Below are 72,089 nucleotides of genomic sequence, written 5' to 3'. Positions count from 1 at the left end.
CATGAAGAGGTTGTTTGAGCTGCAGATGAAGGAAGGGGTCTCCATTGCTTCTCACTTGAATGAATTCAATATTATTTTTAGCCAGCTTCAGGCTCAGAAAATGAATTTTGATGTGGAGACTAAGGCAATATTTCTCTTATGTTCATTGCCATCCTCATGGGATACCTTCCGTACAGCTGTCAGTAACTCTGCACCTGGTGGAGTGCTGAAATTTGATGATGTTGTGGGTAGCTTGTTGGCCGAGGAGATTAGACGGAAGTCTATGGATGGCAACAAGCAAGATGCAGCCTTAAATGTGCAAAGGGGCAGATCACAGTTCAAGGGGAAGTCCCAAGAAAGAGGGAAGTCTCGTAGCAAATCTAGGGCACGAAACATTGAGTGTTACGATTGTGGCAAGAAGGGCCATATGAAAAAGGATTGCTACAAGCTGAAAAGAGAGCAAAAGGATAAGAAAAAGAATGCAAATTGGGGTGCAAATCAAAAGGAAGAGAGTCCAAGGGAGGACAAAGGAAAAGTGAAGATCGAGGAGATCAATGCAGTCGCACATGATAGTGACAATGATGTTCTCTTCATGTCTACTTTATCTGCAGAGTTGCTTACCACTTCAGATGATGCATATTCCTAGGATTGGATTTTGGATTCTGGTGCTTCATTCCATGTTACTCCCCATAGGGAATGGTTCTCCACTTATGATAGTGGAAAGACAGGTTGCGTGCATCTTGGAAATGACTATGCATGTGACATAGTGGGAGTAGGTGACATAAAGTTTTCTTTTGCAAATGGGTCTGCATTTGTTTTGAAACATGTGAGACATGTGCCTAAGCTGACCAAGAGTCTTATTTCAGTGGGTCAGCTAGATGATGCTGGTTTTCACACCGCTTTCGGCTTTCAGAGTTGGAAAATTCAGAAGGGCTCGATGCTTTTGGCCAGGGGTGCCAAGTGTGGGACTTTGTATCCCTTACATGTATCAGGGGTATTTGATCATGTTGTTGCAATAACCAAGCAGCCAAGCACTTCCTCAGCACTTCTTTGTGGCATTGCAGGTTGGGGCACATGAGCCAGAATGGAATGAAACTCTTATGCCATTTGGGTTATGTACCGCATTTGAGTTTCTCTGATTTTGAATTTTGTGAGCACTGTCTCTATGGGAAGCAGACTAAATCAGTCCATAAAAGAAGGGGAAAGAAAGAGTTTGAAAAGCTTGATTTGGTGCATTCAGATGTATGTGGTCCCATGCCTACACGGTCATTAGGCGGGGCTGAATACTATGTGACATTCATTGATGATGCAACTAGGAAAGTGTGGGCTTATGCTATAGCTCGGGAGAGTGATGTGTTCCAGGTATTTCAAAAATGGCTGGCCTTGGTTGAGAATCAGTCAGGTAGAATGCTTAAATGCCTATGGACTGACAATGGTGGAAAGTATCTCTCTCATGACTTTCAGCATTTCTGTGATACACGTGGGATTAAGAGGGAGCTCACATCCCCTCATACTCCAGAGCAAAATCCAGTTGCAGAAAAGATGAACCGTACCATTCAAGAAAGGTTGCAATGCATGCTTTCCAATGCAAGTCTTTCTGGTGGTTTTTGGGCTGAGGCAATGAAGACTGCAGTGCATGTGATCAATAGATCACCTAGTAAGAGTTTGGATGGTGGTATTCCTGAAGAGGCATGGAGTGGCAAGAAGCCCTCTTACTCTCATTTGCGTATATTTGGGTGTGAGGCATATGCACATGTGCCAAAAGAGCTTCAAAAGAAGCTAGATCCTAAGTCTAGGAAATGCATCTTTCTGGGTTATGGTGAAAGTGGAGAGATGGGCTATCGTCTCTGGGATCCAGAAGCAAAGAAGATCATACGCAGCCATGATGTGGTCTTCAATGAGAAGAAGATGCATAAGGCACCCATGAGGGATGTGGAAATGAGGAGAATCACTTTCCAGGATGTGAATCCACCTGCATATGTTGATAGACAGCAAGCTGTCCATGCACCAAATGTGCAAGAAATGGTACCACCAAGTACTCCCACAGGTATACAATCAAGGGTAGATGATGGATCATCTATTGGTGGAAATGATGAGCCAAATGTGGATGATATGCAGGTGGGACAGCAAGTTGAAATGCCCTTGAGAAGATCATCTAGAGTGTCTAGACCACCTGATAGGATTGTTCCAGGGGTAGACTATGTGATGCTTACTGATTGCGGGGAGCCTTCTTGCTACAGAGAGGCTATGATGCGTGAGGATAAACGCAAGTGGGAGTATGCTATGCAATCAGAGATGAGTTCGCTTATAAAGAATAAGACTTGGGACTTGGTTTCTTTGCCACATGGAAAGAAAGCATTGCCATGTAAATGGGTCTACAAAATGAAGGTCACAAGTGATGATGTGCCTAGGTACAAGGCCCGTTTGGTTGCTAAAGGGTTCAAGCAAGAGAAGGGTGTGGACTTTGATGAGATATTCTCTCCGGTTGTGAAGATGACCACACTTAGATGCATGCTTGGACTAGTGGCAGTAGAGGATATGGAGCTTATGCAAATGGATGTCAAGACAGCTTTCTTGCATGGGGATTTGCATGAGGAAATTTACATGGTGCAGCCGGAAGGCTTTGAAGAAAAGGGCAAAGAGCATTTAGTTTGCAAGCTGAAGAAGAGTCTCTATGGTCTTAAGCAAGCACCTAGAGAATGGTATCAGAAGTTTGATGCTTTCATTCGGTCCCAGGGTTTTAGAAGGAGTGAAATTGATCACTGCCTCTACACTAAAAGGGCTAAGAATAATAGCCTGATAATCCTGGCACTATATGTGGATGATATGCTATTGGCTAGCAAGAATACTTATGAGCTAGATGCATTAAAGGCCAAGTTGCATGAGGCCTTTGATATGAAGGATTTGGGACTTGCAGGTCATATTCTTGGTATGCGCATCATGCGTGATCGGAGTAGGAAACTCCTTTGGCTTTCACAAAAAGAGTATGTTACAAAAGTATTGCAGCGTTTCAATATGGAGGGGGGGAAGGCATTGAGTACTCCATTGCCTCCATATGTGAAACTGAGTCATACAGATAGTCCCAAATCAAATGAGGAGAGGGCCATGATGGCCAAGGTTCCTTATGCATCAGCAGTTGGGAGTCTTATGTATGCTATGATAGCTACTAGACCAGACATTGCATTTGCAGTGGGAGTTGTTAGCCGGTATATGGCTAATCCAGGAAAGAGGCATTGGGAGGAAGTTAAGTGCATCATGAGGTACATGAAGGGTACCAAGGAGATGTGCATTTGCTTTGGTAAAGGAGACATGCATGTACTTGGGTACATAGATTCAGACTATGCAGGGCATGTGGATAGTAGGAGATCCACTTCTGGTTATGTGTTCACCTTTGTAGGTGGTGCAGTGTCGTGGATGTCTCGTGCACAGAAGTGTGTTGCTTTGTCTACCACAGAGGCTGAGTATGTTGCAGCCACAGAGGGTTGCAAGGAGGCTATATGGCTTGATCGGTTAGTGGGAGATTTGGGGATTCATACAGGTGTACCGACATTGCATAGTGATTCCATGAGTGCTATTCAGCTAGCACGGAATCCGGTCTTTCATGCAAAGACCAAACACATTGAGGTCAGGTACCATTTCATCAGGGAGGTACTTGAGGACAAGCGCATAGAGCTTGTCAAGGTTCATACAGATGATAACCCTGCAGATATGCTGACGAAGAGTCTACCTAGTCAGCGGTTTGAGTATTGTCGCATATTGATGGGCATTGGATAGTATGCTCACTGGTTGTTCTCCCTTAAAGGCACATTGTCCTTTAAGTGGGAGGTGTTGGGGGTTAAAAGTCAGTGTGCCTTTACCCCAGTTATGTACAATACTCAAACACATATATAAATGAATGAAAAAGAAGATTAGGGTGGTTCTGCACCCACCAAAACTTGTGTGGCTCTCTATCTCTCTCTCTCTCCTTCTTCCGCTCTTGCTTCCATTGAGAGCACTCTCAACCATGTTGAGGTGGAGGGTGGGCAGACCTGCAAACAGCCCCTAATGGCTACTCCTCTTGCACTGGGGACCACTTAAACCATCCCCCACCCCTCAACCCACGCTTGACCCTTCTCCCATATGTACCTCCCCCAAATAAACCTACAAGTCATTCAAGAGGTGGTGGGCCCTTTTGGGCAAAATTTCCCCCCCTCTTAGCTTGTTACAAGCCTACCCCCTCCTCTTCTCTAGTTTAGCTCCATTCTCCCTCCATTTCTCAAACGTGGGAACTCATTTGGCATCTTCTCTGCCCCCTCCTACTCTAGTCCACTGTGTTTCTCCCTCTCCAGCACCTCCTATAGTAGCTTCTCATTCTCTCTCCATTCCTAGCTACAACACCTCCTACAGCAACAGCTGCTCATCCCCCTCTACTCTTCCTTCCTCCATTCCTAGCTACAGTACCTCTTGTAGCGGCTACTCATCCCCCTCTGCTCTTTCTCCCTCCATTCCTAGCTACAACACCTCTTGGAGCAGCTGCTCATCCCCCTCTACTCTTTCTCCCTCCATTCCGAGCTACAACACCTCTTGGAGCTTCTCTCAACCTTCAGTTGCAACCTCTATACCTTCTCCCTCTCTCTCCCTCTATCAGAGCTGCTATCTCCCTCCAAGCTGCACTTTCTAGTCCACTATTGCTATTATGACCTCTGTACAAGCATGGTGAGGAGACCATACATGTACTATGTGTCCCACAGGAGAAAAAATGCACTGGGTGAATGGGTGCCTTGCACCTACAACTTGAATGATTGGATAGTCATGAGAGGATCTGCCAAGGGTCCACATAAGCTTCCTAAGAGCAAAAGAGGTGATCTTTTGCATGAATGGAAGGGCCACATCATGAAGTTCAAGCTTGGGAAGAAAGGATTGCTTACAAAGGTGTAACACATCTACATGGGGAAGGACATGCACCTTTCTCCGTCAAGAAATCAATCGACAATACCATCGCATTGTAAGTCTGCATTTTGTGTAAGATTTTGAAGTGTAATGAGTCAGCTTGAAATTGTATTTTGAAATAGAGCCATTGTAATGAGTCAGTTTGAAATTGTATTTTAAAATAGCACTTATGCATAGCAGATGTATTTCCTTCAGACTTTGAGGAGTGGGAACCAGTCGAGTACTTCTTAGGTAAGTTTACTGCCATACATGAGGATTTAGGAAGGCAAATGCATGCTGCAAAGAAGTCCTCTACTTTGAAACAAAGAAATATCTATTGGTATAATGCCAAGTACATTACTCCAAGGATGGCATCAGGCTATGGCCATCTTCAATGCATTGCAACACCACAACTTGAAGACATGGATTGCAGCATGCACACAAGAACAATGCAATCATATAAGGAAAATATTGCAAAGGATGTGGGCATGGCCATGAAGTTTACATTTGGCTCTAAATGGGTAAGGTTGTCTTGGTTTATGCCTCTACACATTTTTGCTTCTTGTTTTCATAATATCCAAATGCACAGAACAAAAACCATGTGGTCATGCAAGTGCCTACATGAGAATGCCCTTGAGGAATTGCTTGGGGTGAATTGGGGAAGCAAATTAGGTGAACAAAAGGGTGATCTGTTTCAATGCCATGTATGTAAGGACAATGTGGTTGTCAAGTACCACATCTCCCACCAAATTTTATATTTTTCTTTCCAATATAGGCACTGGAAGAAAACAAGTGGCAATTGGCTCCCCCTTGACTCTAACGATGATGATAATACAGGGGTAAGTTTATGTATTGGTTCTTATTTAGGAGATGTCAAGAATGTGACTGTCACGTCATAGTGGACTCTCAGGGATGTGTGGGAACACCTATTGGTCATGGAGGATGGCATGTCTGAGTCCTTTCACTTTACCTTAAATGGTGAAAAGGTAGGAAAGCGTGCAGAGAAGCTCGTGCATAGTGCCACTTTTATCCCTCCTGCAATATTAGAGATTGTCTAGAAAATGTGGGGTGGAACAATTGTGGATTTTGACATTTTCCAATTAATAGTGGTGCAATTAATTTTGATGTTTTGAATGGTTTTGTTTCATGTCAATGTCAAGTTTTTCCCAAAAAAATTATAATTCTTTTTATTTTTTATATTTAGAACATTTGGGTATATATAGGTTATAAAGTTACTTTAGTTTCAAAATTTCACTATCATAGCCATAGTTCTCCTAGCTACCAAACTACCATGGATTCTGCTAGGTCTGCCTTCCATGATTTCATCTCCCATCATCCATTAATTGATAGAGAGGAGGAGTTATTTCTAGTCTTTGATAAGAGCATAGATGTTCTGGGCACCTACTTGGGAGCCCGAGACGATTTTGAAGACCTCATCAAGTACATGCAAGACTACATCGTGAGTTTTGCATATCAACTTGATGAGTCTACAAAAAGATGGGTCCCAATTGATTATTTGAAGTACTTGTTCAATCAAGAACTACTTCTCAAGTTCCATCCACCTTGGGCACCACCTCTATTGACCCCGCAACAATGATATGGTTTCTTGCTCCCCTTCTTGTCGATGGAGAACAATACCTCTTTCTCCATGACATAGAGGTTATGTTTGGTCTTCAGGAGGATGAAGCTCTTGGTATCCTGTGTGGATACGAGGTGGACATGACTATGCATGAACCTGGGTTTTTGGGAGCAGATGATTCAATAGAAGAGGTTATTGCTTTAACACTGGCCCAAATCAAAGATGCAGAGACATCAATATACTCCGACCTACCTAATGTTCCACAAGAAGCCTCCACATCTCACTCCAGACAGTAGGCGGCCTCTAGATCCATCCTCATTGACAAAGAGGAAGGGATTGAGCATGATGACTCCATAGTGGTAAGAAACTATGAGCTTTGAATTTCTTCTCTCTTGGTATACTTTTGCTTTAATAGAATTCTAATGTAATGTTGGACTGTTGCAGGAGGCATTTGAGATCGACCTATTCTCATCTCGGCAATGCCTTGTTCGCAACCGAGATCACTCACTGGCACATTACCTTGGCCAAGCAAAAGGGCGCTTTGTGGTTATCCACAAAAATTTTTCTCCACATGGCACTGATGACCTCCTGAAGTGCAAGGCCTTGTCAAGAGTGATTGGTCATGCTGACATCAATCGCAATGCTGACAAGGTCATTTTGGTGAACTGCATGGCTGCCCTCAATGCCTTTGGAACCAATTTTCAAGGTATGGCATTGACGGCAGCAACGACAATAGAGGTGACTCTCTATCGACTAGGTTTAGAGCTAGGATTCTATTTGGGAATTCAAAGCCCGATGTTCTCAGTGTTTTAGAGAAGAGAGAAAGGCTTTGAAGCCTTATTATATAAAAATTTTATTTTATATGAATACAGCTATACTTTTTGTACAGTGCCCCACTTTGTGTTCTTTTACAAAATTTATTTTATACTATCATTGTATTTTGTAACTTTAATTGTTGTTGGCATTAATATTTTCATTCACTATTCTGTTCAAAAGCATGCGATCAGATAAATATTTGCGCTTTAATGGTCATTTCTGAGCAATATAGTAAGAATCTCACCGTGTGATAGTCAAACAGGCCCCATATGTGCCATAGCGCATTTTACCATTTTTGGGCTCCTCACGCGATGCCGAACACATTTTCCTTCTGTTGCATGGTGAAAAAACATCATTTGACCACTCAAATTCACATTGAGCATCACGTAACATGTATAATAACATGGGAATAGTAATAGAACATAAAGATATCTTTTATTCATTGGCCTCAAAGGGCAAAGATTTACAAAATGATTCAGGTTACACCAAATGAACCTAAACAACATCTAGGGCCTAAGGGAGGGATTAGAGTGGATGCGCTTGGCGAGTGTAAGGTCCTTGTCCATCACTATTACTCTTTTGGCATGGATAGCACATAAGTTCGCGTCTTCAAAAAGACCTACTGTCATCTACTCCATTGCCTCTTGAATTGCTCCCATAGCACCTGAAGTGAAACACACATCACTCTTATAATGTTATGCTATTTCATGTACAACATGCTGGAAGGGTGCACGGGGAATGAGATTGTCCATAGTGGTTTGGAACTTGCGGATCTCTTGAAGTGCCTTCACGTGTGATTTTTTGTGCCTCTTAATCTTTGGGGGACCCTGCACTAGCCTTTGGACATGGCTCCATGGCCACTTGTCTGCTTTGAACTTCTTTTGCCTCTCCTCCCTTGCAACCACCTCTTTAGACTCCTCTTTTTGTGTCTGGTGGGTCATTCGAGGTGGCTTCTCACACCTAAGGGTCTGCTTTGTCCTTGGTCTCTTTTCCTTTTCATGAGGCTGTGAGACAGCAGGTTGAGGCTCTTGCTCAGCTTGTACTGGAGGCTCCTCATATCTGATCATCTTGAGGCACAGAGGGTTGATGGTGCTCTTCCATGTGGTCTGCTTGATTAGAGGATTGGGGCCAAGGTTCATTATATTTGTGAGCCGGCCAAATTTTTCCTCTTGTTGTGGCCCCTGTAATCTCTCCATCTCCTCTCTTTGCCTTTCTTGCTCCCCTTGTTTGTCTAGATGCTCCACCACACAGAGGAGGGAGGGGCAGTTGATCAGGATTGACTAGACTATTTCATCCCTCTTGGGAGACCTCTCTACTTCCATGGTTATTTGTGTGGAAGGACTGAGAGGACCCTTGATTGTGCTTGGATCCTTCATCGTGCTGGGATTCCTCATGGTGTTGAGATCCCTGGGATCCCCCATGAGAGTCGGACGGTGGGGACTCGTGTTGCTTGGACTCCTGATGATGAGAACTGCCTTCAGATCCCTAGTGATCATTGCCCTCTTGGCCACTAGGGCTTGCAGTGTGTTCAGAGGCCATGGCATTTTGAGGAGGACAACGGGTAGTGTCTAAATGGCATCCAGTGGTTCTAGTAGTTTGTTTAACTCGTGCCATAGAAATGAGGGATTTTAGGGTTTTGAAGTGCTTTATATAATCTTTTTTAAAGCACGTTAGGGTTTTTATTTTAAATTAGGGTTTTTTGAGTGCACCTCCTCCCCCCAAGTGTTTTGTTGCCAGTTCGATAATACTTAATCTTCACCACCCTCCCTCCCAACCCACTCACCCCTCTGCCCTGCCATGTCGCACATGCAATTCTACAATTTCCAAAAAAATTTGTGAATTTTGGAATCTATAATTGACTCAAAATAGTGTTAACTTTATTTTATCAAAAATTTTACATTTGGGGCTCTCTTAGGACCCAATGCCTCCCCTATTTGACTCTACATTGCAACCAAAGCGCAACCCCTTGGCTCCCTATTGAGGACTTCCAAGTAGTACATCTCCTTGTCTTCTTGACATGTTGAACTGCTTTTGCAAGACTTGAGACCTCTACCTTATTGTGCTTGAGAGTAGTGGCCTCTAGACATCTACAAAACCAATCGAACATTTCGTGTAGTGCATTGCTTTACGTGATACCACCCCCATGACTTGTATTCTTGAAGTATGCTTCCTTTGCTCTGTGGTGTGATTTCTCCATTCCTTGAGTATTCCAAATGGACAGAGGACCCATTGCCCCACAAACCATGGTGCATGTGTGTAAAGAATATGCTGTAAAGAAAAACATTGCATTAGAAACATAAACTGACTCAAGTTTAAAGCACGAAATTTCAACCTAAGGAGGATTACCATGTAATGTGTAATATGTGACTCCCCCCATGCTTCTACCATTAATGACATGAATTCTCCCAATGCTGTCCTGAATCTCTCATAATAAAGCTCATCTGTTTGACCTTGTCTAAGCAACTTTAAAAATGCATCAAGCTTTGTCGATAGTTTTGCTCTCAAAGTAGCAATTCGCGGGTGTGAAGCTTGCTTTGTGGTGCACTCACACAAATCTTTCCAGTACTCCCAACCTAGGGTGTTTTGAGCCAATGTATGTTTTCCTTTATCAGCATTGTGGTTGGATAAGTACCTCCTTGCCTTTCCTCCACCGATTGTTTCTTGTCCTACTTAAGCTTCACATTGCCTCCGTGAAGTCCCATTAGTGAGAGTAGTTCTTCAACTTTTGCAATGCATTGTGCAGATACTTGCTGTGGCCTCAAATTCCAAGCATAAAGTAGATGGAGATAGAGTAACTTATCAAGTATACGTAGTTCAACATGCAAAGTACACACGTGTACCTGCTCCAATGGAATTGGTAGAATGGGGTCCCACTTAGGATCCTTTTTGTGATGATTAGGGGTTGCACTTTGGTTGCAAGAAAGGATGCCATTTTCCCACTGTAGGCTTCCCTTTTGCATCTTTTGAGAGGGTGCAATCCAAGCATGTCCATTCTGCATTTGCACCTGTATCACAACCATACAAGCACTTGAGGATCTTCAAATCACTAGCTAGATGCCATTCAACTTGAAACGTTCCATGCCCATCCACAATTAATGTTTGCCCTGCCTCTTGTCTTTGAATAATCAGCAGGATACCAGTTCTCTCCAAAACCCACTTCAATGTCTCGTGGCACTCCTTTGGGGTCTCAAAGGCTGCAAGCCACCATATGTCCTTCTCAGATTGGGCTGAGAAACCCTGCTCAACTTCCTCATCCCCTTGAGCAAAATGCAAGGTGTTGTTCATAATACAAATGCTCACCCTCTCTAGCTTGTGCTATTTTACCAACTGAGCTCGTCCATTTTTATAACAAATACTAGCTTGCCATCTGTACAATGAAAGAGAAATTCAGTAAGGATATAGAAATTAGAAGAAATAAAGTTGAATGTGAAGAGGGAATTTCTCTTACCTTCTTCTCTCATCCCATAGAATTTGACCATGGCACTCTGAAAATTCTCTACATCCACGTAAACACTTCTCTCGTTCCTTCTCCACAAGCACATTGAACTTGGCCATAGATAGACCTTTCCAAATCTTGTTTGCTTTCAGTAAGCTTCTAGATTGATTCTTCCAATTCATGTCGCTCCAAGTCCAGTGCATGTGCTTTGTCACTGAGTTCTTTGTTTTGCAATTGGAGATCCTGCATACTATTATGCATTGCCACAATAGTAATATTTCCCAAATGTGTAAGTTCTTCTGCTTGGGCTCTCTGCACCTCACTTGCTTGCATAGCCAATGTCTGAGAATGGTTCAATCAATTGCAATAACCAAGCAATCCAGCATGTCCCTTGCCAACAAACCGAACAACATAATGCACTGTATGAAAAGGAGGACTCTTTTGGGTGGCAGGGTCTAAAGGATCAAGTTTCCATCCACCCAAAGGTCAAGATGCTTCTTCCCTTGCAATTGAAGACTGTGGAGCACACTTTGAGGAGTTCCACTATATCCCCAAGAGTGTGTGCTTGCATATTCTGCCTCCAGTTATAGGTTCACATGGTACTTGCTGGATATGTCCTCAAATGGTGCCATGAGTACTCAAAGAGAGGTATCAGTGATGCAAGCCAAAATGTAGGGGAGAGCTGGCAAAGATGGAGTAGTGAGAGGGAGAGAGTAGCAAGGAAGAGGGAGGAGGAGAAGCAGATGAGGGCAAGAGGAAGATGAGGACAAGAGTAGGGCGACAAGTGTACAATGGAGGGAAGGAGCTGCTATAGAAGGGAGGAGGAGGGGAGAGATTTTGCAAGAGGGAGGAGTAGAGGAGAGGGATCCTGGGCAGCTGGAGAAGGAGGGGAGAGGAAGGAGGGAGGAGGAGCCAGAAGGAGGAGGGGGAGGGGGAGAGGGAGGAGGAGGAGAAAGGGAGGGAGGGAGGGAGGGAGAGGGAGGGAGGGAGGGAGAGAGAGAGAGAGGGAGGGAGGGAGATTCGAAATTTGAAATTCAAATTTCAAAAAGTGGGCCCCTCCCCTCATTGATGGGGGGAGAGTTGGGCTCAAAAGTGGGCTTAACCCACCTAGGTTGGGCTGGTTAGGCCTCTTTGGGACCCTCCAAGCCCCTTGCATTAGCCCACTAAGCATTCCCTAATCCATTCCTTATGAGGCCCTTTTGAGACCCCAATTCTCCCCTAGTGTCTTGGCTTGGTTAGGCACCAACAAGGGAGCTACTTTGATAGCATTCGGGTTGTTCCTCGGTAAGTGCAGTTTGAACTTGCCTTGTGCCATCTCCGACTCTGGTTGGACAATCGGTTCCATGAATTACACCTTGTGTGCCCCAATGGGATGCTTTGTGGACTTGGCTAGTTGCATCAATGGTGGCTCCTTCATCACCAACTTGTGGACTTATCGTCTCGTACTTGCTCCTGTGCTGGCCAATCCAACAGCTTGTCACCTTTCTTAGGAGTCAGCCCCTATAGCTTGGTACTCGCATGGGTGATTATGCCAATTTCTGGGCACACCAATGGATCATAATTAACAATATGTACGATAGAAATGCTGGGCATTTTCCCTGTCATCTTTTGCCGCTCCGCTCATTGCCGATCCCATTCCAGAGCACCCAGGCATTCTTTCCACCAATGGCCTTCACCCAAGCAAAACATGAAGGTTTTTGGTCGATTTTGACCACGACCTCCACCTCCGAATCCACGTCTGCCACCACCTCCGCCTCGCCTCATTGGAACAACTGTTGTGGTTGGAACGATTATTGTGGTTGGAACAACTATTGTGGTTGCTCTTCTTGCACAAAAGATGCACTCGGATCCTGCTGCTAACCAATTGCTCTCTGGCTCGGGGGGGTCACTATGTACAAACCCTCTATATCACGTGCGTTCAAGGCCTATATTTAAAATCCCTTATCTGTAAAATTTTTCATTAATAAAATGTGCCCCTTTTCTATACAAATCTGTAAATTTTTTCAAAAACTATTTAAAATAGTCCCTTATGTATATTTATTTCTGTAAATTTTAGAAATAAAAAATATCCTTTTGTTGAACTCACGTGATAGAGTTACATATAATGAGTGACCACCCCGAGCTCTCTGGCCACACACATTATAGTGGCATCCCACTGTGTTGTGGGTATTAGTCAAGCAAATTGCGCACCAATTTGCATTTAAGCTAGTGGAGTGCCCTTGCTGCCTTTAGAGGCTCGTCGGGTCTTTGTCTCTGCTTCTGAGTTGGATTCCTCCAAACTGGTATCTTTAAAGCTTTCCTCAGAGCTAGCCACATCTAAATATTCCTTGCTATCATCTGACTTCTTAGATTTTGCCAGTTTCTTCTTGGTTTTAACTTTTTGAGGATTTGCCATTCTTGGCTATCCTCCCCTATAAAGACTCCCCTACTCGTATGCTTGTGCTCGTGAGCATCGTCTGTGTCCGATCCACCGTGGCTAATGTTGTTCACAGATCTCGGGACACAGCCCCAAAATGTAGTCATTGAGTACCTCCTGAGCAGGCCAATTCACTTGTGGCAAACGTTGCATGAGTAAGTTGAATTTGGATGCATAATCCTCCACATCCTAATCTCCCTGATCCAAGCATCACAATCTATCCAGAGTTTGCAGACTTGTTTTTTCTTGATGAAACCGTCTCAAGAATGCTTCGCGGATGAGATCATATGTGATGAAGTGATCCACTGCATACTCTGCCAGAGCCACCATGCAGCCATGCCTACTAAAGTTGACTTAAAAATTGCCTCCTATAAGAGTGGTACCGTGGGTGGCAGATTGTTGATCTCATACATCTACTCAAACTATCGGACATGAGCATCTAAGTCATCCAATTTTTTCCCCACAAACTTGGCATACTTGACTTGGCCCGCCATCATGGTGCCTCCAATGTTGGTTCCCCTCCTTTTAATGGCTCTCCTTGACCAAAGAGATTGCGAGAAGCAGTCGAAACCACTGTTGGAGATGAAGATGCACTCAATACCCAGCATCCATCAAGCAAGTCCCGCACTCGCAGTCGTGGTAGTGAAAGTGAATGAGAAGGTGCACTTGGACACCAGTCAACTCCGTAGATCCTTGCAACATGACGTCGCCATGCTCGAGATCATTGTTCTATCTCCGTAACCACATCATTGGTATCAAAGGATCAAGAGGCCCTTGCGAGCATGTGCGCATGCATGCCTACTGGGAAGATAGCAATTGCAGAAGTCGCTGCCAAGACCACCGAATGAGGTTCTTCATTGGGATTTCCACACTTGCTCGACAGTAAGCAGGGTGCTCTGGGGATCGGATGGAATCCATTGGAGTTCATCTTGAAATCCACGAATGTGCTTCCTCACCGCAGAAATCTCCTCTTGAATCTCCACTAGAATGCGTGCAACTACGTGCAAACCTCCATGTGAGGTGCCTACGCAATGATGGCAAGGGATGCTTGACATGAGCACACCCAGAACACCTTGTAGGAAGCAAATCAATTACTAGATCACGAATCCCTTTTGTGATGGTAAGAATGTGCATCGTGATCACCAATGTGTAGCATCATAACTACAGGAAACAGAGATAAAATGATACACGCAACATCTACAAAATGATACGCGCAACATCTACTAAAAGAATATAGAGAATGCAAATAGAGACATAGCACTAAAGATCTCTGTATTCTGGAGCAAGAGCTCTCACAACAATTGTGTAAGGAATAACGTCATAATGCTAGTAATAACATGCATACAAGAACTATCTAATGGTTAGAGAAGAGACCGTTGAAGACTCAACCGCTTGGAGGACTGAACCGCCAATCATTGCGGCTAACCTACCCTTGCACACCCCTCAGAGTCATTGCTACTGACCCGCATGGTTATGCAATAACAACCATCTCATCCATCAATTCAGGGTATAGTCCATCATTGATGCATCTAGTTTAGGACTTTCTTCCTCTTTATAATAATGCTCCATAGGGTTTACAGGAAGTTGAATTAAAGGACCACCACCCCTATTTAAGAAGAAAATCAAGTATGGATTCAAGACTTGAATACTGATGCATTCCAACATGATCAAGCTGTAGCACAACACTACACCATAAAATCTTTTTGTAAGTGGATATCCAATTGATGTCAAACTTGCAAAGAGGGGATCCCTTTGAGCTTTTGACATGAATATGACCAGCCTTGATCTTTTCTTGTCTTGCAAATGGTCATGTATGATAAACTTTACAAGGTCAACTATGCCCGCCACTCCAAAGTCTTAGAACTCATCCAGGATATAAACACACATGGATTTATCCCAAGCATCACTGCTCATTGCCATGAAGCACTTTGTATCAATGCCATTGACATGTACATATTTTGTATCCTCCTTTAATAAGAGGATGTCATCAGAGAAGCTGAAGTCTAAACCAATTGTTGCTACATTACTTTGCAAGTTTAGCGCCAAGGTATTCTTCTTGATCTTTGCATACTCTTTCTCTAAAATCTTTGGCATCTTTCCTCTTGCATCCTTTGTTGGAGTGCCATCTGCATCTAATTAACACACCCACCTTTTGGCCCACAACTTGTCAATCATTTGACCAAGGATTTTTTGCTTATCTACATTAGCAACTTTGCCACGAATCTCTTGATCCGAATTAAATAAAAACGTTACTGCCTAAAGTAGCTTCACTTTTGACCATTATGGTAACTACTTCTTCCAAGTGACTATGCTTTCTCTTCTTCACAAAGAAGTAGTCACCATCAAGCAACTGTTGGCATACATCCTTTGTTATCTCATCTGGAACATACCGTAATGGTCTCCACCAAACAATAGACAATTTCTTTATTGTTGTTTTTTTTTTACCTACCACATGCTCTGGTTCCTCATAGGATATCTTTCTTGCTTCATATGCTTTACAAACATCCAAGATAATCTGAAATATTAACTCCTTACAGAACACTATGCAAGTAAAGCTCCTATGTCTTGCAACAATGGTCTTCAAGTCCTGCACACATGACTGTGTATCATCATTCACTACACCCTTCAAGCATCTATAAAAACAAGTCCGCTTCATATTGTATTCAGTGGTAGGTCTCCTTCCCTTTACTGTTTGTGGCAAGGCGCATCCGATCCATAACTCCCTTTACTATTAGAGTCTTGGAAAGAGTTGAGTTTTTCCTCCTAGTAAATGGAACCAAGTTCAACCTTTCGGATTCAAGAATATATTTTGAGTCATCATTAAATGACCCGTTGAAACTTTTGTGGATACTCAGTGTGATTCAAGTTTCCTTTTCATCCCTCTTCAAGGGCGATTCTACAAGCATTTTAGCATTCCTGGTCTCTTCGTACAACTTGTGTGCAAAATGCACATCCAACTTCTGTTGATTTGTGAACAAGGAATCTTGATCAATGACTCGTGTAATGATGAGAAATTGTACCAATCCATTAGGGGAGAATTGGCGTCTCAAAAGGGCCTCATAAGGAATGGGCTAAGAAATGGATTAGGCCTAATGCAAGCCCTCTTGTGGGGTCCAAGGGAGTCCTAACCCCCCTTACCCTGATCCCACCTCTTACACCTCTTACACCAAGGAGGGGGCACTTTTCCCAAAGTCAAAATTTTGAATTTTGAATTTGAATTCCCTCTCTCTCCATCCTCCCCCCATCCTCCAAAGTCAAACTTTTGAATTTTGAATTTTGAATTTGAATTCCTGTTGGCTCTTTCCTACTGCTCTCGTAGGAAGAGCTGGGTATTCTATATTGCAGGGTTCCGAGGCTTTTTGTCACCTACAGATATATTGGGATTGTTGTTGTAGTATATGTGTAGCTTAGGACCTCGAGTCGTGTTCCGGTGAGAGACGTAGGCTTAAGTGTGGTAAGCAAACAAAGTGCAAGCATGTGTAAAAGGCACGTAAACCATCTTTGTTGAGGTAATGAAGGCTTTCGCCTTCATTGGGCATTGTAGGGTTTAGGAGGAGTTTAAGGGTTCAGAAGGAGGTTCCAGGGTTTAGAAAGAGTTCCAGGGTTTAGGAGGAGTTCCAGGGTTCAAAAGGAGGTTCCAGGGTTCAGAAAGAGTTCCAGGGTTCAGAAAGAGTTCCAGGGTTTAGAAGGAGGTTCCAAGGTTTAGAAGGGGTCCAGGGTTAGAAGGAGGATCCAAGGTTCAGAGTAGAGTACATGGTGGAGAACTCGTCTCCCTCGTAGATCATGGAGTTTAAGGGTTTAGGAAAGCATAGGAGTGGGAGAGGAAGAAGGTGTAAGAGCATGGGTGGAGGAAGGAGGAGGATGGAAGAAGAGGAGGGAGGGGGAGGAGAGAGGAGGAGGAGGAGGAGGGAGGAGGAGGAGGAGGAGGAGGAGGGAGGAGGAGGAGAAGGAGGAAGGAGAAGGAGGGAGGAGGAGAGGGAGAGGGTGGGTTGCAGGGTTGGAGGAGAGGGGAGAAGGGTTGCAAGGTTAGGACATGCTTTTGGACGTGCAGTGCAAGGAAGCATGGACACTTGAGACAAATGCTTGGAATACCAATGTAGACTCAACACAATGCCCCAAGAGTGTGGGCTTCATTCCATTATGGGGTATTTATACAAGTTGGAGAGCTTCTCTCTCTGCATGTAACATAAAGTCGTATCACAAAGTTGTAACACAAAGTTGTATCACAAAGTTGTAACACATTCTCTCTCTACATGTAGAAGTTGTAACACAAAGTTGTTACACAAAGTTGTAACATAAACTTGTAACACAAACTTGTAACACAAAGTTGTTACACCAAGTCGTAACACAAAGTTGTGTCTAAAAGTTGTAACACAAAGTTATATCACAAAGTTGTAACACCTTCTCTTTCTTCATAAGTTCATGTTGGCACAGAGTCAACATACTCCCGGATTTATTTGATTACCCATCCTCGGGTTATGGCTTATTGCGATCACGTACCTGGGTTGCCATGTTTTTAGTCCAGTGGCTGTGGAACTTGTGTCGTGCCAGTCGATCCTGCTATAGAGCCTTAGCACCATACAATTTTTGTGCAGTTTCCAGGTAGCCTGTATCTACCATTTGCTCGAACAGAGATATGTGGCGTGCCTCCAAGAAGATCACTCTTTGATAGAGTCGGCTTGTAATCTGAGCATCAATCCGTTCATTGGGATTAAAGCTGAGTGGAGGCAAATGGGAATCAAGGTAACATGGGACCTCCAGAATTAATGCTAATGTTTTACAGAATATGGCACTTTGGCGAAGGAAGCGATCAATGTTGCCGCGCATTGTTTGTTCATGCTGCTGAAGTGCTCGGATCATGGTGCCTTGGATATTCCATTCTACACCAGAGTAGGGTTCGATCATTGGCCAATTAATGACTCGATCTTCAGCCAAAGTGTGTATGTTGGCTTCCCATTTTTTACGCCGTGGAACTGCATAGAACTTGGGATGGGTTCTGAGACATGGAGGTGCCCGTAAGTACTCCTTTAAGAAGATTACATCAAAGAGCTTGGGATGGCGCCAATCAGGTTGTGGATCCAATTTGCTAATCCAACCTTCACTTATTTGGTGCTGACGAAGATTGGTAGGAAAGTTACCCAGGGTCCATCCACCGCGAGTTTTCATATCAGGATATTTGCTCCAAAATTCCTTGATGGGGTTACGGGGAAGTGGTATCTCATCAAAATCATACCCATCATTGGAACTTGGCATGGGTGTATGAATTGGATTATCCGGATCCTAATATTCAAAATCAAATACTGCATCATTTTCTGCTGATGGAAGCACCAGAAGTGTCGGAGGTGATGACGGGGCCGGGAGAGAATCAAGGGACATGGGGGAGAAATATGGCTGAGTGATAGTGGCGGAAGGGGGAGCAGAGGGGAGGGGGGGAAGAAATGGGCAAATGGTTTGAGCAGCTTGGTAATCCTCAAGGGTAGGATTAGCAAGGGAGGGGAAAAAGCTAGCTGTGAGGGGCTCGTAAGTTTGTGACTATTGGGTAAGTTGAAAATGGTGAGAGGCATGAGCAAAGAGACGATGGAGGGAATAGATGTTAGGATGGAGCTCGGGGAAGGTTAAGAGGGTGGTAGCAGCAAGGGGAAGTGAGGTTATGATGTTGGCAGAAAGAGTGGTTAGATATGGGAAGTTGGATGTGAGATAGGCCTTGTCATCTTCCGACACTTCTTTTTGCTGGTGTGATGGGATGATCAGCTGCATGGGTTGGATGTCGGTTATGTCGTGCCGTGCAAATAGTAGGGATGGCCTTTGTAGCAATGGCAACAAACCTGCAATAACCCTGAGGGGAGGACTACCCATGAGGCAGACATATGCAATGAAAGCATCCGTCCTGAGTGTTATAAACCCGGCATGTGTAGACAGGCAGAATATATTCTTGTCATCTTCAGACAAGTCTTGGCAAATTATGCGCAGGGTTGCAATCCCGATGGATCGTTTCTAGTTGATTGTTGGATGAGCAGATATGATCCTGAGTTGGAGTTGCTTCCATTGGATAAGCACGCATGCGTTGAGGTGATCTTCCACTTGTAGAGCAGCCACAAGCTCTTCATACACCACGGTTGTGCATTGTAGTGGGGCGTCATTGGTGTTGTCTTCCAATGCCTCATTGTTGTGCACTAGCAATTGGAGTTCAAGCTTGGAGATGGCTATTTTTTGGGAGTGCATCTCATTCATCTTTTCTTTGTACTGATGGTAGATGGTTGTGTATGCCTCCTTAAGCTTTTTCATTTGCAAGGTGACCTTTGCCTGTTGAGGAATGTCTTCAGTGGTATTGGACCATTGGTCCAAGAACTGGGCTTGTGAAGTGCTGGCCTCTTGAATAGTAGCAAGTTGGTCTTTTAAGAGTCGGCATTCCCTTGTAAGCTCATCAATGCTAAAGGCACGTACTACCAAAGATTGTTGCATGTCTTCAAGCTTGTCCTTGCAATCCTGGAGCTCTTCTTCTTTGTGAATGAGAGTGAGTCGAGCTTGTGCCACTACCTCTGTTTGTTGCGCATGTGCAGATGTGAAGGAGTTATAGGAGGTCTGTAGGATTGCCATTGCTTCTACTGTCGCAGTCAGCTGTGTTTGACTTTGGTGGAGGTTGGAGGTCACATCCCTTATGGCCTTCTCTTGAGCTTGGAGAGCCTGGTTCATTGCGCACTTCTTCTATCTCCTTCTCATATATCTGTGCTCGAAGTGCCTTGACCTCTATGGCGATTGCCCGGAATTGGTCTTCGATTTCTGATGCTGTCTGCCTTTCCAATTCTCTTGCATATGCTTCCTTAGCCAAGCTAGTAAAGAGTTCTGACATTTGGATCATTTGGCTAGCTTGATGTTGGAGAATGACAGATGGTGATGAGGTCTGGCGATATTGCTGATACAAGTGGTGCCCATGTAGCCATCCCGATGATTCTGTAGTACTTGGGGGAGGTTGTTCCAATGGCATTTCAGTCCCTTGTGTACAATAGTCATACTGCTGATCTGGCACTAGCTCTCCTTGGGAGTCATCGACTGGCATGGCGTCGATGGGCGGTTCGAGTGCTGATGTGGTCTCAAGCTCTGGTGCTGTTCGTTCCTTAGGTTCGGCGGGTGCCAACCTTGTCTCGATCTCGGGTTGGTGCTGTTGGTGGAGACTTAGGGGTTGCAGTTGTGCACCGAGCTGTAGCATTTCCTGGGGCAATTCCGCAATCCTGCTTTCCAGAATAGGTACTTCTGTTAAGGCATCTGTACTTATCAATGTGATAGCTAGAGCAGTTGATGACGGCTCCCATACTGGTGAGAAGGGTATGTCCAACTCCTCAATTGGCTTTGGAGACTGGGGCAGAGTCATTTCTCTTTCTTGTAGTTCTTTTTTGATGATTATAGTCAATAAGTGCGGAATTTTACATTTCTGACCTGAAGAACCATCGAGTTTTTTGGTAAAGAAAATGACGAAGTGTTGGACCCAGTCTTGTTTGAGCTTCCTACTCAGCAAAACAAATGTGTGGAGTGGAAGGGAGCGTTCCTTGCCATTCTTTATTCCCACGATTGTGGATAGAAATTGTGCTGCTTCCTTGAGTAGAGGGTCAAGGATTGTGCGAAGCAATATGCCATCTCTATGGATCAGGGTACCCTTGGTGAGGAGAGACTGTACTTCGATAAACTTTGCATCAGCAGACCATTTAGGGTATTGGCCACCTTGTTCTGGTAGTGAGAAAGCCCTTTGAATGACTGTACTATCGAGGATAATGTTCAGTGGGCTCTGCTGTACAGTGATTGTACCGTACTTGCCATCCGTTGCATTGCTGGAGTAGTAAGAGTGGAGAAAGTCCTTGATGTAGGTGGTCATGATAGGACTGTCCTCCAAGGATTTGAGGCTCTCATGCAAATTGCCTAGACCCCGTTGCTCTAAGTAAGATGTTGCTTCCTGGGAAAGAGCATAAGTCGATGTGGGTGGCCAGACAAGTTCCAATGATTGGGCCTTGTTAACGGTTGTGTAGGCCGGCTGTGACTGGGGTGGCATTTTTTTTGCTTGGACATGCACTGAATCTTCTTCGGAGCTATCGCTTTGGACCACGAACGCCTATGGTCTCCGTGGTTGAGAGGATGTAGATGGCTGCGAACTCTGGAGGGGGTCCCGTGGTTGAGGCGGTGGGCTCTTTCAGCGCATCCTCTTTAGTGGCGGCATCTTTTCTGAACCTGCATCCATGTACATGTAGTGAACCATTGATCATTAAATTGATTGGCATGCCTGTATGACCTTTCTGTGTGTGTGTGGGAGAGAGATCCTTTTTTTTTGTTATACATCCTTTGAGAGTGTGGAATGAAAGTGTGGGGTACAATTATTCATGCAATCATCTATGTGTCTAAGCGAAAGCGTGTGAGTGCACGTGACCTAGTAGCTAAGTAGGGACTAACTATATGCTTTTTTTGCTGGGATTTTCATAGGGCAGCTAGAACTCATCATCACTTCTGAGCTCTAGGTAAAATCGATTGAGGCTACCTATATGTGCGAAGACGTACATATGCAAGTGAGTGCTCGTGATACAATCTAATCCTAACTAAGGAAGACTTGGTTTCCCAAATCTTCGTTTTTGTCGGGGATGGCTCGCGTGTTGATGTAGTAGCGCTTCAGTCGGCTCCCATTTATTGTTGTGTTGAATTGGACTCCATCTAGTGTTTCAAGTAGCACAGCTCTGATGGGATTCATCTTTCGTACTCGGTAGGGTCCTTGACCTAGATACTTCAGTTTTCCCTTGTGTACTTTGGCATTGTATAACAGGACTAAGTCGCCTTCCTTGATGTCTTTAGCTTTCAGATTTCTGTCAAACCATGCCTTTCTTCTCTACATTTTTCTGTTGTCATGGCATGATAAGCGACTAGTCTTGTCTCTGTATGCTTTTCCAACTGACAGAGCCTTTCTTTCAAGGACTCATGATCACCCATGCGTTCCTATATTGCGATGCGTAGACTTGGTATTACAAATTCGAGTGGGACCATGGCTTCAAAGCCGTACACCAATTGAAAAGGTGTGTTCCCTGTACTGACCTTGAATGTGGTTCTGTATGCCCATAAGACTGCATTCAGTTTCTCTGCCCAATCAGAACGCTGTGGTTCTACTACCTTGGTGAGGATATTGCATATGATTTTGTTTGTGGATTCTGCTAGTCCATTCCCTTGGGGGTAGTAGGGTGTGCTTTTTCTATGAATGACCATGAAGCCAGACAAGAGTTCTTGGATTACCTCATTGACAAAATGTGTGCCTCTATCCGACACAATTTCAATGGGGCATCCAAATCAGGTGATCACATGTTCGTACAAGAATCTTACTGTGCTTTTGGCATAATCTTCCTTTCTGACTGCTTTAGCTTCAGCCCATTTTGTAAAGTAATCAGTGGCCACAATGATGTAGCGTGCCTGTGTTCCTTTTGCTGCTGGATGTATGGGACCCACATAGTCAATCCCCCATTTTTCAAATGGTTGTTGTGCAACAACAGTTGTTAGGGGATTGAAGTCTTTGTGTTGTGGTTTAATAGTTCCTTGGCATACATCACAGCCTTTTACATATTCATAGGCATCTGCCCACAGTGTTGGCCACCAATAGCCTGCGAGGAGAACTTTTCTTGCTGTGGCTTCCCCTTGGAAGTGTCCTCCTGCAATGCCTTCATGGACTTCACTCAGGATTGGTAGGATCTCATGAGGCATGACACATCTTCTTAATATCTGGTCCTTGCCCATCTTGTACAGTTGTCCTGCAATGAGTTGATAGGGTGCAGCCTTTAGAATCAATTTTCTGGCATCTACTGCTTTCATGTCAGGGGGTGGTCTTCCTGCCATCAAGTACCCAATGATATCTCCACATCATTCTGAAACAGCATCTATTTGAAATAGTGTGGCATCTGGTAAGTCGTCTTCTACTCCAGTGGCTTCTTCTCCTGCCTTGACTCGAGACATGTGATCGGCAATGTAGTATTGGGCACCTTTGCAGACCACGATTTTGAAGTTGAATTCTTGCAGCAAGAGGAGCCATCTGGTTATTCTTCCGGTGGTACACGGACGGTTCACAAGATAAAGCAATGCTTGATGGTCGGTGTAGAAGACAAAATCATTTGCGAGTAGATAGTGCCGAAATTTCTTTACACTATACACCATTGCTAGGGCTTCTCTTTCTGTGGTTGTATAGTTGATCTCTGCATCATTGAGTTGTCGACTGGCGAAGTAGATGGGGTAGTCTTTCTTATGTTCACCAGGTTGACAAAGCACACTCCCAATTGCATACTTGGATCCATCAGTATGAACATGAAAATCAATATCCCAATTGGGAGATATAAGGATGGGTGCTATTATTAGGCACCACTTTAAAAGCTCAAAGGCTTGGTCGCACTCTTCGGTCCATAAGAACTCCACTAATAATTTGTAAAGTGGTCTAGCTATCATGGCATACCACAATATAAATCTTATTAATAGCCGGCATGTCCCATAAAGACCTGTACACCTTTGGAATTTGTAGGAGGAGGCAATTCCATGATGATTTTGATTTTGTCCATGTCAGTTGCAATCCCATGTTGAGAGATGATGTGTCCCAAAACAACTCCGTGGGTGACCATGAACATGACTCGTTGGAATGTGGCTGGGGCATTACAAAGGCCAAATGGCATGACTCTATATGCAAAAATATCCCATTCTGTAGCAAATGCTGTTTTTGATTGGTCTTGAGAAGCAATTTGTACTTGGTTATAGCCACTGAAGCCATCCAAGAAGCTATATATTTCGGATCCTGCCACCTTTTCCAACACTGTTTCTGTTAAGGGTAGGGGGTAGTGATCCCTAATTGTGGCGGCATTCACATTTTTCAAGTTTATGCATATTCTGAGCTTCTTGTTGCATTTAGGCACAATGACAATGGGTGAAACCCAATCAGTGTGCTCTATCTCGTAGATGTGAATCCGGCATCTAGGAGTTTTTCCAGCTCGTCATAAACCATGGTGCCATATTTAGGATTTGTGCGATAAGGTCCACATACCTTAGGGCGAGCACCTTCCCTTATAGGGATCATGTGAACTGCCACTTCTGGTGAAATTCCTTTCATCTCTTTGTATGACCATGCTAGGCAGTCACGGTATTGCATTAGGAGGTCTTTGAGTTTGCTTTCATCTTCTTGACGGAGCTGTGTCCCAATGAAAACTAATTTTTCTTCCTCCCCTTCAAGGGCGAGGTTTATTGTGTGTGTTTTTGCCGGTCCCTCATAAATTGGAGTTTCTCCAATGCTATCAGTTTCTTGAACTTCAGATTCTCTGATTGGTCTTGGCATTGCTATTGCTGTGCTGCCACTTGTATAATTCTTAAAGTATTCCGGCACTTCTCGAAGATCGGCCTCTGATGGGGCATGTGTACTGGGTGGCATAGTTGCATTTAGTAATTTGTTAGGCTCTTCTTTTCTTTCTTTTTCTGAAGTCTCTTGATCAAGCTTCATCCGCACATGTGGCTTATATTTCCGAAACTTCTTACGTTGGGAACTGTGGGGTAACTTTTCCACTGGTAAGGTGTTTCCAAGTAAGGGTTCATGTGCTGCACATACTCCTTCCAGTCCCTCAGGGGACCATTCAAGAGGTGGTGGTTTTGATTTTGAGGGGACTGCCTTTGTAAGATACAATTCGAATATCCTTGTTTGGACTCGTTCAAATTCATTGAAGTGCTCGGCCTTGGCTTTTCTACGATTTCCTCCTGCAGCTTTCTTGCGGGATCTTCTGCTATTATTCAACTGTGGAGGTTCAACTTTTGGGAGCTCAACTACCATTAGGGCATGCAGAATGGCTAGGTCATTATCAAAGATTTGATCTTCAATTTCAGCATTCGCAGCCTCTGTTTCAAGGTCCCAAGGAAAATTTGAGTCATCATTGGTATGGGTACCTTCTTCAGGTTCATTATCCCATTCGAGGTCAGCCATAAGGAATGGCATCTCTAGAGCGATTGGTTCTTCATGTGTCGGTGGAGGATCAACCTGTAGTGCGTTAACATCTATCTATGAGAAGATGGGGTCTAATGAATGGCAGTTGTCAATGGTTGCCAATGTTTGTATCCAGTTATTGACATTGCTTTGTGAGTCACCTGCTATGGCATGCTGTTGCAAGGGAGCTGATTTGCTCGAGATTGTCGTGGAAGATGTGTCATCCAATGCTCTAGGAACAATTGGTTTAATAGCTCTTGTCCCCACATTCACCCTGACTGCAGTGTCACGATTCTGGATTGTCAATCTATCCGTTCCCCAGTCATGGAGGACTGATGCTTCCCATAACCAAGGACGTCCCAGTAAGATTTGATAGGATTTTTTGGGGAGATCCAAGATTGTGAATTGAAGGGAAAAGCGGACTCCTGCGATCTTTGTGGACACGCCATTCACTATTCCCAAGGGTTTAGCCCGTGAATCATCGGCAAGGCGTATGTTGAAATTAGCCTTTTGCATTGGTGGGAGACCCCATTCTTCGTAGAGCTCCTTTGATAGGACATTGACACCTGCTCCACCATCCACTATGGCTTGGACTTCATTATATGCCTTGTGGATCAAAGGCACAGTGATATTGCGTATGTCATCTCTCTCACCCATCCGCACAAGGATATCTTCAATGTCGTTCATAGGTGGAGGGGGATTTGCGAGTTCAATCCATCCTTTGAAACTCTCCCAGAGATTGGGACAATTCCGTAAGAGGATTCCGATGGGAATTGACACAAAGCAACTCAGGATGCTAGAGAGTGCAGCTCCTTCAAGTTGACGTGGCGGTACATTCTGTTGTGGATTTTGTTGTTGGAACAAAGGCTCGAGTACAGTATCAATACTTTGTGGGGCCAAGTCATGGAGTGGGTCTTGAGCTTGTTTCTGAGCCTCAAATTGAGCTTGTTCATTTTGGACCCATTGCTGAAGTGCCTGAAAACGAGCCTTCTCCACCTCTGCATTCGGGAATGGAGCTTCTTTTATTCGAGGCTCGGGATTTGATGTGGATGAACTCGGCTGCTCATTGCTTGGCGGAGGTGGAGGCACTTGTGCTTTCTTTCTCAAAAGTCGCTTTGGTTGGATTGGAATGATAGGGTCCTTCGTGACCCTCTTTCTGTTGGCATGTAATTACATTGACTTCCTATCTATCTATCTATCTACCCCGTATGTTTGATGCATCCATGCGGGACAACTGTGCACATTCATCGTAGGACTTGTATGCTTCCATTGCCTAGGCCTACTTGTTGATTGCGATTACTATGAGAAATCACTAGGCAAAGCCTAGGTTGTACCTTGCTAACTCCACACCTATTGTACGATGCCCGTGACCTTAGACTTGCCGCGGACCCAGACTTTGATGGTCCACCCCAATGATGCCGATGGGGATGTCAAGCTTAACCTCTGTTTGTTCTGGGACCTTATTTTTCATGGGACAATCCATACAGGCATGTCCTATGCCACAATCTCTGCAGAGTGGTTGGAAAGTGGCTGGGCTACCACGATGAGGGCACTCTGCAATCCTATGATTTTCTCCACAACCGTAACACTTGATTGGTGCTCGAAATGTGTTGGATCACACTTGATTTGCATAGACTGGTATTAGACCCTCTGCACCTTCTACATAGTACACTGGGTACTCTGCTTCATACTCAAATAACGAGTCTACTTCCTCGGCTTGTAATTGATGTATGGGAACTACCTGAGGAGCTGGATTTGGTGCTCTTGGATACGGTCGTGGATTCGGATTCCTGAGTAGTTGTGGGACTTGTGTCCGAACGGGAACAAGATTTAGTCTCGGAACTGGGGGCGCTTGTGCAAGTGCCGGTTGCCTGTATATTGGCATGGGTGGCGCTTGGTATTGTGGTGGTCGAGGCGGATTGTTGCGCATGTTGAAGATGCAACTGTTCTCATCATGGCCGCCAACGACGGAGATATGGCACGACAACCGTGGCGGTGGATTTGCTTGTGCAGTGATCCTTGCTCGTAGGACTGGGCATTCATTTGCTGTATGATTTGCCAAGCAGTGTGGGCACCAGACATTTTCTCGCCGTGGATATGTTTGAGTTGGCGGCTGAGACAAGTGGAGTTTTTGATCCATGGCCTGCATCATATCTTCTTTTAGCTTCAAGGTCATGGCCTCTAGGCGATCTTCATGGGATGTTTTGGCAGTGTCCTTTGATTTACCTTTTTTCGAGCGCTTATCTCGTGTATTTGATCTGGCATCATCACTGCTAGTGTCTGAATCTGTCATGCCATCTTCGATGTCAATGGCTGCCGCCGCATGAGCAGCACTGAATGTTTCATAGCTACTTATCTTTTTCATATCCTTGCAGATTTTCTTTCTTAGACCTGCTATGAACCATGCCGTGAGGTACTTTGCATCTGGGTGTGGGTCACATTTGGCGATCAATCTCTTCATCTTTCCCAGGTATGTGCGTACATCTTCCCTCCGGCCTTGTTCGATCTTGCTGAGTTGGAGAGCAGGATCATCTTGTAGCCTCTCCGTTTGAAAGCGACGTTTGAATTCGGTTTGAAGTAGGTCCCATGTGGCACATTCTTCCACGAGAAGGTCGAGGTACCATTCTGACGCTTCATCAGTTAAGGCCATTGGAAACCAAGCCACCTTGGTTTCATGGGATTGATCACCACCTGCTCGACATGCGGCATCAAAATGCTAGAGGAAGCGAGCTGGGTCTCCCCTACCATTATATTTGGGAAGTTCCAGTTTTCCCAAGGGGCGTCGGCCTTGATTGTTGTGATTTCGTCGATTGAAGAAGTTGTCAGCCTCAGCATCGAGCTCGATATCCCCATCATGCTCATGACGGCGTCCAGCCATGTTGGGGCATGGAGGAGTTAAAGGAAGTTGTTGAATCTCAGGGGGGGAGTCGGGGTAGAGGATTGGGGGGGCGGTTGTTGCAGTGGAGTTAGTTGCAGATGGGGCGAGCGTTGGAGTCGAAGTCGTTGGCCGAAACGTAACTGCATGCAGATTGTGCGTGATTTGCCAAGGGTGTCGCTACCCCAAGTGCGGGTGTGAAGGTGGTGTTGTTAGGAGAGTTAGAGTGGTGTTAGTTTGTGTAGGGACCGTCGTGTTATTAATGTGCCTAAGATTGTCCTACGTGTATAGGGAAATGTACCGGTGCAGACGGATCGTTAATCGGAGGTCACGGCATGAAAATACGAGTGAAATAATGCGAAATGAGGCCCACACGGGGGCGCGAATGAACGTGTGCTAGGGATGCCAAAATGGTGTGCAATGGGCTGGAAAAATACCCCGTAACGTGGTGTTTCTGTGTGTGAAATCTGGGCTCAAACGGGGTTCAATTTGGGTCCCAAACGGATGAGTTTCGAGGGGTTAAAGGAGGGGTAAATTTGGCGTTTGGGGGAGTCCTAATGGTGGTGTGAATGGACTTTAAGTCCAACCGAGGGGTTGAAACCAAGTGACTCTAGGTAGACTAACTAACCTAGATCCTCCCAGTTACTGGAACTGGGAGGTTAACTAACTGTAGTTAGTTACTAACGAAAGAGTTAGTCTAACCTAACTGAGGGTAATCTAACCGAACCTAGTCTAACTAACTGAGGGTTAACTAAACTAACCTAACCTACGTGAACTAATCTAACTGAGGTTAACTAACTAACCTAGTTATCCTAACCTAACTAACCTAACCTAATTGTAGTTAAGACTAACCGCACTAAGGTCAAGCTAACCCTAGGGTTAGTTTTAGTTTTTTTTTTTTTTTTTTTTTGGACTGGTTGCTGTGGGGGGGCTGCCTGTCGGGCGGGGTTCGCGCGGGGGGGGAGGAAGGGGGTTTCGCAAGGGGGGGTTTGCGCAGGGGAGGTGGAAGGGGGGCGGCGCTGCGTGCGCCGTCGGGGCACAGGGCGGGGGTGGAGAGCGGGGCGGGGGACGGGCGGTGGCGGGTGTGATAGGGGGTGGAGAGCGGGGCGGGGGGTGGCGGGTGTGAGAGGGCGGTGGCGGGGGTTCGGGGTGGGGCGGTGAGCGGGACGGTGAGCGGGGGGGGCGGCGCTGACACAGCGCCGCCGCAGGGGAGGGGGTTCGGGGCGGGCGGGGTAGCGGGGGGCTGGGGGGTGCGCGGGGCAGCGGGCGGGGCGGGGCGGGGCGCGGGTGGGCGGGGGCTGGGGGGTGCGTGGGGCGGCGGCGGGGCAGGGTAGCGGGGGCTGGGGGGTGCACGGGGCGGCGGTGGGGCTGGGGGGTGCGCGAGGCGGCGGGCGAGGCGGGGCGGGGCGGGGCGCGGGTAAGCGGGGGCTGGGGGGTGCGCGGGGCAGCGGCGCTGCGTGCGCCGCCACGGGGCGGGGGGTGGGGGGTTAGAGAGAGGGGGCGGGGGTTTACAGAGAGGGGGGGGGTAAGGGGGAGGGGGTAAGGGGGAGAGAGAGGAGAGGGGGGGGTGGAGGGGTGAGCGTAAGGGGGGAGAGAATGAGGGGGAGAGAGGAGAGAGTGAGAGAGAGAGAGGGGGTGGGGGAGAGAACGAGGGGGAGAGAGGAGAGAGTGAGGTGGAGAGAGAGAGGGGAAAAAGGGGAAGAGAGGAGAGAAAGGAGAGAGAAAGGGGGAGGGGGAGAGGGAGAAAGAGAGAGAAAGGGGGAGGGGGAGAGGGAGAAAGAGAGAGAAAGGGGGAGGGGGAGGGGGAGATGAAGGGGTAGGGGGAGGGGGGAGGTGGTGGTGAAGGGGGAGGGGGAGGGGGTGGTGAAGGGGGAGGGGGAGGTGGAGGGGGAGGGGGGAGGGGGAGGGGGAGATGTAGGGGGAGGGGGAGGGGGAGGGGGAGGGGGAGGGGGAGGGGGGAGGGGGAGGGGGAGATGTAGGGGGAGGGGGAGGGGGGAGGTGGTGGTGGAGGTGGAGGTGGAGGTGGAGGGGGAGGTGGGAGGTGGTGGTGGAGGGGGAGGGGGAGAGGGGGAGGGGGAGGGGGAGGGGGAGAGGGGGAGGTGGAGAGAAAGGGGGAGGGGGAGGGGGAGATGAAGGGGTAGGGGGAGGGGGGAGGTGGTGGTGAAGGGGGAGGGGGATGGGGTGGTGAAGGGGGAGGGGGAGGGGGGGGGGAGGTGGAGGGGGAGGGGGGAGGGGGAGGGGGAGATGTAGGGGGAGGGGGAGGGGGGAGGTGGTGGTGGAGGGGGAGGGGGGAGGGGGAGGTGGAGGTGGAGGGGGAGAGGGGGAGGGGGAGGGGGAGGGGGAGGTGGGGGGTGGAGATGGAGGGGGAGGTGGAGGTGGTGGTGGAGGGGGAGGGGGAGAGGGGGAGGTGGAGATGAAGGGGGTGGTGAAGGGGGAGGGGGAGGGGGAGGGGGAGAGGGGGAGGTGGAGAGAAAGGGGGAGGGGGAGGGGGAGATGAAGGGGTAGGGGGAGGGGGGAGGTGGTGGTGAAGGGGGAGGGGGTGGTGAAGGGGGAGGGGGAGGGGGGGGGGAGGTGGAGGGGGAGGGGGGAGGGGGAGGGGGAGATGTAGGGGGAGGGGGAGGGGGGAGGTGGTGGTGGAGGGGGAGGGGGAGGGGGAGGTGGAGGTGGAGGGGGAGAGGGGGAGGGGGAGGGGGAGGGCGAGGTGGGGGGTGGAGATGGAGGGGGAGGTGGGAGGTGGTGGTGGAGGGGAGGGGGAGAGGGGGAGGTGGAGGGGGAGGGGGAGAGGGGGAGGTGGAGATGAAGGGGGAGGGGGAGGGGGGAGGTGGTGGGGGAGGGGGAGAGGGGAGGTGGTGGTGGAGAGGGAGGGGGAGGGGGGGAGATGGTGGTGGAGGGGGAGGGGGGAAGGTGGAAAAAAGAGGAAAAAACCTGAAAGACTGAAATCGAAAAGCAGGGAGAAGTGGTCACCTGAACGCTCTCCAAGTCTTTCTCGATGTAACGGGATTGTTGCGGAACAATGGACGGTGGGTGGAAGGCTAGGTCATCGCTGCAAGAAGGGCTCGATGTCACTTACATGGTGAGGATAGGAGTATGGGGGTGGTCGATGGAGAGGGAGGAGTGTCTTGCGTGGGGCTCGGAATGAGGAAGAGAATGGAGGCAAAAAGTGAAAGATGAAGAATGAGGGGGGGTGGAGTAGGTTTTTATAGGATTGGATTTTAGGTTTAGGGTTTAGGTTTAGGGTTTAACCCTAAACTCTTCCCGAGCCATAACTCTTTATGGAGAGCTCGGTTTGCCTTTCTGTAAAAAGGTAAAATGATCAAAATTGAAAGCTCTACGCATCCGTGTCCACTACCTAGCCTGATTGTATATCATGTGGCTCATTTTAAGAAATTAAGAAAATTTCTTAAGGTAGTAACCCCAAGTGGATGTTTGGGGTTGATATGTTTGGCTAGAATTGGAAAAAAAATTTACTCTCCTTGCCCTTGAGTGTTATGTTCATGAAAGTTTGAAGTAGTGACTTGTTTTACACATACCTACGTATGTTTTACTCACTACTTGAGACGCTAGTCTCCCCGGCAATGGCGCCAAATGTTGGCTCTTTCCTACTGCTCTCGTAGGAAGAGCTGGGTATTCTATGTTGCAGGGTTCTGAGGCTTTTTGTCACCTACAGATATATTGGGATTGTCGTTGTAGTATATGTGTAGCTTAGGACCTCGAGTCGTGTTCCGGTGAGAGACGTAGGCTTAAGTGTGGTAAGCAAACAAAGTGCAAGCATGTGTAAAAGGCACGTAAACCATCTTTGTTGAGGTAATGAAGGCTTTCGCCTTCATTGGGGGTTGTAGGGTTTAGGAGGAGTTTAAGGGTTCAGAAGGAGGTTCCAGGGTTTAGAAAGAGTTCCAGGGTTTAGGAGGAGTTCCAGGGTTCAAAAGGAGGTTCCAGGGTTCAGAAAGAGTTCTAGGGTTCAGAAAGAGTTCCAGGGTTTAGAAGGAGGTTCCAAGGTTTAGAAGGGGTCCAGGGTTAGAAGGAGGATCCAAGGTTCAGAGTAGAGTACATGGTGGAGAACTCGTCTCCCTCGTAGATCATGGAGTTTAAGGGTTTAGGAAAGCATAGGAGTGGGAGAGGAAGAAGGTGTAAGAGCATGGGTGAAGGAAGAGAGTGAGGAGGAAGGAGGAGGAGGGAAGAAGAGGAGGGAGGGGGAGGAGAGAGGAGGAGGAGGAGGAGGGAGGAGGAGGAGGAGGAGGAGGAGGGAGGAGGAGGAGAAGGAGGAAGGAGAAGGAGGGAGGAGGAGAGGGAGAGGGTGGGTTGCAGGGTTGGAGGAGAGGGGAGAAGGGTTGCAAGGTTAGGACATGCTTTTGGACGTGCAGTGCAAGGAAGCATGGACACTTGAGACAAATGCTTGGAATACCAATGTAGACTCAACACAATGCCCCAAGAGTGTGGGCTTCATTCCATTATGGGGTATTTATACAAGTTGGAGAGCTTCTCTCTCCGCATGTAACACAAAGTCGTATCACAAAGTTATAACACAAAGTTGTATCACAAAGTTGTAACACAAAGTTGTAACACATTCTCTCTCTACATGTAGAAGTTGTAACACAAAGTTGTTACACAAAGTTGTAACATAAACTTGTAACACAAACTTGTAACACAAAGTTGTTACACCAAGTCGTAACACAAAGTTGTGTCTAGAAGTTGTAACACAAAGTTGTATCACAAAGTTGTAACACCTTCTCTTTCTTCATAAGTTCATGTTGGCACAGAGTCAACAATTCCCTCCTCCTCCCCCCATCCTCCTCCTTGTCTCCCTCCTCCCTCCTCTTTCACACGTCCCATTCCTCCTCATGCTCCTGCTCCTCCTCCCTCCCCCTGCCTCCCTCCTCCTCCCTTTGTCCACATGCCTCCTCCTCCCTCCTCCCACATGCGTCCTCCTCCTCCCCTCCCCCTGTTGCTTTTTCCTCCTCCCTCCTCCCACAATCGTCCTCCTCCTCTCTCCTCCCACATGCGTCCTCCTCGTCCCACCCTGTTGCTTTTTCTTGCTCCTCCTCCTCCCTCATGTTCATCCATTCTCCTCTTCCCTCATGCTCATGCCTACTCCTCCTTCCTCCTACTCATGCAAGCTCCTCTTGCCTCATGCTCACGCAAGCTCTTGTTGCTTCTACTCATCCTCGTCATGCGTATTCATTTGCCCTCATCCTCACACCTAGTCCTCTTGCTTCTCCTCCCTCATAATCATTCATGGTTCTTATCATCCCTCCTCAAACATCACCTAACTTCTATCATGGCCTATCACAGTCTTTGTAAACTCTGTGACTATTGAGGGCACCATTTGAGGAGATCTCCCATGTTACCATGCACTGACCATACAATTGCAGGATCAATATGTGATCCATGATTATTTTTTTCAAGAAAAGAAGCATCTTAAACCTCAGGAGGTGCTCTAAATAGGAGAATATGAGCTAAAATGTTAATTTCATAGTGTTTCAATGTAATTTCTTACTTTGGATTATCCACAGTGGTGCATTGCTTTTGCTAAGGTTCCCTTAGTTGTTCTTTCAGGAACTTCATGGAGGATGATATGAGAATGGTGGGCATGGATGATATGGACTCTTCATATCGAAAGACACAAAGTCATGCATGAGCAAGTTGTTTTGGGGGTGATGCAAGACTTGAAGGGAATGGTGATGCAAAGGAGATGCCTGGAGCTCGTGATGCTACTAATGTAAGTCTTGAAGCTCAAAAGTTGATTGAAGAAGAAGAATTCACATGATGCATTACATCTATTTAAATTTAAGTTTCTAAAATGATGTTTCTTCATGTGTGTAGTAGCAAGCAAGAATGGAGAATCTATCCATTTGCAAGAAGCAGGCATGGAGAATTCACAGTATTGACCCAAGGCAACCTATGTGATCCATTCCAATGTGTTGTACATGAGATTATAAGAACTTACAAGTTGAATGTGAGATTCCAAATAGCATAGTGGTCTTTCTAAGGGATTAGTTGAGGATTCAAAGACCCTATTATTGGTGTATTAGAGCTGAATAAGAAGAGAAATAGGCTATGAAGCCTCTTTATAATACAATTTGAAATACAAACACCTATTTCTAATAATATTCTTCTAGCTAAAGCTAAAAATTTTCATGTATCTATGGCCAAATGGTGAATCTTTTGTTATGGCTGTTTTAATTATCTGTTGTTTTTAATATTGCAGCTTTTTTAATATCAGCTTACACACAAAAGTTATATCACATTTTGATGTAACAAAACAATAAAATGTTGTTTGCCAAGTTTGGCCATTCCAATTTCATATGTAGAAGGGATTTGACCATGGCACCACATTGATTAGATGGAGTGTTAAAAAACCAAAATTTGAGATTTTCCTACATCACCTTGTAAATTATTGATGCATTTCACGATTTTCTATGAAGAAATATAGATTTTGAAGGGGTAGATGAAGAAATTTGACAGCTTTGGCCATTTCAATGTCCATTTTTGGCAAATGTAGGAGGAATTTGACTGTGGCAAAGAAGGCAAAGTTGGTCAGGACATCCTGGGGTGTCCAAAATGCCAAAACCCACCACGACGCAAATTTGGCCATTTGGAGGGTGTCCAAATGTCCAAATTCATGCCGTGGTGGGTTTTTGCATTTTTGAACACCCCATGATGGACATTGGAATGGCACAAATTGTCAAATTCCTTCATCTACCTATTTGAAATCCATGTCTTTATAGATGCCTCAACTTCAACATAGATAAACATGGAAAAGAAAATATTTACAAAGTAACTTAGCAAATGATGGTTGGTCAATATGACAACTTATGTGCCTTGTAACCAGCTATAGTAAGACCCTTAGGCAATATAATTTCTTGCCCTTTGGAGGAACCTTGTAGGTTGGCTATGTTAATGTAATTTTTTATTTAATCCAAAAGACTTTGATCTTCCACTACATCACCTTGTAAATTTTCATTTTCTTTGTTTATCTTGCCTTTGGAGCCACCTTTTAGGTTGGCACTATAATATTTGATTTCATATCACTAAATCACCTTGAAATAATTTGATGCATTACATGAGAAAATATATATTTTGAAGAGGAATATAAAATTTTCATTTTCTATGTTTTCTTAGTGATGGAGGTTGGTTACGTCCATGTATCTTTTATTTTAATTTTAGGTTGGCTACTATATTACCTTGTAAAGGATTGATGCATTTCATGATTTTCTATGAAGAAATATAGATTTTGAAGGGGTAGATGAAGGAGTTTGACAGCTTCGACCATTTCAATGTCCATTTTGGGCAAATGTAGGAGGAATTTGACCATAGTGCAGAAGGCAAAGTTGGTTAGGACATCATGGGGTGTCCAAAACCCGCATGGCACAAATTTGGCCATTTGGACACCCTCGACATGGCCAAATTTGTGCCGTGGTGGGTTTTGGCATTTTTGGACACCCCGTGATGTCTCTACCAACTTTTCCTTCTGCGTTGTGGTCAAATTCCTCCTTTATTTGCCAAAAATGGTTACCAAAATGACCAAACTTGGTCAAGAGTATTGTTTTGACTTGGAATATTCCTAATATTTTCCTAAATTATTTTCAAAAAATATATATATACAAGTAATAGAACTTAATTGCATGGAATATGAAGAGAATTGTAAAATAGCTATAACTTTTGCGCTATAATTCCGATTGCAAATTTTTTTAGTTCAAAATCGAGAGCATGATAGCTCTATGATATTTGATTGGAAAGATAGGTCAAATTCAATGTATAAGACCTTTAAAAATCAGTCACAAGTTGAGGGGGTCATAAAATTGTAATTATTTTGGATACAAATGAAGGAAAAGGGACAAGGTAGCATATAAAAGGTTCACCTCTCTACACAACAAACTTGGAGGTGGTGTATTCAATACTCTATAATTCAAAGTGACATTACCTTATATTGAATTAACAACACATTCAAAATTTCAACCATGACTCAATCAAAAGTATTGCTTATGACATGCTATCTTGCAAGGAAGAGAATGTGATAAAATGTACATTTTTGTATTATAATCTCTCCATTCAAATACAAAGACTCTTCATAGCCTGCACCTCCTCTTTGCTACCTCAAAGAGGCTTTTGAAATCCCCAAGTAAGATCCTAATACTAATATGTAGAATCCCATAGGATAGAATAGATGCGTCTTGCAAGAGGTGTGAGAGCACAATGAAAGAAAGATGTAGTTCTCTATTATGGATTGTGAGAGAGATGACTCTCTCTTATAGAAAGGGGGAGAAGGTAATACCTTCCCTACATAAGTGGAAATCAGCCCCTACATCAGTGGGAATCAATCCCTACATCAGTGGGATTGCCTCTGTCTTACATCATCACTTAGGTCACACACTAGACACATCATAGCACTTGATGTGCTTTATAACACACATGTGACTCCCCTAGATGCACACATGCATCATAGAGCAAGCCCTTGATCATACTTATCCCAACATACCCCCCCTCAAGGGGTTGCCTCTTGCAGTGTCAAGGATACATCTAGTCTCATAGTTTCTCATGTCATCTCATGGTGGTCAAGGATAAATCTATGGCTAGGATCTCATGCTAGCAAGGGTTCCCAAGGGTGTGAGGTTCACAGAAATGGGATATACAAAACACATATCACATGGTCTACATCATATGGTGACCAGAGGTGATTTCAAAAGACATTACATATTCTTTTTGGAGTACTACTCCAGGCAGAGAACCTCAAAATTTGACCAAGTGATGATAAACAAAAAAGTGCTTTAAAAAGCATAGTCTTCATAGGAGGCCACATCTTGTGGAGGCACATCAATTGAAAGTAGATTGGCAGTTTCTGACTTTGTAGTTGCTTCCTTTTTGGCTTTACAATACTTTTCATGGTGATTGTTTTTGCCACAATGTTTGCATGGATTGATCTTGAAGCAATCTTTTGAGAGGTGATTAGTCTTCCCACAATGTTTGCAAGGTGAAAACTTGCCCTTCTGAATTTTTATGGCATAGGTTGTGTCATTGCCTCTCCGGAGTTCCATATGCCTTTCTTCTTCTTGAAGAGCAGTAATAAGACCTTCAAGAGTAGGATTAGGAAGATTTTTCAAAGTGGTAACAACATGATCATAATCTTCAGGCATACTTTTGAGCAACACTACCATTGCATCATCTGTAGTGATTGGAGAGTTGATAGAAGCAACTTGAGTCATGAGACTCTGCATATAAATGACGTGGGTAGCCAAAGGAGTGCCACTAGCCATCTTCAATTCAAAGAAAGCAATCTTAAGTGACAATTTTGAGATGTGAGAGCTAGCACCAAAAATAATGTCAAGCTTCTGCCAAGCTTTAGAAGGAGACTCTAAATCTGAAATGTGATGAATATAGTCATCTCCTAAGCCAAGGGCAATGATGCCATAGGCTTTCTCCTCTCTAGTAGGATCTCTTACCAAATGTGTCAGAGCTGAGGATTCTCTAGCATTAGAGACTGTTGAAGAAGAAGTTGAAGTAGGTTTGACAAGCCCCCAAAGGTTTTCCCTCATCAATGTGAACTTAACCTTCATCTACCATGTGTGAAAGCCTTTACCATTGAACTTATCCATATTCAAGAAGGTAGCCATGAGAGGGTCTAACCCAAAAATGGGCAGTGTCTACTCTCTTACAAGGCTGAAAAGAGTTGAAGAGCTTCAAAGTACAAGCATTTGGAGTAGCAAAGCCTTGCAACCAAATTCCATACTACAAAACATAATGGAAATGATGCTTCAACTTGCATGCTTCATAGAGGTGGTTAAATGAAAGTATTCTAAGCAAATCCAAGTATAGCAACTCAAAGGAAATCTGCAGCCACAATTGTACTGATGCTATTCAACACTTTAAGATATCAGAAATGCTAAAGTAGCATTTAATGTAGCATCAAACTCACAACATTGTCAAAACTATCCAAAACAAAGACTTGAACTTGGAGGGTGCAATTCTCACAGCTCATAGCTCTATTCAACAAGATTTTTATGTAGGAAGAAAGGCCTTATACCAAAGAAGGGCTACCAGCAAGAAAGGGCAAAACGTTGCACCAGGTCGCCCTGTAGATGCTTGAGAAAACTGATTGGTTTTTTGTCTATTGCGCCTCCATCTCTTGACCAAATGAGCTCAGATTTCAACAGCAGCTTGCTTTCAGTGTCATGCAGCTCGGGCTCAGAGGAATTTGCAAAAGGATAAGCACAGAGGCAACATTGTGCGAAAGTTCATCAAGGAGTCTGAGTGTTGGCGTTGCACGTATAGTCGAGATTTCCTTAAATGCTTGCAGTTGGAAGTTTGCTCGTATGTGAGGAGTTTGTAGTTGAGTCTGCAGCTCAAAGGGTTTGAGCAATGGTTGTTTGTAGGCAGAGAACAGAGCTCTCAAAGGTTTGGGGAAGAAGGAGGAAAATGGAGAAGATGAAGAAGCTTTGAGAAACTAGTAGTTTATGCTAGAGAAAGCATCTAATGCTAGGCTAGGCTAGATCTAGAACATAAAGCTCTGATACCAAATGTAGAATCCCGTAGGATAGAATAGATGCATCTTGCAAGAGGTGTGAGAGCACAATGAAAGAAAGATGTAGCTCTCTATTATGGATTGTGAGAGAGAGGACTCTCTCTTATAGAAAGGGGGAGAAGGTAATACCTTCCCTACATAAGTGGCAATCAGCCCCTACATTAGTGGGAATCAATCCCTACATCAGTGGGATTGCCTCTGTCTTACATCATCACTTAGGTCACACACTAGACACATCATAGCACTTGATGTGCCTTTACAACACACACAAACACACATGTGACTCCCCTAGATGCACACATGCATCATAGAGCAAGCCCTTGATCATACTTATCCCAACATAATACCATAAAGGCTCTCCTCTCACGGTAGCCAAGCACAAAGTTTTTTACACCATTGCCAATGGGATACAATGCAATAGGGGAAGCCATGTGATGTGGATCACAATAATCAAGCCGTCAATGTTAAGTAGGCCATTCTAAAAGTTGGATGTGGAAGACCACAATGTATCCTCTTGCTCGACTAATATAGTTCACCAATGAGTGATCTCAAATGCCTCTTGCATCAATTCAACAATCATGGCATTGTCTCCTTTAATGATGCAAGCAAGGCAAATAGGTATCAACTATAAACTTTAGACATGAAGACTTTAGGCATGACAACTTTAGACATATTACCTAGAAACTTTGGACATGAAACCACACAATAAACCCATCAAAAGAAAATTCATCAATGTTTTTAATGTCCTCCAAGTCATGAAGAAAACCTATGCAAATTCCAAAATGCCCAACCTACCCTTTATGGACATCTTGTACTAGTCAAATATTTGATGTTGCATGACTTACTCGCTTTCTTGTAGTTTTAGCTAGAGATAAAGTACCAGTACTTAACACCATGGTGGTTATGGGGTGTATAACCTTAGAATGAGATGCTACTAGTGGTGCACTTACTATTGGTGGCACACTTATTACTATAGGTACCAATAATGCCACACTTACTGCAAGTATTACTACTGTTGGCACACTAACTATAGGTACTACTGCTAGCACACTCTGTAAACCATCCCAATTCATCCTGAGTAATCGCAAGGCATCAAGTAGCTCTTCAGATCCTTCCACTGAATCTAGTACAGCCTTCAACATGTACTTCTTATCCATCATCCATAACTTATATATCACATCTGCATTCCCACTTCTGCATGCAACCTCAACCAAGCCATTGTCTTTAATACTTACCAGTGAAACTACTCCACCATTTCTTATTACCTCATGAGACTGTAATTGGAGCCTGGCATAGCCTTGTTAGTGATCACCAAGAAACACTTTGCATTATGCTCCATGAAATACCATGTTCAAGGTATTTGTCAATCATCTTGGGAGCCTTGGAAGCAACTTTGGGAGCCATGATTCAATGCAATTAAACAAATAAAAAAGTTTAATTATATTTTAACCCAAAATATTTAATTAGATATTTAAAATTATTTAGTTTAAAATAAAATCAAGTTTTGCTAAAATGTACTTTAAAATTTAAATAATAACATAAAAAATTAATTATTTAATTAATAATAATTTTAAATTATTTTTTTAAATAAAATAAAATTAAATGTGATTTTTAATTATTGCAAAGTTTAAATTAAATTAAATTTAAACATGAATTTATTTCTAATTAAACTTAATTTAATTAGGGAACTAAGGGGGTTAAGGGGAGCCTAAGGGAATGGTTAAGGAGGGGTCGCTAAGGGGGGTCTAAGGGGTGGCTAAAGAGGGGTGGTTAAAGAGGGGTCCCTTTGGGGTGATTAAGGAGTGGTTAAGGAGGGGTCTAAAGAGTGGTTAAAGGGAAGTGGTTGAGGGGTAGTTAAGGGGGGTCCTGAAGGGATGGTTAAGGAGGGGTCTAAGGAGGTGGTTAAAGGGAAGTGGTTGAGGAGGGATGGTTAAGGGGGGTCCTGAAGGGATGGTTAAGGAGGAGGTGGTTAAGGGGGTCTAAGGGGTGGTTAAGGGAGAGTGGTTAAGGAGGGTCTAGGGGGGGTAATGGGGGGCCTCAGGAGTAATAAGGGAGGGCATTAGCCCTCCCCCGACCTGTTGTGTGTGCAATAGGTTGGGGGCAGCCCCCCCTTGCCTCTTTGTGCCGCGTTGCTTGACACTGACCAATCCAGTGCCACCCACAGTCTCTCACATCGCATCGCCCAATGCTGCTCAATCTTGCACCGCCCATCCACAATCCATGGGGGGGGGAGAGAGAGAGAGAGAGAGAGAGAGAGAGAGAGCAGGGGGGGTTGCACCATCCGATTGAGCGAAGGGAGAGGGAGAGGCCGAGCAGAGGGAGAGAGGGAGAGGGAAAGGCAAAGAGGAGGCAGGGGCAGCTGAGTGGAGGGAGGGGCAGAGAGGGAGAGGGAGTGGCCAAGTGGAGGGAGGGGAGTGACCGAGCAGGGGGAGAGGGGGAAAGGGAGAGAGGGAGAGGTCGAGCAGAGGGAGGAGCGAGAGACAGAGAGGGAGAGCTGAGCTGATGGAGAGGGAGAGAGGGAGTGGCTGAGTAGAGGAAGAGGCAATAAAGGGAGAGGGAGAGAGAGAGAGAGGAGAGCCGAGCGAAGGGAGAGGGAAGGGAGAGGAAGTGAGGAGTGGAGGAGAAGGGGAGAGGGAGGAGGAGAGGAGGGAGGAGAGGGAATACCTGAAGAGGAGAGGAGGAGTCCGATGGAGGGAGGAGGATTTGAAAAAAGGAGGGAGAATGAGAGAATGAGGAGGGAGGTTGAGATTTTATAGGGAAGTGGGTCCTAATTAGGGTTAGGGTAACCTTTTTAGGCTTATTAGCATAAGTATAAGTATAAGCCACTATTTCATTCTGAGCTCATTCTTCATTTTTATTGGTTCTCTCTTCCATCTCAACCTGTTGCACAAATGAACAAAAATTTCCAAATCATGCAACAGGTGAAGAGCTTTCCAACCTATTGCGTATGCCACATCTTTCACCTATCAAATTTTTTGAATTTTGATTTTTTAAACTTTTTTGTATCTCTTTCAACCTATTGCATGAGCAACAACTTCCAAAACTTTCTTTGCTTTTAGTTTTTTAAACTTTTCAAGATTTCTTAAAAAACATTCCAAACTTTAAAAAATCCTATCAACCTCTGCGTACGTAACAACTCCTTTTCTCTTTTAAAAGGATTTCCCAAAAAACTCTCCTAAGCTATTGCATACACAACAACTCCAATCCTTTGGGCTTTTTCAAAATTTACAATATTTTTAAAAATGTCTCCTAACCTATTGCGTCCTCAACAACTTAGAAATGATTTTTTAATTTAGATTCCAAAAACTCTTTACCAATAATATTATTTATCTAAAATATAATATATTAAAAATTATATAAAAATATATTAAAACATAGTATAGTCTATACTATTATATAAATATGATATATTTATAAGATAAATTTATTATTATTATTTCATAAAATAAAAAATTAATTATAACTAATAATTAAACAAAAAATAATTAACAATACATTAGAGATATATTAAACTAACTAATTTAAAATTATATTATTGATATAAAATAAGAATGATAGTCCAATATATGTTAATTTAAAAAAATTAACATATTTAAAAATTAATTTGCTACATCATAATTTAAGGGGAATGTAGAGAGGCCTTAGATTTCTTAGTTTAAGGCTTGTGTAGAGTTTCATACCGATCCGATATCATTTGAGTTGTTTGGAATGCGTACTTTTTTATTTTGTACCATGCATCATGCATAAGTGTTCAAAAACATTATGCACTCATTTTGCTTTTAGATTATGTGCCCATCTCTAATGGATATGATACTTTGCGAAAGATTTACACTACATTAGTGTAGGACCTTTGTAAATTATCATACCCAAATGATATCATTTAGTATATGGTTTGAAATGCATCTTTCTCGTTTCTTAGCATGCATCATCCAAGAGTGTCAAGAAATACATCCATTTGTTTCTTAGCCTATGTACTTGTTTTCGATGGGTATGATACTTTGTACAAACGCTTGTGCAAAGTATCAAACCATTCTTTGGCATTACTTAGAATGCAGATTTTACTTATTTTTCCTCTATGAAATAATCCTTAACCCTAAACCCTACATCCTAAATTCTAAACCCTAGAACCTTGAACCAAGACCCTAAATCATTCAACCCATATTCTACATTTTAAACTCTTTACCTTCGATGCTAAACCCTAAACCCTAAACCCTAAATTGTAAATTGTAAACCATACAACTTACTTTCTATATTCTAAACTCTTAACCTTAGATACAAAGCTATAAATCCTAAAACCCTAAACCCTAAATTGTAAACCGTAAACCATACAACTTACTTTCTATATTCTAAACTCTTAACCTTAGATACAATGCTATAAATCCTAAACCCTAAAGCCCAAACCCTACACTTAGATCCTAAACCTTAGAACCTATATCTTAGACCCTAAAACATAATCTCTAAACTCTAGATTATAAACCCTAGTTGAACCCTAAAATACAAGCAATAATTTACATTTTTTGGTGATTTGTGCAATAGTTTTAGGGCATGTGCAACAGGTTGGGGTGCCCACCAACCTGTTGCATGTGCAACAAGTTAGGGTTGCACCCACCAACCTATTGTAGATGCAACAAGCTAGGGGGTGGTTTGGTTATTTACGCAACAGGTTGGGGTTGCACCTACCAGCCTGTTGAACAGCTTGAGGGGTGTAAATTTGGTGATTTGTGCAACAGGTTGGGGGTACCACCAACCCCAACCTATTGCACAAATCACCAAATTTACACCCCCCAAGCTGTGCAATAGGTTGGTGGACCCCCCAACCTATTGCATTTGGAACAGGTTGGTGGGTGCAACCCCAACCTGTTGCACAAATCACCAAATTTACACCCCCCAACCTGTTTCATATGTAATAGTTGGTGGATGCAACCCCAACTTGTTGCACATGCAACATGTTAGGGGGGGTGGTCCTCCCCAATCTATTGCATGTGCAAAAGGTTGGTGCATGCACCCACCACCAGTTGCACAAATCACCAAAATTTTGTGCTTTGTGCAACAAGCCACCCACCAACCTATTTCACATGCAACAAGTTGGAGATACATTTACGATTTTAGGTTGGGGTGCACATCAATATATTTTGTATTTTGATTTCAAGTGTGAGATTTGTTGGGCTTTCGTACAGTTGTTAATGCTTTTTTCCTGAAATTGTTACAGGTATTTACCCTAACAGAGGGTTTAGAGGTGGTGTTATATGAGAAGAATGAATTCTAGTCTTTGGATAAATACATAGTCTTGATCCTATGAATAGAGATCATTTATGGGGTGAGCCATATGCTTTATTCAGTGGATGGAGATGATTTATGGAGTGAGCCATATGCTTTATTATAGAGAATAACTCCATTGGAGGAAACTAGATTTGTTCTTGCAAAGAACAAAGCACTTGAAGTAGATGAAATGAAAGGCTTGAATGCCTTTATTAAACATCTTCAAAGTATGATGCAAAAATATTATGAGCAGGCAATAAAGAATAGGGAGATAATCAAGTCAGTTGAGGCACTTGTCAAATCTTGACAAAAACAAGAAAAATTAATGAGCATTAAATGTTTGAATCTTTTTGGCTAGAAGAAGCTATGGCACCGAGATCCACACTGGATACAAATATGGCAATAGATGAGGAAGAAGCTAAGCAATGCCTTTTACCACAAAAATATTGTGGTAGGAAGGGGGATAAACCCTTACCTGAGTTGATACCATCTGATGAGATTGAAGAGTGTATGTTTGTTACAGTTTGGGCATCTGATGCAGATTCAGAGTTGGATGAACAAGGTGGCCCAATTTGGGTGGCAAAGGTTGCTCATATAGCAAGGGATTAGAAGGTAATGCCTATAACATTCACAGCTTTATGGTATGAACCAAATCCTTTGGAAAGTCTCCCCAAAACATACACAGTGAAACAACTGTATGAGGGTTTCTTGCAAAAGAAATGTGAATGGATTCCAAATAAAGAGGGCTTGACAGAGGTGGAAGTGAGTAACATTATTCATTGTTGCTAGAAATCAAGGACTCGAAGTTACAAAAGGAAGCATGTCTATGATGTTGAAAAATGTATCACAATTCCTTATCTTAGCCTTGCACATATTAAACATCATTTGGCTAGGCTTAATCCATCAAGTGAAAATGCAATACCAGAGTCTGATGACTCTGAACAAGATTCAAAATCATAGGATGATATATTGTATGCCTTGTTCTTGAAAAAATGGTATATCTTTACACCATGACCTTTAAATATATTATTCAATTAAATGGTGTATCTATACAGCCCCTATATATTGAATTTGCCAAACTCTTTTTAATACAATTAAATGGTGTATCTATACACTCCCTATATATTTAATTCAACCAACTCTTGCCATATATTGCATATTTAGTGGAAGTGCACAACATTTTAAGCTTTATTAGATCATATTTATGGGGGGGTGATCCATTTTTTTGCAAATTTACCCATGAGTAGAGGTCACCACTTACAACCTTGGGGAATTTTTAGGTTTATTATGTGGAACTTACACATCTGGTGTTTCCAAAATACCCAAGTTATAAGTCTACTAAGTGATATTGAGCTTTAGAAAAAAAAGTCTAAACAAAGCTAGAAAGTCTGAATACAATGTTCTAGGCATGGTTTGAGTCACACAATGGCTTTCAAGGGTGAAAGGCTCCAAAAATGTTTATTTCTTAAATCAACTGCTTAGCACATTGCATCCATCATTGAAAAGGAAATATGCCATTTTTTAACATAAGGAGCCTCTTAGCATTTTCAATCACATAAACAATTATTCTACATAATACACACAATTAGCAAGTTTGCATCATTTGGATATGCTAGCTTCATCTTCTATCAAAGTATTCTATAATCCTCTCCTTATAAGGAATCCATGCAAGCAGTTCAGTTCAAGCCAAGGTGTCACTTCTTGATACAAATCCATCAAAGAATTATGGAAGGTTAGGCATCACAATCATTTACAATAATATACACACAAAAATGGCATTGAAATAATTGCTAGAAAATTTTCACATCTATAATTGAAAAGTCTTAACTTAATCTTTACTCATAAACCTTGGGATGTGAATGTATTACGTGTGTTCATTAGAAGGTTTTTTATTTAGCACCCAAAGAATAGAGATCTATATTAAAGTGGAAAAAATATTTACAAAAAGAAAGACAGGAGAAGCCCTATCAAGGCGTGGAAGAAGATTTCATGCTCATGTTGGCAAGTGATTCCCAAGATATGTGGAATTTTGTTGCCAATACTCATTTTCCTTTGTTATTTGGGATTGAACATATTTGCATGCTTGCTCAGCTACTACTACTATAAGTTGAGTATCTTTAAGGCACCCAATTTCCCAAACACCAGTGAGTTTTTTTGACGTGCCACACATAAGAGATGAAAGATCATCTGACAACTATCCATAGAATGGTAGTTTTTTTCTTAATTCCTAAATTTAAAAAAATAAATAAATAAGGGAGTAAATCAAATGATTTTGGAAAATTTTAATAGATTTTTATAGAAATAGGGTAATCTTATTAAATGAAAAATATACAAGTGATGGGTTTTCTCCAAATAGGCCTTAGACACATAGGCCTTGGACACACATATAGCTTCCTGTCTATCAACATATTCAGGTGGATTCACATCTTGGAAAGTGATTCTCCTCATTTCCACATCCCTCGTGGGTGTCTTATGCATCTTCTTCTCATTCAAGACCACATCATGGCTTTGTATTATTTTCCTTGCTTCTGGATCCTAGAGATGATAGCCCATCTCTCCACTTTTGCCATAACCCAGAAAGATGCATTTCCTAGACTTAGGATCTAGCTTCTTTCGGAGCTCTTTTGGCACATGTGCATATGCTTCACACCCAAATATACACAAATGAGAGTAAGAGGGCTTCTTGCCACTCCATGCCTCTTCAGGAATACCACCATCCAAACTCTTGCTAGGTGATCTATTGATCACATGCACTACTGTCTTCATTGCCTCAGCCCAAAAACCACCAGAAAGACTTGTATTGGAAAGCATACATTGCAACCTACTCTAGAGTATGAGGGGATGTGAGGTCCCTCTTGATCCCACGTGTATCATAGAATTTGTAAAAGTCATGAGAGATATACTCTCCACCATTATCAGTCCATAGGAATTTAAGCATTCTACCTAATTGATTTTTAGCCAAAGCCAACCATTTTGAAATACCTAGAAAACATCGCTCTTCTGAGCTATAGCATAAGCCCACACTTTCCTAGTTGCGTCATCAATGAATGTCACATAGTATTCAGCCCTGCCTAATGACTGTGTAGGCATGGGAAAACATACTTTTGAATGCACCAAATCAAGCCTTTCAAGATCTTTCTTTCCCGTTCTTTTATGGGCTGATTTAGTCTGCTTCCCATAGAGACAGTGCTCACAAAATTCAAGATTAGAAAAACTCAAATGTGGTACATAACCCAAACGGCATCAAAGTTTCATTCCATTCTGGCTCATGTGCCCCAACCTACAATGGCACAAAGAAGTACTTGGTTGCTCGGTTATTGCAACAACATGATCAGACATCCCTGATAGATGTAAGGGATACAATGTCCCACACTTGACACCTCTTGCCAAAACCATAGAGCCCTTCTGAATTTTCCAACTTTGAAAGCTAAAAGTGGTCTAAAAACTAGCATCATCTAGTTGACCCGCTTAAATGAGACTCCTGGTCAGCTTAGGCACATGTCTGACATTTTTCTAGTGAAAGGTAGAAAAACCCTCTAGGATGAAGGTGAAGTCTTCGCTTAGCCTCTTTGAATGAGAAGCCCAAGGAACCAGGAGCCAGAGAGAGAGACACACACAGAGAGAGAGAGAGAGAGAGAGAGAGAGAGAGAATGCTATCAAGAGGCTTCAACCTTGTGCCACAAGTGAATTTTAAGAAGAAAAGAAACAAAAGCAATACCAATGATGAAAAAGAAAGACCTATTCACTTTCCTTAGTCTCAATGTCGAAGGATTATCAAATGATCTTAGACCAGCAATTCTGAGAGGATGGATTAGAAGCAAACATCTCACCCCTGACTTTATAGCACTCTTGGAAGTAAAGGTCGGGGGTTCAAAGCTAATATGGCAACTCAGACAGGTTGGCAACAAAAGGGAGTGGTACTGCATTGATCACGAAGAAGGTAGAGGGGGGGTAGTGCTGGGAGTTGCCAAGAACCTCTCCCAAGAATCCTAACTACCTTTGGCTAAAATAGGATAGGGGTTGACTTTACGCATCCCAACCTAGAGTGTCAATTGTTCTCGATCTATGTACCCAACTCTACTAGGGAAAGGGCTCTTATGCAGGAAGGTAAATCCCTGAAATATAACACTATCTTATTACTAGGGGATTTCAATATGGTAGATGCCTTCGAGGACACAGACTTCACCTAGACCAATAATCAAATAGGGCAGAACCACATAAAATCCCGCCTAGACAAATCCTACTACTCTAGAAGACTTTTGGATGATGCTCTTTGCCATAAGGCCAGTGCTCTCATGTCTCTCCCTTTCTTTGACCACAATCCAATACTTTTTTCACTGGAAAAGGGAGAAGGGAGGAGATTTCGCTCTTGGTTCAAAGCCAACCCTTTTTTCTTTCAGCTACCCTACATCCAGACCACGATTGCAAGAATTTAGCAAATGGCATTTAGAGGAATAGCTAGCACCACAGACAAATGGTTGGGAGCCACACTGAACAAACAAGATGCTTCTTCAAAGCAATCAAACAGATCTGACAAAGCCACTCGAGTGAGGAGACAAATCCTAGAAGACAAGATCCAGACACTGGAGATTTGACTACTCACCTCAAGGACAAGATCAACTAAGAAGGACAAGGAACAAATTGAGGACTGAGGCAAAAATTGAAGCAAGACAAGTAAGGATATACACAAGAGACTAGTGGGCAATAAAAAGAGATAGGGCCATTGAATCAATATACAAGAGTCTTTGAAAGAAACATGCCAATGAATCCTTGGATGCGCTACAAAAAGATGGGAGACTAGTGCAGGATTCGAATGAGATTATGGAACTTGTCACCCCCAACTTCCAAACTATTTTGGGTGAGACTGCGATCCTTTCAACCAATTCAGAGTGAGAGACCATTGTAGACAGATGAGAATCAAGAAGGTCTCCCCTTTTGACTGCCACTACCTAGACAAAAACCTCACCCTCGAGGAGCTCAAAGAAGCAACTAATGTCATGGCTATAGGGAAGACTCCTGGAGAGGATGGACTCCCAGTTGACTTCTACCAAGTCTTCTGGGACATTGTGGGTCCGTGCCTTCTAGAGCTCTAGGAAGATTCAAAAGAAAAAGTCCCATTGGATCCGAGAATCAATACAGGTGTGATTGAATTAATACTGAAGGGAGGCTCCAAAGAAGAGATAAAAAATTGGCAGTGCAGCCACTTACCATGTTGAACACCAACTATAAGATTTTTGCCAAAGCTCTAGCTAATAGGCTAAAAATAAAGATGAAGAACATAAAGAATTCATCCAAGGACGGCACATTCTAGAGGCTATCCTAACTCTTTGGGAAGGACTAGAACTGGCCGAGAAAACCCAACAAGATAACTACTTTCTCAAGGTAGATTTTAACAAAGCCTATGATAGGATGGAATGGGGCTTCATCCTCTCCTAACTCCAAGATATGGGAGTAGGGCCCGAGTAAATTTTCTACGTTGAGATCCTTCTCTCCCAAGCATCTTCATGCTCAAGATTAATGGAAATAGCTCTCCTCCCTTCATGCTCAAGAGGTCTATCAGACAAGATTTCCCTCTAGCTCCCCTTATAGATCCCTGACAGGAATTCAATTCGAAGAAGGTAGGCAGATCATCTGTCAACAATTTGTGGATGATACCAACTTGGCTCTAAACAACGATAAACTTTTAGTTAATGAAGCCTTGGAATGTCTTAACGTTTTTTGCCTAGCCTCAGGGTCCAGAATTAACCATGAAAAAATAGGTACACGTGGCATCAGGAACCCTCCTCCTTAACGCGATCTCGGCAAGGTTTATGAACCAGTGAATAACCAAGGGAGTGCTGACCCTGACCCAATCTAGGCAACTCTAATCATACACAATCTAAAAAGAGTCAAGCTCAAGAGATGCAGATAGTGGAAGCAGATTCCCTTTGAGGTGGCACTTTTGGGCAATGAAATGTGTATAACCGAGGGATCAAAACTTCGAAGGGAATGTGGCAAGCCTGGGAGTCGACACGTTAGTATATCAAGTAGAATGGCTTTTCAAGAAAAATGGGCTCCTTTTGTAGAGTCAAGATTCAGTTTGGATCTCAATAATCTAGACGAGGGTGTAGATAAGTGACAAGGACTTGAAATCCCTCAGGCTCAACAAGAAGGGGACACAAACCTAGGGAGACTTATGGAACCAAGGGCAGGGAAAATGGATGGAAGAAGAAAATAATTCATGAGAGGCAGGGGCTCTGGTTAAGAGAAAGCCTGTCATGGATGGGAGGCCACCTCAGACTATCCCTTAAGGAATTTAGATGGGCCAAACAAAAGCAGTTAAGTCCGATCCCAATTTGGGTAGAAGGCCAGGAATAATTACTCAAGACACTCAACTTGAAATGGCACAGGAGAGACTCTTGGGGAACGTGGGTGAAGAGATTCGAAAAGGTATGGGACAAAAACATCTCTGAGAAGAAATCCTACTTGATTTGGCTAATCCTAAACAAAGGAGCTTGGACTGCTAGAAGATCTCGCAAGATTGGACACAGCGATGACATTTGCAAGCAATGTAGAAGTGCCCAAGAGGACATTCTGCACCTAATCCTTAATTGTAGACTATCCAGAACATTATGGTCTTTAGCTCAAATCCATCACGCCAAACTAACGTTAAAATACACTCATCTCCTCCTGGGAGACACCCCTAACAGAGCTCTACCAAACTGGAACACCATCCGAGCTTCGACACTGTGGTCAATTTGGTTCTCACGATGTGCAAAAGTATTTGACGATAAAACTATTGATTCTACTAATGTCTTTCAAAACTTATGTGTGCAACCAGGAGCACAGTGACATTCTTCAGAAGATCCTCATAAGTCAGAGACAAATGCAAGCATTCGCTTAGAAAGATGATCTTGCCCATGAAGAAAATGGCCTACTAGAGTAGATACAACTACTTGTGGAGAAGGAATCAAACGAAAGAGAACAACCTCAACACCAAGAGAATGAAATCCTGACCCCTCTGCAGACCACAACTCCTCCTATTTCTCCTGACCCTATCTCTCTCCCTACCAGTGTGTCTGAAGAGAGAGTAGTGATGCAAAGTATCATGCATGCACAAGCACAGAAAAGTACTATCCATGCTGAACCACTGAAAGCTCCGCTAAGCCTACCGTAATACAAAAGGCCAGTGTCTCGTGCGGATCCGACGAGTGTATCGGCTAAAGTGCGCAATGAAATCATGTCAAGGGAGAAATTCACGCAGACACTTAAGAGACTAGCCAGAGAAGTGCCAAGGAAGGCCCAAAAATGAGGGTTTATCCTAGATCAATTGACTGACTCTTAGATCTCAGTATGGTCTCCCCCCGTGTAGGAAAAACAACTGTTTTGTTTTTTTCGCTTATGTAAAAAACTTGTATATCTTCTTGACTTTATAATATAAACCCGCATTCTACCAAAATAAAAAATAAAAAAATCCTAGCACTATCTACGATTTTACTATGGGCACAATATGTGAACACCCCTGCCAATACCATGACATTTGATATGCTTGATGCAAAATGACAAAAATGACACAATCGTATACCTTGGTCATCAATTACCATAGAGATGTCTTCCTAATGACACTTACTTTCATAAGCTTAGAAAACTTAGTGCTATGCAATGCTTGTTATTCAATGAATGTGAGCTACGGTGAAAATACATCTATTCCTCGTCGTCATAAATGTTTTGTGTGTCTTATAAAAAAGTATTATTCCAAGATTGAAAAGTGTCCATTTTCTCTACTCATGGCTTTTATTGAAAAAGGTTGCACATAATATTGAAGGCATGTAACATGCATGTAGCTCTTCATTAGAAATTGAGCAATGATACTTTATGTTCTATCAAGGTATAAGCTAACCAATTGTCCCTGGTACTTGTTAATCGATGAGCTTTCTATGGTAGGGTGAAAAAAAATGGACTTTGTTGCTATAAACTAAGGGCTTAAAAGACAACCATGATTATTATTTCAGAAATTAGATGTCATAATATGCGGCGATCTTTGTCAATTTAGACTAGTTCCTTATTTCAAAATCAAATAATCTTCACTCAAGCCCATGTTCACATTGACCCAAACGATGCAACAAATGTTCATAGATATACTCAATTGAATGTGTAAAAATCAATGGACAACCTATGACATGATTTATGTATAAACCAAACATGCTACAAAGATTGTCAACGAAAGTATTACATCTTCGCCACATGGACATTGTTACAACTCGCCCGCATGGAGATGAAACACCCCCTACTGCCGATCAACCACTAGCACGATGCCGACTTTCACTTAGGCCGTTTTTCATGCTCACATGGTACCCCATTAGCGGCTCCATCAATGAGTCAAGCTACCATTTTTCATATTTTGGTTGAAGTACATAAGCACAAAGAAGAGGGGAGAAGATCATAGACAACATTTTAAGAGCCTCTGTGGAAAACCATCATAGCAAAAGATGAAAGAAAATTGAATTAGATCACCCCTTTCTACACAAATCTCATCACAAAACTTTGAGGGTGAGTGCGTAGGTAAACTTGATGTGCACTTGTGCATCTTATAGCACAAGTTGACAACCTCGCAAGTCCAATGGCTACTTTTTCTTGGCACATCGTCAGCCCCATGGTGCATCAACCCTAAGATCCTATAAAAGAGTGTGTTTCTTGAGTTGAGTGTAGAGCTAAGCATCCTACTAGTCCTTGAGGAGCCCTAAGGACATCCCCATGCCTAATTCAACACACCCCCTGATGGAAAGTTCATTTGAGAACATCATCAAATACCTAAGAATCCCTACCTTCCACAATGCCACCTTGGCCTTGCATATGACCAAATTGCTACCCATCTCCTCGCCGAGCAGCACAACCCCCTCCTTGCCTAAGAACAATTGGGGACATGCCCCTTGGCTCCTTTATCACCAACATTTTCTAGGCAAGTCACGAGGTAGACCGAGCAATGTAATTCTACACCATATTTTGCAAAATTGGATGCCTCCTAGGTCACCATTTCAATAAGGCAAAGGCAAAACTTCGCTAAAATCGAATGGAGGTGCACATCACTGAGTTGGTTGGAGATTTCAATGTTCTCTAGGAAGAATACGAGGCCTATCATGCACAACAAGATCATTTCCACCAATACCACGTGACTTGCGAGTCCCAAAGAGGAGATCAATGTAGCAACATTAGCATAACAACAAGATCTCCAAGTAGTAGTGGAAGCCCAATGCCAAAGGTGAGTCTAAGTTAGAGTGGCATTGAGCCAAGTGCATGAACAAAGATAAAAAGACCCATTCCTTTAAAGATAAAGCACCTGAAAGACCAAAGCTAAACAACCTAGTGAAGAGATGGACATGCTTAGGGATCAGGTGAAGCAGTACCAAGAAGAAGGCACCAACAATTTCTCCATTAATTGGCATCCCACATGCACAAAGGTGGGAGGAGGTATCTTCCATATGAGCGTAAGTTGCCAATTCTCTCCCTTGCTTGTATTTTATAAGAACCAAAACCCAATCTCCCATTTCTTAGATGTAAAGAATAAGGGAGAGAGATAGGAGACTCAAGTTCAGCTTTCTTCACAACACACAAAAGAGAGAGGACACAAGGTTGGAGGGTGAAGCCTTTCTTCACTTTTGCACACAACAACAATACAATAGAAGAGGGAAATACCCTATATGTCAAAACCTAGAATACGTGGTTCATATGTGAACCCAAACCAAAAACATACGTGGTAGTCTAACTACACCACGAGTACAACTAACATAGGCGGTGACATAAATGATAGTCATCCAGGAGATATGTCGGGGATAGAGCTTGATATCTCAACACTCCCCCTCAAGCTCAAATCCATCTCACGTACACCAAGCAAGCTCCTAAATCTGCGAAGCTTCTCGGTACCCAATGCCTTCGTAAAAATATCAGCCACCTGCTCCTCATTGCTGACATAGACAAGATCAATCTCACCAGCTAGAACCTTCTCTCTCACAAAGTGATAATGCACCTCAATGTGCTTCGTTCTAGCATGATAAACTGGGTTATTAGCAAGCATGATGCTGCTAATGTTGTCACAATGAATGACAACTGCTGCATGAACTGACTGTCCCATATCTGCAAGTAGCTTCCGTAACCAAGCTACCTCACATGCAGCCATTGCTGCACCCCTGTACTCAGCCTCTGTGCTCGACAAGGCAACTGTTGGCTGCTTCTTGCTGCTCCAACTGATGGCACCACTCCCAAGGGAAAACATAAAACCACTAGTAGATCTCCTGTCTGAGACACTACCAGCCCAGTCAGCGTCTGTGTATCCATGTACCTGTAATGCACACCCAGCTTCATAAAACAGTCCATAATGCAATGTGGACTTCACATACCGCAGTATGCGCCTAGCCGCATCCAAATGTGGCTTCCTCGGTGCCTGCATAAACTGACTCACCAGCCCCACAGCATAGCTCAAATCTGGTCGGGTTATAGTCATGTAAATCAAGCTACCTACTATGCGCCTGTACATAGTAATATCTTCAAGAAGCTCACCTGACTCTGCATTGAGCTTCACATTCTGCTCCAATGGAACAGAGATAGGCTTACAGCCTGTCATCCCATATTTGGACAGCATGTCCAAACCGTATTGCCTTTGCAATAGCCATATCCCACTCGGGGATCTAATAACCTCAATGCCCAAGAAGTAACGCAGCTCTCCCAAATCCTTCATCTCAAATTTCTGCTTCAACAGCAGCTTCACTTCATTAATGTCTGCATCGCTATCACCTGTAATAATCAAGTCATCAACATAGATGACTATAAGCACAATCCCTCTGTTTGTCCTTTTCACATAAAGTGAAAAATCTGAATTGGAAATCTGAAATCCAATAGTGACAAGATATTGCCCTATCTTGTCCGACCATGCCCTCGGCGCCTGTTTTAAGCCATACAAGGCTTTGCGCAACCTGCATACAAAATCGGGGTGTGCTTTATCCTCATAACCTTCTGGCTGCATCATATAAACCTCTTCCTGCAAGTCACCATGCAAGAAGGCATTTTTCACATCCATCTGATGCAAAGACCATCCCTTTGCAGCAGCCATAGCAATTACTGCTCTCACGGTTGCCATCCTTGCAACTGGGCTGAAAGTTTCCTTATAGTCAATTCCATATGTCTGTGCAAAACCTTTGGCAACCAATCTTGCCTTGTACCTGCTAACAGACCCATCAGCATTGTGCTTTACTTTGTAAACCCACTTGCAGCCAATAGCCTTCTTATCATGAGGCAAAGGCATCAAATCCCAAGTGTGGTTTGCATCCAAGGCAGCCATCTCTTCATCCATAGCTGCTTCCCAATTTTTATGCCCTGCTGCATCCTCAAAACATGTGGGCTCTGGCTCCTCTAGAACCTTGACCATATAAGCATAGTGATGTGCTGTATACCCATCATATCTCAGCCTGTCAATTGGATACTTAATACGAGTGGACCTCCGTACAACTGGATCAGTTGCAGGAGTCTTTAAATCATGCCTGCTTTTCCTTGCACCAGGTGTAACAATAGAAGGAATCCCAAGTTCCTCATCAAGGCTCATTTCAGAGCCACTTGACTCTCCATCAACATGAGAGCTACCAGCAGACACATCAAACACTGGAGCATGGTCCACTTTTTCTTTTCCCTTATGTGATACCTGCACAACACTATCAGGACTGCCATGTGACGATTCACTAGATCTCAATCTCCCTGTCCATGCATTAGATCCACTAGTAGAGGACTCTCTGGGTCCACTCAAGGCTTGAGATTGCTGCTCTGCATTTATTGCAGCATTCCCATTTCCTGCATCTGCATCTCCTACCATAACAGTTGGTGCATACCAGCTGCTCATTTCATCAAAAACAACATCTCTGCTCACTTGCATTTTGCGGGTGGAAGGGTTATAACAGCGATACCCTTTATGGTGCTGAGCATATCCAATAAAGATGCATTTTTCTGCCTTTGGATCCAGCTTTGTTCTCTTCTCATCAGGAACATGAACATAAGCTATGCAACCAAATACCTTCAAGTGAGAAATATCTGGTTTTTGACCTGTATACATTTCTTCAGGCGTCATGCCATGGACAGCTGCAGTGGGGGTTCTGTTCATAATATAAACAGCAGTTGCTACTGCTTCAGCCCAAAAATAATCAGGCATGTTTTTCTCATTTAGGATCGCCCGTCCTACTTCTGCAATATGCCTGTTCTTCCTTTCTGCAACCCCATTCTGCTGAGGGGTAGACCTGCATGAGTACTTCCTTTGAATTCCCTGTTCTTTCAGATATTCACAAAATTCTTCTGAAAAGTACTCTCCCCCTCCATCAGATCTTAGCACTTTAATATACACACCTTTCTCTTTTTCAACCATGGCCTTAAAAGCCTTGAAATGGCTGAACACTTCACTTTTGTGCTTCATAAAATAAATCCACACCTTCCTAGTGTAGTCATCAATAAACGTCACATAATAATGGCATCCACCAATAGAAGCAGCTTTGGTTGTCCAAACATCTGAATGGATCACTTCCAAAGGTCTTCTGCTCACCTTAGCATTTTTAGGAAATGCATGTCTGGCCTGCTTACCCATTTGGCATGCTTCACATACCTTTTGCATTCCCTCAACTCTGAATTTAGGCAAACCTGCAACAATGTTTTTCGTTTGCATAGATTTCAGCCTTTGTATATTCACGTGCCCAATGCGCTTGTGCCATATCTCAATATCTGCAATGACACCTCTCCCATGCGCAAACATAGCAGCTTTCACCTCAGGCATATCAACATCCAAGGTGAACATTCTTCCATTTTTGTTGCCTTTCGCAACCAAGCGGCACTTATTTTTCAAGTCCTCAACAAAACATCCATCAGGATTAAATCTAACCTGCAGACCTTGCTCAACCATCTGGCCAACTGAAACCAGGTTCTTAGTGATTTTTGGAACATGAAGTACATCTGCCAAGTACTTTGTTTTGCCATCCTGCATAGCCAATGGCACTTTACCAACCTGCGTAATTGGGTGCGCAGTATCATCACCTGTTTCAACATAACCTGGCTTATCCAAATTTCTGACATCATGAAACCACTCACCATGACTGGTCATGTGGTTAGAGGCACCTGAATCAACATACCAAACATCATTGCAAGCTGCAGCATCTCCTGACATGGAGTTAACCATATGCTGCATCACAAAAAGGTGCTCATTTCTGTCGTCACCATGCCCACTTGATGATGCATAGTTGCTTTGCTGCAACTTTCCACTTTTGATGTCATTCTGCTTTTTATAGCATGTATTCTCCTTGTGTCCAGGCTTTCCACAATAATAGCATTCTATGCTGCTATTTACTTGCTGGTTCCTTTGCCATGAACCACGGCCTCTTTGGCTCCCCCTGCCTCTAGAACTACCACGTCCTCCTCCATAGGACTGGTTTTCCTGTTGTTGCTGTTGGTTCTGATTTCCTGCACGGCCACCAGAACGGCCTCTTCCTCTACCTCTGCCTCTACCTGTATTCGAGTAGAAAGTAGTCTCTTGAGAAGTTGAGGTGGCTGAACCACCATTCCTTTGCTCTTCACTCAGCAAGAGAGCAATAAGTTCCTGAAAATCAGGAAATGTTTCACGGACTCCAATGGATGTCCGAAATTGTGCATAATCTTTCCCAAGACCATTCAAGGTCACGGACACTAAGTCCTCATCATCAACAGGTGCTCCAATGGAGGCAAGAGAATCTGCAAGGCCTTTCACCTTCAAGGAATACTCATTTATATTCAGATTTTTCCTTTGCACATTGTGCAACTCCTGCTTTAGCTGCATCTTTCGTGCTTTGGTATTTGTGCTATACAGCTTCACCAATGTATCCCATGCCTCCTTAGGCGTCTCTAGATCCTGTATATGCACAATCATAGAATCTGAAATGCTAACGGACAGCCAATACAGGCATTTTCTGGCTTTTTCATGCCATTCTTTAAAGGCCTTCAATTCAGCAAGAGTGGGAGCAGCACCCAAAACTGGTTCTGCAGTTTCACCACTGATGTAATCCCAAACTCCCTTTCCCATAAAGAAGTTTGTCATCCTGAACTTCCATGCTTGGAAGTTGTTCTTGTCAAGCTTCTCACTGACAATGGTAGACAGATTCTCAGACATTTTACAAATCACGAATTGCAATAGCAACCTGTAAACACAGCAAATGCCTCAGAAGGGCAAATAGCAAAACTTCTGCAAAGAGCCTCACAGGGGCAGATCTGCAACACTGACGAAAGTGGTATTTCACCACACAGTCACTTCCTCGTGACGATTTTGCATCAACAGGCAACAGGCATGAATCTGCAACTCCCAATATCTCTGCACATAGGCATACGATGCAATTTCTATGGCACTTTTCCACCGACTAGCCGCGCGGTGGTCGCACAGCAAAAACAGGGCCTTTTTCTGAGTGCCTGCGAAGAACTTCCGCCTTCAAAACGGGCCCCGAAACGGCCTCAAATCAAAAAAATAAAGTCATCGAGGGCTTCGCCCTCGCCCGCAGCATATACTGCGCTCTCGCCGCACCGCGAAGGGCCTCTCAATCTGAAGCAGTGCACTCCTGCACTTCTGGCTGTGCTATCTGCAGAGATTTGCTCCCAAACTCGAAATAGGAAAGCTACACTGGTCCTCTTACCAGGACACCACAAACTTGGCTAGCTTTCTTGAGCTCCTTACCACGAACAAGGCTCTGATACCATGTAAAGAATAAGGGAGAGAGATAGGAGACTCAAGTTCAGCTTTCTTCACAACACACAAAAGAGAGAGGACACAAGGTTGGAGGGTGAAGCCTTTCTTCACTTTTGCACACAACAACAATACAATAGAAGAGGGAAATACCCTATATGTCAAAACCTAGAATACGTGGTTCATATGTGAACCCAAACCAAAAACATACGTGGTAGTCTAACTACACCACGAGTACAACTAACATAGGCGGTGACATAAATGATAGTCATCCAGGAGATATGTCGGGGATAGGGCTTGATATCTCAACATTAGATCCATTCCCAATTGTAAAATACCCAAATGCAACTACGGGGACAAGTACAGGGCTACCATAAAAATCCTACCACGTCATCCTACTCTTCCAATTCTATAAAATTATCACCTTGGACTTATGCACATCCACATTCATCGTGCACTCATGGGTCTATCACAAGTGAGAGAGCTTGGCATCTCATTTCCTTAAGACTTGTGCCATCTTATTCTAAATTGTTAACTCCACATCACCATGCAAACAATTAAATTAGCTACAATATTATTAGTCCTTTTTACCAACTCTCTCTCTCTCTCTCTCTCCCTCTCTCTCTCTCTCTCTCTCTATCTCTCACTCTCTCTCTCACACACACACACACACACACACACACAAAAATTTGATTAGTATACATATCTCACAAACAGAGATACTCATTTCTTCACACACACACATATGTATACTTTTTCAACTATGAATTATTCTTTTATGTAACCCCCGTGAAATCACTCATTCACTTTTTACTTCACTTGTGACTACTTTCACTTGTGGCTTAATTTTTTTTTAATTATCTAAGAATCTATATGGTTGTCTATATTCCTAAGTAAAGCGATAACAAGCTAGGGAAAAAAAGCATTGCCTCTCTAACCAAACGTAACTATGATGTTCTAACACCTAGTTTATTTGAATGGTGGCAATTAAGTAAACCCCAATTTCGAAACCTGGACTGCTTGAGTATTCGATGACTTTTTTCAATATTATATTTATCAAACTCAATATTATAAAAATTTCTAAATCTTGATCGAAATTTTTACAAACTCTAGTTATCACAGTTTTCAGCTTATATGTCTCAAATATTTTTTCATTATATGTTCTCATTTTTTTACTTTTATCCAATTGATGAAATTAATTGTATGACTCAATTATTGATGAAAATTTTTAATCTAAACACACGCACGCGCGCGCACACACATACACACACAATAATTCTAGTATTGATAAGCTCATTTTTCTTTATGAATTGCCAATATGTAAGCACATACTAAGGATCATGGTAAGCTGAGCTCCTTGATGTGGACACATGCGTGCTTTTGCTTATTGCTCTAAACCCCTAATATCTTATCCTTACTGTGATTTCTGATCACAATCACCGTACAAGGCCTACATTTATCCTTTTTCCAACTATTTATATGCTCGTCAATCAAATGTGTGAAAGGTTGATCAAGACAAAGAACCTAAGGTTCTAAAGGTCCAAAGGACTATGTGGAGGATCAATAATGGGTCCTTAACTTAATGCAGCATTTCTCATTAAAAATCACTTCTCCAAAAAATATTTAAAATATTTGCAATGTTTTTCAATATCCACCATATTTTCAAGACGAGCTTTCTCATCACCATCCACAAAGCTAGGTGTTAATGCCATAAATTGGATTGGAAAAAGTTTTCCTAACAGCGAACAAGTTAGCTAGCTTTTAAAAAATACATTGAAAGAATTTGCTTTGCATAAATATGCTACAGATATGTTGTGACTGTGTCACCTTGGTTTCAAGTGTGAGTGGTGAGGCTGTAGAGCAGCATCCATATGACCTGTGCAAAGCCGTGAACGCTTCAACAGAATCATACTGCAGCCTTGAATGGCTTTGAAAACAAGTAAAATTAGTTGGATAAAATGGCTGTGTCAAGGGATGATAATTGGGTGAAACAATTGGGGTCCTTGTTGATGTCCCTCTGTCTTTCTTTGTGAATTGAAATTGTATACTTGGGGCTCAGAAACCCCTTCAAGCATTATATTACATGGGACTGCTTTCAACCTATAGAATTTGAAGGTAGCTTCCTTCCCCTAAAATGATTCAGCAGTGAAATAGCAAGGTTGTAAATTGTAAAAAGGAAACCATTTTCCTATATTTTCTCATCTCCAAACCAAGAAACCTTCTCTTTAGGCCCAGTAGGCCCCTCCTCACCAAAAACCTCATCTGGAAATTTGTTGGCAAAAGATCGCAATTTTGACCTTAAAAAAGGAGGAAGCTTTCGTATAACCTTATCAAGCTCATCTCGTGAATCATACTTGACCTTGGGTCCCCATTTTCTCATGTATTGTAGCCATGCAGGCTCTTCAATAGCATTCCCATTTCCATGTATAGACAAGTAATCTGCTGATATTATCTGATAGTTTTTGTTGCTCTCCAAAAAAAAACTGCTCTTGGCTGTATCATTTCTGATACCTACTCCATGATTTCCCTGAAGAACAAGTCCTGGATGGGCATAGCTTGCATGACCATGCTTAGATGAATAGATAATACACTTGCTACCTTCAATATACTCCATGTCAGAAGCATTAAGCCATGTGCCACCAGCATGCTGTCCCAGGTACACAGCCCACAGCTTTCCTGTAAAGTTACTAATCCTAAGTGTGAAGTGCTCCCAGTCTGAGACGTGCTCCCCAATTTTCCCAAGTTTCAAGTCAATCATCTCAATCTTTGCAGTGGCAGCCCCGTTGAAAGGATAATATATCCACATTGCAAGATCGGTGAACATTCCCCCTAACATAGGTTTGACATGTATGTATACCTCTGCACTAGACAGATCCCCTGCCTCTATTGTATCTGAATTACCATCATCAGGGAAGTCTATCCAGTACTCATCGTCATCCATACCACCTACTGGTAAATTTGAGCCATCCAAGGAGACTAAAACAGGTGCTGAATCCCCTTTTGAATGGAGGAAGACACCTTTTCTAAACAGCCAGGAGACAGAAGAAGGAAAATACTTCTCATCTGGATGAAAGAAGATTGTTGGTCCATAATTTCTTATTAAGTCGTGCACTTCAATTAGGTAAGGCATTGCGCTGAATCTTGAAGCTGCATTCTTTAAACAAGCAATAGGGATGGTGCTGTTACCACTTGAATTATTGCTGCAATAGAAAGTACCTGCAGGGATCCCCTTCGCTCCTGTGGCAATCACAAAAGGCTCTAAATTCCAAATGCTGAAGGCAGTCGTTGTATTTGCTTCCCAGATCAATTCGTTTATCCTGCAAAGATCCGTAAGATCTGAGCGAACACACATCACCTCCTTCGTGCTTGGTTCTCGTGCAGTATTGGTCACTACATAACCTACTGAATTGTATCCATCTGGAGAAATGGGCAGCCAGAAGTAGCCAGTACCACTAGCTTTTCCATTCCACTCTGTACTACTCCAAACAAGCTTGTACCCAACTGGACTTGCTAAAGCAGACTCTTGTGCGCTTTCAAATGACAATTCTGGAGAATGTCCTGCTTCTGTCACAATCGAGCCATCCAGGCCTTTCCTGTCAATTTTTGATGCGAAATAGGAATTGTGTAAGAGAGTTGAATGAGCACAACTGCTCTTTGCAACCATGATCCACCCTTCTGATGATCTTCTATTTGACTGACACAAATATCCAAGGCAAAAAAATCCAGGAGGAAGATTAACAGGCTTAGAAAATGTTGCCCCTTGATTTTCTATACCACCTTCAAAGGTGCGCCACACCTGTTCAAACGAACTTATCTGGGCAAGTGTGATATCACCCAATGAGAGCCTCCCTGTCGCAAATTCTGTTCCTGCAATGCAACCCAGAAGCCTACTTATTCTTAATGCCATACACAGTCTTTGTGGCTCTTGCAAATGAAGGTACCACTAAAACGCATCCCTGTGCATTTCTAGCGAAGACTAAATTCAGGCATAGATAAAAACAAGAACCATGCATGCATGAAAAGAAACATGCCAAAGCTCTGGACTTAAAGTATGCTGCACCTCAAAGGCAAGGAATAGCAGATAGGCAGTGATATAAAAGCCGAAGAAAGGTTGTGAAATTTCAGAACAAAGATGGCTAAGATACCATTTTAGGACACATGGGAAGGCATGTTCACGAAAGGAATATACAATAGATATCATGAATATGTTGTTGGAGTTTGCTTATGAGAAACAATCCCTTACAAGATGCCTGCTCGGACAATAGAAAGATTTCCCAACACACTCCGAATACAATAAAAGTACATAGAACTAAAATAATTCATCCGGAACCATTAGACCAAGGAAGCTCAGACTTCTCAATATATGCGAAAGACACAAGGGACAAAGTTAGAGCATAAACCAGTTGAGCAAGCTGAAGAGGATTGCAAGGCCATTGTATGCAAAAGCTTGCTGTCTTTGCTGCCCCATCTGAAGAAACAAAATACGTTAGAAATTTCTCTTACAATAAAAAACATCGAAAAAATTAGTCACTCTTATGCGCTTAGTATGAATAACTTCACTGCGATATAGCTCGTTAGGGTATTGATTCTGCATGAACAAATGAAAATATGAAGATTCGACTCGATCCGCCAAATAAACTAAGGAATTACGCTGAATTCATCGCTCTTCGACACTTTCTTTCAAGGCAACGTTTCTCAATCGACAAAACGTGCAAGATGCTTCGTAAACACAAGAAAGAATGCTTTCGTTCCTGCAAACCGAGGTGTAGAACCAAAACACTCGAGGGAAAGGATCAATGTGCTCGTCCCTCACTCTATCTTTTAAATACTTCACATACAAACGCGCCACTCCTGCGCAGGAAGCAATCCCACTTCCAAGTTTCCTAAGCTATTATGTCAACGCAAAGCTATCCCGGGGGGTTCGATCTCACGCGAAGACACCAAATCCAACGGCGCGGAAAGGGCAAAAGCGGCAAGGAAGAAGCAAACCTGATGGCGAAGTGAAACGATTTTCGGGCGGAGAGCAGCAGGTGGATGCAATGGCAGAAGAGATGCGAAAGCCAGGCAAAGCAATCGATGGAAAGAGTCTCCAATTCCATCGCCGTTGCCATGTTGATCGTGATCTCCATCTCTTGAGAGCACTTTCTTCTTCTTAACGTCGTAGTTCCAAAATGGGCGAGAGCTCACCCCGTACCTACTCTCGGTAGTTGCCACTTACGTGTGGCATACCCGCCCGGAAGACTTAGTCCTGGAACTCTCCCTCTCATACCCAAACCATAACTTGCATCTCTCAGAAGGCCTCGCTAAAGTCAACAACGCTTGTGTTTGTATATATATATATATATAACTAGCTAGAATATGTATAAATGAATTTAGTGCTATCTCTTAGAAATTTTTAAATAATATTTTCCATTTTGACTTAATTTATAAAGTGAATTTATAACATACATTTATGTAAACTTGCAATTTTAGTAGGTCAAGTTCTCCATGACACTTGGATGACCGCAATATGTATCTATAGGATGCATTATGTAAACTTGCGATTTGAGAAGAATTAATTATGATATCAAGAAGAGCACTATAATAGTAGAAATATTTGAAATACAATACAATATTTTATAAGAGTAACAATTCATGAAAATTTATGTAGTATACTTAAAAGTAATTATTATTGGATTTGTTTTAAATGGAGTTATATATCACTAAAAACATGACATATTTAAAAGCATTTTTAAATAATAGTTCATACATGAAATATTTTTTGAGTTTTGGAAAAAATTAGTAATGTTTTGAAAATGAAAAAAATTGAGTAATATATGCTATGAATTAAGAGTCCTTCAATACTATGACTTTACTATAGTTTTAAATAGAAGTGCCATGGGTTTTGTTTTCATAGCATATTTTAGAAGATAATATGATAGGCCTGTGTTGGTTATTTTTTGAATATTCATATGTGCTTGCCACAAGAGTAATATTCCTGCATGGTATGGAACGACATTACGATGTTCTAGGGATGGACGGAAGTAGATCCATCTTTGTGTGAGAGGATCTAAAATAGGTTTAGTTTCTAAATGTATAGGATATGGAAATCTGTATTTGCATTTGTGGTTTATGCTTGAGTCAAATAGATTGCATGTTGGCCTAACATGAAAGAGCACTACGCATTCAACTGGACAATCTCTCCATGTGAAGTTCTTATTGAATTGTTTAGCAATTGTTTCTATTTGATTGATTTCACACCATCTTATGGTTGATACCTCATCTGCAGTAAAAGTGTAAGGAATATACTAGGAAGGTGCCATATGTCAACTATTGCCATTAGATCTTTTAAGTTTCTACGGTGCCATGAAGGAGATCCAGGAATAGAACTTGGTATTTGAAACTTAAGAATATGTCTAATTATCTCTTGTTTAGATATTCTTGGATCTTGTTGTCTTTGTCAGTTAATATCTCTTTGTAATACTGTAGTTTGAGTAGAATTTGCCATTATAATAGATTGACGTATTTGGTACATCAATAACAAGTATGGTTTGTAAAGAGTGAACACGGAGAACAATGTTGATATTCTCATTTTTAAATATATGTTGAAGAACATCTTGCCATTATGAGCACCATATCCGAAAGGATAGAGGAATGGGAATAATGCATACTCAAGTGTTAATTCATCACATTGTGACAGACCTTCCATAGATGTTATGGGCTGATGCTCAATAATTCTTGTTGAATCACGAAGTACAATTGTGCCGACTTCTTGTGATGAATTGATGAGTTGTAGGTAGCATGTTAATTTGTTCTAGTAATGACAAGTAGTTGTCCTCATGTGCAATTTTCATAAGATCGAATGGTGAGTCAGCAGAGTGTCTTTCAAGAATATCAGAAATAACTTCTGTAGAAAGAACACTTACTCTTAGTTTTAGATGCGGTCGTTGATACATTGTTAAGTATTTTTTAAATATGGGATTTGTTCTAGAGTTAAACGCTAGAATGTGTTTCGTTGTTGATAGTTTGTTGGCAATTCCAACTTATTAGTAGATTATCCAACATCAATCTCCTTTGTAGTATACCTATTGCTAAATGTAATACCTTTAGAAATGTTTAGGGATATATCGATTATAGAAAGCATTTGCATTTGAAATATGTCTACATTCTGTAAATAGTCTGGATCATAGGGAACCGAGTACAACTTTCTAAATGGACTATCTATGCATGCTTTACAAGCCATTTTTTGACCTATGTCCTAGGTCATTTTCTACATGCAAACTTATGAACGTATTGGATAAGTCGTATGGTGTTATACTTGATTCTAGTAGTGATATTACTTATTTTAACTTTGTAAAAGAACCTATGTTAAATTCTATTCTACCACAATATACACAATATTGCATCTTTGAAATATATTGAGAAGTGATTTGGTTCCATTCTTCTAAAAATTTATCGATGAATAGCCATGAAGAGAAACTCGTTTGTAATTATCTTTTCTTGTTTTCTATGCTAAAGTAGGAAGCAAGTTTTCTCCTTTCAATAAGTGACCTTTTCATATTTGTAAAGTAAATTATATGTTAAAGTAGAAGCACCTACTTTATTTTCCCGTTGTAGACGATAGTGTTAAAAATGACTTGAAATTCTCCAATTCGAATAATCTGCAAACAAAATATCAAGGTTTTTAACACTTTATATTTTTCACTTAAAATTTATAACGTCTCTAGTTTATGTTGAAACCCTATTTTCTTTCATTTCCCTTCCATGACAAAAGGCCCTTAGACTACGGCCAAACAGTGAGCAAGTGACTTGGACTTAGGCCAAGTAGCTAAACTTTACCTTTATCAAAACCTTGAAGCACTTTTGCCGAATTACCACACCTTCATTAGAAGCCATTTTTTGACCTATGTCCTAGGTCATTTTCTACATGCAAACTTATGAACGTATTGGATAAGTCGTATGGTGTTATACTTGATTCTAGTAGTGATATTACTTATTTTAACTTTGTAAAAAAACCTATGTTAAATTCTATTCTACCACAATATACACAATATTGCATCTTTGAAATATATTGAGAAGTGATTTGGTTCCATTCTTCTAAAAATTTATCGATGAATAGCCATGAAGAGAAACTCGTTTGTAATTATCTTTTCTTGTTTTCTATGCTAAAGTAGGAAGCAAGTTTTCTCCTTTCAATAAGTGACCTTTTCATATTTGTAAAGTAAATTATATGTTAAAGTAGAAGCACCTACTTTATTTTCCCGTTGTAGACGATAGTGTTAAAAATGACTTGAAATTCTCCAATTCGAATAATCTGCAAACAAAATATCAAGGTTTTTAACACTTTATATTTTTCACTTAAAATTTATAACGTCTCTAGTTTATGTTGAAACCCTATTTTCTTTCATTTCCCTTCCATGACAAAAGGCCCTTAGACTACGGCCAAACAGTGAGCAAGTGACTTGGACTTAGGCCAAGTAGCTAAACTTTACCTTTATCAAAACCTTGAAGCACTTTTGCCGAATTACCACACCTTCATTAGAATTCAAACTTCAAAACATGGTTTGCAATCATGGAGTTAAGATTACTTTAAGAGGATGCAACATGATCGGGTGTAGCCAATTGCACGATCGGCGACAAGCGGTTGTGGATAGGATTACAAACATTGTGGAGCCACAATGATGTGCAGTATCTCGCGTTCTCATTAAATTCTTTTAGCAACATGGTAATTATCACAATGGAGGGCCCCAATTTTCAACCCACCTCAATATTTTTCCACCACCTATCTAGAGATTCCTTAACTGCACAATACTACTAGCATCATCAAATAAATTGCGCCACACAAAGGCTATACAATGCACTATTTGACACCATGGATAGGGTTCTTTATGCAAGAGATATGGCACTACAAAGAATCCACATCAGCCACCACAATGGCCATGTCAACGGAGATGGCTCAAACCAGCCACGCCAAGTGACAATGGCTAAAATCAACCATTAACGGTGGCTCAAACTAGCCATATTAACATTGTGATGGATAAAATCAAGCACATAACCATTGCAGTGGTCCTATTGTACGACACGTGTTTTATATGTATTCCATTGAGCTAGTTCCAATGGATGTGTGGCACTATGTACTCTTTTACTACTTACATCATAATACACATCTAATTCCGTAGCCCCACATGCACGTTCACTAGCCTAAAAAAATGAATGGCAAACATTAGTTTCTCATTTGTTCCTAGACTCTCTGTGATCCCCACTAGTCAACAAGCCTATGTCAATGCTAGTGAAAAATGTTTTTCTCACTAAAGACAAGATTTTAGGATCTCAAAACCCGCGGATTTGCTAGGCTTTACACAAATACCCAAAATCTTAATTATATCTTAAAGACGAGGTGGAATCTTAGCTACTATTTCTCAATTTCTTTTTTCTTGGGCAAAGTGATATCTTATTATCATAAAAATATATACATGTTCTTATTACATAGTGTTCTCTTATAGATATGTATCATTGACATACAAAACTATAGGCTGGCATAGGCCATGCAAAGTAATAGTGGTAGGTAGATGATAAGTGGTGGATAGAAGAACACGGGAAGACAGCAGAACATTGGTAGGCCAACAATTAGTGTGCAGAGTCACTCTTGAAGGGGCAATCTTGATGGGATCTCTAGTACTCCTCTTCATGCTCTTGAATCTCAGTGAGGAACTTGCCCTTCTACTAGGCCTGCCTAGCATGAAGATTCCATTTGACATTTAGCATCCACCGCTTTAATGTCTTCAAAGGGGTTCGGGATAGAAAGCAAGTGAGAGGAGTGCACCCAGCTACAGTCATGGTCACATTACAAGCACTTTTCCTCGTTTCCATTGAATATTAGCATGCCAAAGTGTAAACTGCTCTCTGATAAAAGGAGCCTGTTGGTTGCAGATCTCATTGAATCTCGATATTCTAAGTTCTAGCTGAGAGTGCTCTCAACGGAAGCAAGAACGGAAGAAGGAGAGAGAGAAACAGAGAGCCACACAAGTTTTGGTGGGTGCAGAACCACCCTAATCTTCTTTTTCATTCATTTATATATGTGTTTGAGTATTGTACATAACCGAGGTAAAGGCACAGTGACCTTTAACCCCCACAACCTCCCACTTAAAGGACAATGTGCCTTTAAGGGAGAACAACCAGTGAGCATACTATCCAATGCCCATCAATACATGACAATACTCAAACCGCTGACTAGGTAGACTCTTCGTTAGCATATCTGCAGGGTTATCATCTGCATCTGTATGAACCTTGACAAGCTCTATGCGCTTGTTTTTAAGTACCTCCCTAATGAAATGGTACCTGACCTCAATGTGTTTGGTCTTTGCATGAAAGACCGGATTCTGTGCTAGCTGAATAGCACTCATGGAATCACTATGCAATGTTGGTATACCTGTATGAATCCCCAAATCTCCCACTAGCCGATCAAGCCATATAGCCTCCTTGCAACCCTATGTGGTTGCAACATACTCAGCCTCTGTGGTAGACAAAGCAACGCACTTCTGTGCGCGAGACATCCACGACACTGCACCACTTGCAAAGGTGAACACATAACCAGAAGTGGATCTCCTACTATCCACATGCCCTGCATAGTCTGAATCTGTGTACCCAAGTACACGCATGTCTCCTTTACCAAAGCATATGCACATCTCCTGGTACCCTTCATGTACCTCATGATGCACTTAACTGCCTCCCAATGCCTCTTTCCTAGATAAGCCATATACCGGCTAACAACTCCCACTGCAAATGCAATGTCTGGTCTAGTAGCTATCATAGCATACGTAAGACTCCCAACTGCTGATGCATAAGGAACCTTGGCCATCATGGCCCTCTCCTCATCTGATTTGGGACTATCTGTATGACTCAGTTTCACAAATGGAGGCAATGGAGTACTCACTGCCTTCCCCCCCTCCATATTGAAACGCTGCAATACTTTTGTAACATACTCTTTTTGTGAAAGCCAAAGGAGTTTCCTACTCCGATCATGCGTGATGCGCATACCAAGAATATGACCTACAAATCCCAAATCCTTCATATCAAAGGCCTCATGCAACTTGGCCTTTAATGCATTTAGCTCACAAGTATTCTTGCTAGCCAATAGCATATCATCCACATAGTGTGCCAAGATTATCAGGCTATTATCCTTAGCCCTTTTACTGTAGAGGCAGTGATCAATTTCACTCCTTCTAAAACCCTGGGACCGAATGAAAGCATCAAACTTCTGATACCATTCTCTAGGCACTTGCTTAAGACCATAGAGACTCTTCTTCAGCTTGCAAACTAAATGCTCTTTGCCCTTTTCTTCAAAGCCTTCCGGCTGCACCATGTAAATTTCCTCATGCAAATCCCCATGCAAGAAAGCTGTCTTGACATCCATCTGCATAAGCTCCATATCCTCTACTGCCACTAGTCCAAGCATGCATCTAAGTGTGGTCATCTTCACAATTGGAGAGAATATCTCATCAAAGTCCACATCCTTCTCTTGCTTGAACCCTTTAGCAACCAAACGGGCCTGTACCTAGGCACATCATCACCTGTGACCTTCATTTTGTAGACCCATTTACATGGCAATGATTTCTTTCCATGTGGCAAAGAAACCAAGTCCCAAGTCTTATTCTTCATAAGTGAACTCATCTCTGATTGCATATAGCATACTTCCACTTGCGTTGATCCTCATGCATCATAGCCTCTGTGTAGCAAGAAGGCTCCCCGCAATCAGTAAGCATCACATAGTCTACCCCTGGAACAAGCCTATTAGGCGGTCTAGACACTCTAGATGATCTTCTCAAGGGCATTTCAGCTTGCTATCCCACCTGCATATCAGCCACATTTGGCTCATCATTTCCACCAATAGATGATCCATCATCTACCCTTGATTGTATACCTATAGTACTTGGTGGTACCATTTCTTGCACATTTGGTGCATGGACAGCTTGCTGTCTATCAACATATGCAGGTGGATTCACATCCTGGAAACTGATTCTCCTCATTTCCACATCCCTCATGGGTGCCTTATGCATCTTCTTCTCATTGAAGACTACATCATGGCTGCGTATGATCTTGTTTGCTTCTGGATCCCAGAGACAATAGCCCATCTCTCCACTTTCACCATAACCCAGAAAGATGCATTTCCTAGACTTAGGATCTAGCTTCTTTAAAAGCTCTTTTGGCACATGTGCATATGCCTCACGCCCAAATATATGCAAATGAGAGTAAGAGGGCTTCTTGCCACTCCATGCCTCTTCAGGAATACCACCATCCAAACTCTTACTAGGTGATCTATTGATCACATGTACTGCAGTCTTCATTGCCTCAGCCCAAAAACCACCAGAAAGACTTGCATTGGAACGCATGCATTGCAACCTTTCTTGAATGGTGCAGTTCATCTTTTCTGCAACTGGATTTTGCTCTGGAGTACGAGGGGATGTGAGCTCCCTCTTAATCCATGTGTATCATAGAAATGCTGAAAGTCATGAGAGAGATACTCTCCACCATTGTCAGTCCATAGGCATTTAAGCGTTCTACCTGACTGATTCTCAACCAAGGCCAGCCATTTCTGAAATACCTGGAACACATCACTCTTCCGAGCTATAGCATAAGCCCACACTTTCCTAGTTGCATCATGAATGAATGTCACATAGTATTCAGCCCCGCCTAATGACTATGTAGGCATGGGACCACATACGTCTGAATGCACCAAATCAAGCATTTCAAAGTCTTTCTTTCCCCTTCTTTTATGGGCTGATTTAGTCTGCTTCCCAAAGAGACAATGCTCACAAAAGTCAAAATCAGAGAAACTAAAATGCGGTACATAACCCAAACGGCATAAGAGTTTCATTCCATTCTAGCTCATGTGCCCCAACCTGCAATGCCACAAAGAAGTGCTTGGCTGCTCGGTTATTGCAACAACATGATCAAATACCCCTGATACATGTAAGGGATACAAAGTCCCACACTTGGCACCCCTGGCCAAAAGCATAGAGCCCTTCTGAATTTTCCAACTCTGAAAGCCAAAAGTGGTGTGAAAACCAACATCATCTAGCTGACCCACTGAAATAAGACTCTTGGTTAGCTTAGGCACATGTCTCACATGTTTCAAAACAAATGCAGACCCATTTGCAAAAGAAAACTTTATGTCACCTGCTCCCACTATGTCACATGCATAGTTATTTCCAAGATGCACACAACCTGTCTTTCCACTGTCATAAGTGGAGAACCATTCCCTATGGGGAGTAACATGGAATTAAGCACCAGAATCCAAAATCCAATCTTGGGAATATGCATCATCTGAAGTGGTAAGCAACTCTGCAGATAAACTAGACATGAAGAGAACGTCATTGTCACTATCACGTGTGACTGCATTGATCTCCTCGATCTTCACTTTTCCTTTGTCCTCCCTTGGACTCTCTTCCTTTTGATTTGCACCCCAATTTGCATTCTTTTTCTTATCCTTTTGCTCTCTTTTCAGCTTGTAGCAATCCTTTTTCATATGGCCCTTCTTGCCACAGTGGTAACACTCAATGTTCCGTGCCCTGGATTTGCTAAGAGACTTCCCTCTTTCTTGGGACTTCCACCTGAACTGTGATCTGCCCTTTGCACATTTAAGGCTGCATCCTGC

The 72,089-nt window shown here is 42.9% G+C and overlaps 1 protein-coding gene across 1 annotated transcript; it reads right to left on the bottom strand.

Annotated features, from left to right (window-relative positions):
• Window positions 1–60,204: 60,204 nt before the first annotated feature.
• LOC147902566 (hypothetical protein At1g04090-like) lies at window positions 60,205–63,718 on the bottom strand. The gene is made up of 3 exons (XM_087373765.1): window positions 63,446–63,718; window positions 62,857–62,924; window positions 60,205–62,323 (listed from the first exon to the last, which is right to left on the bottom strand). Exons 1-3 carry the CDS (start codon window positions 63,583–63,585, stop codon window positions 60,645–60,647), a joined length of 1,887 nt encoding a protein of 628 aa, XP_087229891.1. The 5' UTR covers window positions 63,586–63,718; the 3' UTR covers window positions 60,205–60,644.
• Between the last annotated feature and the right edge of the window lie 8,371 nt (window positions 63,719–72,089).

This window comes from Dipteris shenzhenensis, chromosome 4, assembly GCF_047967505.1.
Source record: "Dipteris shenzhenensis isolate YYH24624 ecotype China chromosome 4, Dip_SZ_1.0, whole genome shotgun sequence".
NCBI classification, from domain to species: domain Eukaryota; kingdom Viridiplantae; phylum Streptophyta; class Polypodiopsida; order Gleicheniales; family Dipteridaceae; genus Dipteris; species Dipteris shenzhenensis.
This window is presented reverse-complemented; position numbering and strand designations above follow the sequence as displayed.

Bases quoted from the DNA above. Each gene is read 5' to 3' on its own strand.
- LOC147902566 (XM_087373765.1), bottom strand. From the start codon at position 63,585: ATGGAGATCACGATCAACATGGCAACGGCGATGGAATTGGAGACTCTT. The intron at 62,925-63,445 runs GTTTGCTTCTTC...TTGTTTCTTCAG, and splicing joins TCGTTTCACTTCGCCATCAG to ATGGGGCAGCAAAGACAGCA. The intron at 62,324-62,856 runs GTTTATGCTCTA...GTTGCATTGCAG, and splicing joins CTCTTCAGCTTGCTCAACTG to GAACAGAATTTGCGACAGGG.